Genomic DNA, 72,089 nt, shown 5'->3' with positions numbered 1-72,089 from the left:
TTCCAGTCCATTACTTCTGAAGAGTAATGGCAATTACAGGGAGCACTGACAATGCCCTTGCTGTACTCTGGGCTCTTACAACATTTGCTATTTTTTCGTAAAGTCCTTTCTCATGTAGCTATGTAATTGTGAAGCTACTTTGATTTTGTTCTCCTAAACAAGCTTCTAGTATCTCCACTGCAAAAGTATAAGCTCTAATGCAAACATCCAGGACCCAATATTTATTACTGTTATTTTTATGTCTGATAATATTTTGGAGTTGAACATTTTTTCTGTGACTGGGATCCACTAAGCACTTACAAAATGAGCCTAGGCACCACCAAGATGTCCTACTGCAGTGATCGGGTATGTGGTCTAGAGGGAAAGTGCCATTTTTGTGGTATAGATAAGAGGCAGATGAGGACAGGCAACCACTGGCCCTGGTGCTCTGGGAGCACTCCAACAACAGCTTCATTTGTGCAGCTACACTAGAATTACCCTAACAATAGTGTATTCATTATGGATAACCACAGAATGACAATATAAAGATGAAACTCTTGCCCTGTAGGAGCTGGTAAAGACAAATCAAGCTGGTGGATCTGGTGCTAGTAGGACCTACTGGCACATCTCCCTGTGTGGCAGAGCTGCACATCTGTAGCTCCTGCAGGGGAAAAGCTTCTACACCTACAGCTGGTCTCGACTTTTCTGATAAAGAGAGGTTTCCTCACAGAAAAAATGACAATTCAACAAAGACAAAGTGTTTCAAAGGAGAACATAAGTGTGAATGCATTTATAAAGCCTACCCTGTCTATACTCAGTTGTGTCTGTCCCCCTCAAATCCTGAAAAAGCCAGTGCTCTGCGATCAGGATGTGCTGTCAGACTTACACTTGGTTTTCTGTCAGCTCCCAGTAACTTTTGAAAACCTTACTGTGCAATTGCAGAGTAGGCAATAAACTGCCCAGGTGGACCTCTGAAAGTGAAAAGCCTTATAACCTCAGCTCCAGTCAGTGCTCAGCCTATCTCCTGGATCTTTGTCAGGGATATGGAAAATCCAGTGCTAAACCCGAGCTAGAAATTTCTGGTGCTTGAGGTTCAGGCAGTCCTAGCTTAATTACTTTTCAAAGCTTTTTATGTTAGATGTTTTGGTTATTTTAAAACAAGAACGTTACAAATAATCCCAAATTATTTTCTTCCAGAAACATTTAAGTAACTTCTAGAAGTTCTTTCTCCGGCAAATCTGAAAAATGAATTTTAAGACACTCAACTCACAACCCTCTTCACAACTGTGGGTGCAAGGAGAAACCTGGTTTTGCTTTTTGAAACACCATGAACACAGCACTGTTACTTGAACTGCAAAGCTATAAGATTTAGTTCTCTATCTCAAAACACCTGTTTAAAGTAAAATTTTCTGACATATTTAGGTTGTCTGTGACATTGTATTTTATAATTATTATTTTTAGTTTTTGTAGAGTCAGCAACAATTGTTGAAATTATACAGCTGCAAACATTTTATAATAGAAATGAACTAAAGGTATCATTTGTATAAAATAGCTACCTATTTAACACTTTTGCATCTGTACCTTGTCTTTCCTTAGGTATTGTATTCTTAAACACAAACATAACATACTGTACTCTTTATTATATCAGGCTTGGCCAAATATACTAGTTATGATTAAAATTACCTGACATCACCCACAGTTTTACTGTAATTGCATTGCCTATTATTTTACTAAATTTTAACCATTTTGTCTGAAATCTTCCAAGCTGGTTCTTTGCCTCAGGATACAATTTTATATGAAAGGCCAGCCAAAAGAATATGGCTAATGAGGTTGGGGAACATATGTATTTTTTGTATGGTTAATGTATTCTGGCAATTTTTTCTGAGAAACACTGATGCCTTGAAGCAGGAGGTGGGAATTGTGAGCCAGTGGGATGAAGATCAGTTGGTGGGAGAGAAAAAGATGCTGAGATCAAATGAGAGCTGGAGAGAGAAGGGGTGGCAGAGGTGGGATGGGTGCAAGGCCAACACAGAACAGGTGAAAGCACATGCAGGTGAATGAATGTGGACTGAAAGGAGGAGTAATTGGAGTGGACAACTGGTTGTGGCTGGTGGAAGAGAACTGGAGAAACATCATATGGGAGGGAATTGAGGGTGAGTGGGAACATGGTTTGGGATAAGAGTGAGTTGGACTCTGATGGAGAGTCCAAGGCAATGAAGATGCCAATTAGGCAGGAAAACGGAGACTAGAATGAAATCCAGGGATGAGAAAGAGATGGGATAGCTTGGCAGTGAAGAGAAGGAGAGCTTTGTGTTTCTCCCATCTGTAAAACTAACTCAGCAGTGTTGCACCCCTTTCCATGCTGTTCCAGTTAGAGGGTAATCATGCACTGTTGCTGTCTGTTATTCTATCAGCAAAAGTTATGGGTCTGTGAGCTTTAAAACTTCCTTTCCTGTTACTGAAATAAAAAGACGTGAAAATGCAAGCATACACAGAATTTCCAGGTTTTCAGTTTCCTTTATTAAAAGCCTAAAAAGTTGAATGAAAATCCATTTGAAAATGTTCTGATTGCAAAGTCATGCATGGAGAAGTTAGGGAATATCAAAATTAAAGTTGTTTATGGAATTGTAATCCATCTGCCCTGTGAATATATGTTGTTATGTAATCTTTACTTGTATAACTATATATCCTTTGAAAATTTTTTCTTTTTTTTTTTTTTTTTCCTTTTTGTTTTCTTCTCCAAAGGACTATCTCTTTGTTGGTTTGTTAGATGAAAGAATATACTCCTAGGAAGAATCAAGATGCTGTGTTGACAGAAGGTCCTGTCACTAACTAGTCCTTATTTATCCTGTTGTAAAAGTGTGAAGGCTTGCATGAATAAGGTAGAGGATGCTATCAGTTATACTACTCATGAATATAAAAAGAATTATGCAAACAGTTGGAGTGTTTCAACAATTTCACAACTGGATATTTCTAAGAAGTTTGTTTTTTCAAATATTTCTTTAAACAGGTATCCTGCACAAATTTGTTTAGCAGTATCAGTGAAAATTCCTTGTGACAGCAAGAATACAGAAAAGTTATTTTGTCTTCAACTTTCAGGCAGCAAAATTCAACCTGGTTATGACAGCTGAACAATTTCTAGCATGGGGAGAAGAGCTAGGAGGGATAAGGAATGTTTCACAGACTGCGGGTGGAAAAGAGGAGCCCCTGAGAAGGGTTTGTAGGATGAGAATTAACATGTCAAAATTTGCTTATGTCAAAACCGCAGTAGTTGCAAAGATGCTACAGCATAATTCACATCCTCTGGAAGTCAAAAAGATTGGACTTCTGCTGAGCCATGTGAGTTTTCTAGTAAGCCATGTGATCATTCACAATAAGTTAGTTTAGGGGCAGTATTTCAGCAGAAAGTGTCATTTTGAAGTACAATGGTCCCTCCATACTCTTTATGGACTATGAGAAAAAGCACTCTTAGAATCATTAACCTGTTAGTTTTCCTGAAGGTTAATGAACTGCACATAAGTTTTTATATATGTCACTTAAGTATAGGTTCTTATTGTACTAGCATTCCTTCTGAAATTAGTGAAAATTGCAGTATGTCAGTACTGATTCCAGGAGGGAAGGGAAAATTACCCCAAAGCTGCAGTTTAACCTAGAATGCAGAACTAGAAGTTCTGGGAGTTGAGTACATGTTATCACAGGCAAACATGTCAATTATTGTTAATTTTACTTTATCTTACAAAAAAGACCGGAACTTTCACCTTCATCTTTGCCCTGATATTTTACAAAACGTCTTTGTACCAACAGAGCAGATATCAAATAATCTGCATACATACCCACAAGGTTCTATTATCAAGAGCTAAAAGGTCTGTTCCTGTAGCTCATGCTGACGAAGTTGAAACAATACAACCCCTTTTCTATTTCACAGTAATTAAAATGTTAATTTGCTAAGAAGTTTTGCCACTTTTCTTAAAAGTTTTAAATTTCAACATGTAAATAATGGATTTTGAAAACCAGCAGCCTCACAGTGGGATATGAAATCTGTGAGCCTGGATAATGCCTTTAAAACATTCAGAAGCAACAACAAAATACATTTTTGGACATGCCAGAAGAAGTTAACTGTGATTAATTGCTTTTTACTCTAGCTCATTTCATGATTAAGATTTCTTTCTCAAGGAATTGTCAGTATAAAACAATATATCAGAGTTTAAATATCAGTAATAAAACGGTACAGGAAGATATTCTCTGACTCCTTAGAACTGAAAGCATTTTATTGAAAAAGGCCTTGTTTTATTTGGCAGCCATCCATGACCTCCTACTGTTGACAAAACTAGCAGCAATTCCTATTTGAAGTGTTCCAGAAGATGATCCTGCTCAGCAGAAGCTGCTGCTTTAGAGCATTTACAGGATTTATCTCTAAATTAATATTTTCATCGAACACTCTCGCTATACACCTTACATAATCTTTAAATTATAGGAAAATGCTAGAAGGGTGTTCTGAGAGTCAGCTGCTGAAGAAATGCTGGAGATTTATAGCTCTCTGAAGTCGACATTTGTGACTGACCTACAGCGCACCAAGGCTGCTATTTCCCTTTCCTGATTCATGATAAGTGCAGCTGCCTCCAAATAAGCCTCCAGAGCCCATTAATGCCCAGTTCATTCCCTCATGGTAAATATGCACATCTCTAGCTTCACTTTTTAATGCTCTGTTGCTGTTAAGTTGAATAGAAAATTAGATTTTCTATTTTTTCCTCCTTTAAAAATAAATTTTTCAAGCACCAAGATAGCAACGACTTTAAAGACTCCAGTTCATACATTTATGTTTCTGTCTAAATAAGTAGTAAAGAAAAAAGAAGCTATTTATACACTAAAGACTGCAAAATCATATTTCACTTGCTTAGTGTGGTCCCCTAGCTTCCTTGCATTTGTTGTGTGAAACATACACAAGATACAACTAATTAACAAAATCATTTGCAGAATGACATGAAGGTAAATATTAAAAGGAAAGAGGATACACATTTTTAAAATGTCAAAAAAAGCCAATGCATTTGTCATCCCTGCCTCAATTTGGTTTTCATTAATAAAATATACATTGTTTTCTGTTCAGAAAATCTACTAACAGCAACACATTCAGCATGCAGCTTTGTCTCCTTAGAGATGAAATCTTTGTTTAAGCACCAGCGATGAAGGTTTTTGTGCCATTGTCTAATCTGTCAGATTGGATGAGCATGTGTGTTTAGGGGTGCAAAGATGTGCGGCCACACCTGCTGTGCAAAGCTGCAAACTCACAACTCTCCTGACTATTACAATGTATTGCGCTCCAAGCTCCTTTGTTGTGATGGAGCTGCTGGTGGTTGCGTGACTGAAGTGTCACAAGTGTCAGGCCTCATTGTGGTCACCATAATCGCTCTAAACCAACCTCTTATTTTGGCCATTTAATATTGAAGGGTAGGAAATTAAAAGCTAGATACCTCATAGAATTTATGATGTTCAAGTGATAGTTCACTGGATTCAAAAGCACAAAACAAAAATTAAAAAGGTCTGTTAATAATGTCCCTTGTTCATCAGGAACATAGGTTTTAAATGAAATCAATAACATGGTGCAAACAGGTTACAAGCCATTTAGATGGTATTTTAGCAAGCAATCTATTTCTTTTGTGGAATTATTTCTGTAGATTTATAGAACATGAGACATTTAACAAGCCAAATGATTCCTTAAGCTTATGTTTTTACTCTTTTTCCACATTAATATCTTACAAACTCCTTTGTCTTCAGTGCTCCACTGGGCTTAGCTTTCAACATTTATATTCAAGAAAGAAGAAATCTTTATCAGTATTTGGATCACAGGTTTTATATTAGCTGATTTCAGAGACAACATGTATAAAACTTGGACCAGATTATATCTGAGTTCTTCAATGCTAAACAGGCTTCAAAACTGCAGCTTTGGTTTGAGGCATATTTGCATGATAGTTACAATATCTTTCAGTCACTATTTAATTTTTACCATTAATTTTATTTGCAAAAGTAAAAAAGTAATGATTTCAATAGGAAACCGGAAATACATGCAGAATGTGGAAATATCAATTCTGTCAATAATTCAAATATTTGAAGGGATTTGTATTTCACTTGACTCTACATGGTGCGTTGAATTCTTCTGAACATATTTTCTCACTATAAATCATATCTTTGACTTTTATTTTTCTTCACAAAGTTACTTCTCAACAAACATGGGTTAATGGTTTTGGAGAAATTTTCACTACAGTCAAGTTATGGGCGATCATCACTAATTAAAAAATACCGCTGATGATCTTTATGAAATTATGCTTAAGCAAAACCTACATCTGTTGTCACTCATAATACCATGCAGCCCACCACAGGATTAATTGATTCTAAACTAAATGGGTCTTTTTAGGGACCTTAGACCTGTACCGCCTCATTAATTCAGATGGTACGTGACAGTTCAGAGGTTTCTTAGACCAGCCATAACCTGCATAAACAGATTTCTGTGCCAGCCTGAGATGCACGCTGTTATCAGGTTAGATTTTCTGTCTTCCACCTGAAGTTGTTAGGCAGCAAATCTAAAATACGTGGACTCAGTTTTCACCCTGAATTTTAGGAAACAGCATGCAATGTCACCCTCCCACAACACAACAAAGGGCAGGAAAGCTTACAGGATCACTTACATAAATACTGCAGTACCATCCAAAATGTATCGGGTACTGTAAAAACAAGTAAGAGAAGATAAAAAGTATGAGAATTAAGGAGAAAAATACAGAACTTATAAACAAAACAGTTCAGATGTACACTGACTTAAGTTTCACCCATTTCATTTTTCCTACAAACTACCCACCCAGAATTGCTGTTCGACATAGGCAACGTTTGTTTGCATTTTTCACCTTCGCTGCCAACCATTAACACTTGCCATGTCTGAGGTTCTGTCCTCCTCTTTTACCGAACTCTCTTTCCCCTTTCAACCAAAAATAATCTCAGTTTCTCACAGCAGGTGTGATACCCTCCATAAAGGTGTTACATCACTGAAGAACAACTGTACCTTGTCACAGAGATAACAAAATGAATTACCAGGTGCTAAAACTGCTATCTCCTTTACAGCTAGCCCAGAAATATGAGTGTAAACCTTTAGAACACAAAACCCATTGGTACACAGTTAGCTAAATATACTCAGGATTCATAATTTTTTCCTGTGTCGAAAATCTGAAGCATTCGTAGAGAAAGATTATGGATGCATTGTCAGCAGTTTGCTCTCATGTACGGACCTGGGGAGAAGGTAGCACAGTGCTAAGTGAATGATCTCGCTCAGAAATTGTGTACGACCAGTTTAGCCACGGATTAACACACCTCCAGAGAACATCTTTTAAAAGCAGAGTTCCTTTAATGTCCTATTTTCATGATAAATGGGTCCAGTACCCTGCAGTAAAGTCCCTAAAGGACACAAAGTAGCAAACTTTCCTGGCCATAGCTCTAAAAAAAATTTTATTTTAACTCATTGTAACAGAAGAACTGTATTTAACTCAGTGACAGAATAAAGATTAATTAAAAACCATATCTTTTGTCTGCCTTAACATCTGAAGACCCATGCCCTTGAGCTCCTGAACTGCAGTGAACTCAGTTACAAGTTACTCTGAAGTGATCTTGCACTCTGCTTTGATGAGATAAATGTAATAAACTTTAACTAAAATAAATAGAATAACTAATGCCAAATGGGGTTAAAGGCCACAGAAAGTCCGTGAACACCTATGAAACTGCTAAATTCAGACATCATCTGACCTTTGTAGCTCAAGCTGATATCTTTGGAATTATGGATAGACAACAATTCATTAATTAGGTCAATTAAAATGAATGAAAAGTATAGAAGAAAAAGGAGACCTAAGGCTCTACAAAAGCACTCTAGAATTTCCAGATTAGGGCACAGTGAAGCCTATGGAGCAGAACATTTTATAACATAAATAGGTAGTTATTGATAGTGCTAGGCTTTTTCATTACTCTTTGAATTGCGTATTAAAGAGAAAAAGTTTTAAACTGCAGCACAGCTGTGAAAGTGGAATAATTTTCTACGTCTCTGACTTTGTGGTCACTACAGAGAGCAACAGAGGCACCATGGCTTCCAATAAACGAGGGTGTGCATAAATCAGTATGAGAGAAGTACCACTTCCCCAAAACCTGTGGTATCCTTGAAGGGTGAAGAAGGGACATACTGGTCACCCTGAGTCTGAACAGCCAGAGGCCAGGGGCTGATCCAGACCTGCTGAAAGACGCTTTTACCACTGACTTAGAAGAAACAAGATGGGACTTGTCCTAAAGAGCCTAAAACCCCGCACGCCTTTAGTAAATGCGTATTTAGCTGTCAAAATCAAACCTTTAAAAAGAAATATTTTATTACTTTTTTTTAAATTCAGAAAAGAGATAAAAAGTTTGGCTATGTAGACCAAAGTTCCTATTACATTTCTGGAAGACAAATCATGCCTTCTGAAGCTCAACCTCTGGGGAGAAAAAAGCTACTACTATGCTACTGAAAACTGTAGCAACATAATAAAAAACAAGAAAACCAACAATCTCTGTCCAACTTATATAGGAATTATAAGAAAGGTGAGCACCATTTACTTTTTTTAAAAAAAATATATTCTCTCCAGTGAAGTTGTCATTACCACTTTATTGATTTCCAAGTTGAATGAAATTTCAACATCTCTGAAGGATCACAGTTATATTCAAAAGAGAAAATGGAGGTAAAAATGCCATGTAATCAAATTGTCTACAATAACCTGTAACCTGGGAAATAAATTAAGGCTTCCCTTTTTAAAACACTTTGAGTGTGTTATTGCTGCTAACCACAGTTTAAATTTTATTACTTTTGAGGGAATGCTAAGAAACCATTCTAGTTTCCACAAGGTAGTCAGCTTAACTTCAAAGTCAAATAAATTAAATTGGGGATACACTGTTGATATTGCAAGGGAATATTTAAATCAGAATGAAAGAAAACTATGTTTTTCAGTCAATATTTATTTTTTTCTTCATTACATCTCAAAAAGCCTCCATTTAAAAATCTTAATTTGGGGGACTAAGCTGCCTAGGAATCTTCTTTAATTATTTAAAAGCACACTTTTCTCATAATTTTATTTCCTGGCTTTCACGACTTGTGCACAATTCATATCCCAAATGGCCTGACCCATTTTAAAACTTCTGAACACACTATATTTTACGTAAGAGATCCATAAGATGATTTGTTTCTTTTGCATGAAGTTAATGAAAACCCACACTAAAGAGCAAATTCTTAAAAATGAAAATGTGTCATTATTTTATGGAAAATATCAACAGTTTCTAATGACCATTGTATCAGTGATAAGTATATCTAGATAAGCTAGTAGCAATCAATATTTTGACTTACATTTTTATGTGCCAGATTAGTCTTTATATTTGTTTTGATAGAAAAGCAGGCAACAGCCTATTTCATGGACAATAAATTCGAGATCATAATGAGGAGATAGTACTGCTTCAGCTAACTGCACACAGATTGGAGGGTCACATATTTGACACAGATCTAGTATGGCCCTTAATGAATCTATATACTTGATTAGAGTTACAGTCTTTTATAGCACTAAATAGCTTTGCATGGAAAACTAGCTCATTTCAAAGAGGGTTAAGAGAGTCACTCTGTTCTAAAAGAAAATAACCTTTAGAAATTTTCAAAAAAGTTCTACATTTCTTGTGAATTGCTTCCAATATTTTCCTATGCAAAAAGTTCAGATAGGTTTTTCTCTCTGGGATTGGGAGACAAATGATGTCTCCAAATATGAAATACTCAATGGAACAATATGTGGCCATATTATATTAAAAGACCTATGTTATTTTAGCCTGAAATCTCCATATTACCTGTTTTCTTTTTGTCCTGCTCAGAAATTTTTCCTTTTTTACCGCCTTATCTTCACTACTATTTCCAGTGAGCACTTTTTCACCTACAATGCCCTTGGTCTATGAATTTCTCAGAATTCCCCTTTGTCTCATCTTGATTTCACACCAGTTGTCAGTTTCCCATTTCAAGATCTTGTTTTCTTTTCCAAGGTATTTGTCTCCATCTTCCAATTGCCCTTTTTTAATTTTCTCTCTCCTGTGGTAGGTTGCCTATACAGTAAATCTAATTTTCCATCAGGAAATGTAACTCTCTTCCTCTCTATTAGCTTTTATAAGAATTCACATTAAATAGAAGCCAATTTGAAGGGTGAAAATATGGCTCCACAAAGATCAATAGCAGATCTTGTCCTGGGTCAGGACTTCAGCCTAGGAATGTAGGTGGCATCATCAACAATTTCAACCTACAAAATAAGACTGGGCTAATAATTCAGAAGAATGTATTCCTATCTCTAATTTAAAAGATCACAAATGACTCATGCCCTATTCCAAGCCATTTCCCAATAAAGCTGCATGAATAGCAATCCATGCATGTCACATATGGAATCTGCATAAAATAAGAATAACAGGGTGCAATTTGTAATTCTTTACAGGTGAACTATCCAACATGTAAAGAGCAATTTCCAGCTGAGAGAAGCTTAGCTTGACTAGGAAGATAAACCTGTTCTGGCTCAACCTACGAAAGCTGCTTCCTGTGCATGAAACAGAGTCCTGTTTTAAGCTTTAGCTGTTGCAGCATACAGGGCAAACACAAGATGTACAGGATATAGCACAAGCACAGTTTGGGATAAAAAACCAGTTACAACATCTAACCTCAGATTACAACAGAGATGTTTTAGCCTCAAATTCCAGCAGTTTTGTAACAGAGTCACAGGACAGATTACAACAAAATTTGAAAAGAGCATATAGGGAACATACTTCCCTTGGTGCTATCTAACCTTATCCCCTGGGGAAATATCCATATGTTTACACATCTTGGGATAAATTGCTCTTTTGCCATATAGGTAATTTTTGTCACTGGTCTTGATGGGGAGATGTCTGAGAATAACCACTTTACTGTAAGACTAGGTATGGTGAGTCCTGTCATATGCTTTGGTTTTGCTCTGTATTCTGGGTAAAGAAAAAGATTTGCTGTGCCATTGCACACCCTTGAATCTGTATGAATATGAACAGTTGGAATATAATTTATTTCTCTGTGTATCACCTTGGCAATGTGTTAAGAACAAGTGTTTATCTTCTATTAAAATATATTGCCCCTCTCCATCTCACTCTTACAACTTTACAGTGCTATGCTACTATGCTACTGACAGACTTTTTTTTTTTTAATTCGAAGTTACTTTTAATCTTTTCATTTTTTGTTTCTCTTCGTACCCTTTTGCAAAGTATCACTACAGAAAGTATTGCCACAAAGCTGGCATGGCTTATGTCCTCTGCCACTCTGTCTTTCAGACACAGAGATGGTGTTTTTCTTGGTGGTTGATAATGCAGGCCTTTTATGTGCAGAGGGATCGCACTCGTTTCATTCACCACCAGGGCTTCTGTTTTTGTGGGGGATAACAGAAGTGTTAAAAGAATAAAAAAAAAAAGTGCTTCAGAGTACCCTCCCCCCAAAATATAACCAGAGTCCAGAACTGAAACAGGGCTGGGCAATCATTGGAAACCTTATTGGTCTCACATCTAAATGCTGTGCCAGAAAACAAAATTTTCAGCAAGTAGCCAGAGTTACTGAACAGCCCATTCTATATTGGATTGTAGTTTAACTTTGAAAACACCATTCCCATTTCAGAACCTTTTATGAAGAGATGGTATTCTCAAAACACAGGCTTTTAGGATGCATGGGTTATTTCTCCATCTAATATTCAGCCACAACCGGATGAGCTGTGCAAAATTGAAAACAAGATTTCTAAGAAATGATATTATCAGTTTAGAGCCAAGAGCAACACTGAATGCTGGGCCTAACCTGTTTCTTCAGATGTAATTTTTCTGACACATGCCAACTGTAATCTCCCTTTTCTTACTGTTTCTAACAAAGCCTTGTTGTGGAAAACTAACTCCAATGGAGATTAACTGATTTACAATCATAGAATCATTTCCACTATCTCTTTACATTTATCATGTAAGTTGTAGAGCATGACACAGGTAAAATCCTGTTGTCTGCTTTGAACAAATGAACATTTCTATTGCCCATGCTACAAAACAGTAGGAAAACATTTAATGTAACAGTAAAGTTCAGGTTTCTACCAGCTCTTCGCTACAATAAATTTTTGTGTTCAATATCCTGCATTTTTTTCTCTGAGAGAATAAAACCTTACTCTCTATGAGTGATAGTAATCTATTTTTCTGTCTTAGCAGGGATACATTAACCAGGAAGCACCCTGCACACGTTTATATTTCTTAGCATAGAAAAGAAAACCAGACATACACCATTAAAATATATCAATGAAAAATAATGTCTTCCTTTAAATTAACTAATATCTACGTTTAATGAAGCTCAGTTTATAGCGATTTTCTGGATGAAGTGCTCTCTTTCAGCCTAATTATGTGCACAGCTTTCAGACAACAAGGAGTGTCTTTAACATTAGATAAGAACCTAGGCTTTTATCTCAATCAATAGTCTTTAGCCTTTGAACTCGTGTCAGAGGAAGACCAGTCCATCACATTCAGTTCTACCTGACCTCTTTCTTCTTAATACATACTGCCATTTACAGAAGGAAAACACACAGATATTCAGTATATAAGCAAGTAAACTATTTAGGGCATTTTGTGTACAGGGGGGATGGGATCTTTTATGGCTGTAAAAATGTGTGACTGTAATGATGATGTTAAAATTTTCTTGTTTCCTTTCACTGGGCTTTGTGTATCTCAAAGGAGCCCCATATGGTGCTCTTTGTCCGTGTCATTACCTCGTTACAGCCGCTGTCTGCTAGCCAAAGGTAGAACTGCTGCAGCTGTAGACAGCGATACAACTGGAATTGTCTAAGGTCAACAGTGCCGTAATTACTTTAAAATGTCAGCGTACAATAAAATACAACAGTTCATCTGGCAGAAAGCAAATTAGCTTTGACCATAGCGTAATTACCCTTTTCTCAGCACCATTAGAAGAGATCAAATCTCCACATTCAGTGTTTGAGGAAAGGCCATCAGAGTACACTCTACCTGACAAGGATGCACATTTGCCATTTTGAGATGTAATTAATTGTCCCTATAATAGAAATTTTTATATTTGACTCTGGAATTGAAATGTGTAATAACCTGGCTTCTTCATATTTAACCATTTCCATTCTGAATAGATATGCATTGCAAAGTGAAAGTAGGTGATATCAACACAATGAAAATGTATTAACCACTCAATCAATCAGTAAAAAACTGAAACAAAGTTATTTTTATCAATTAGCTTAAGCTTAATTGGTCAATGTTTGATCTCATCAACAATGGGTTTAAATCTGGGATAACTCTACTGAAGCAAGTAACATGTGTCTGGATTTATACAGGTTGCTTTGACTTTGGGATCCAGTTCATTACGTTGTATGTGCTACAAAGACTTATCCAAAGGAGAAAAGAAATTAAGAATCCAAAAGCACTGTGCACCATAAATAAATAATTACTTTTCCAAACTACTTTCTCCAAATGTATCTTTTCACTCTCATCTTGTCAGTTTAAACTGACATCTTGACAGTTTAAACCACACCAGTACTTATTAGAGGTCAGCTACAAAGCCTCATCCCTGTCTGAACTTCAGCCATAAATTCTTACAATAAGGTGGGGCTGATGAAGACCTCCTCATCTGTGGTGTTGGGGTAAATGTCTCATATTGAACTACCTACATCTTCCAGGGGTCTTATTAATAGCATGCTTACATGTATGTTCACCAGTGATATGGTAATCTAGTTAAATGGGGAACAAATGGCAAGAAGCAGACCAGTGACTACGGTTGCTCTAGGGCAAATCAAGGAGCCTTGCATGCATGTTCAATTTTATTACTATTTAAGAGTTTTGAGGAAGGACTAAGTTGATTTAAAATGACTTACAGTGTCTGAGCAGTATTCCAGTGTACATCTGAATGTGCATTCACATGAAATAGCTGTTTCATATCAGAAGTCCCTTGTAGAGTACGGAGGGAATTCAACCAAATGCAATACATTAATACCCATTGTGCTCTGGGTTTTATTTATGTTTGTAGAATTTAAAATTGCAGTGTGTTCTTGTGACTCCAGAACTAAAACATGGAAGGTTTGATTAAAATCAAATCTCTGAATATGGCTGGTAAGAAACACAAAAATATCATGGTCCATGCTAGAAATAGTGGAAAGCACATAAAAATAATGTTTTTTTAAATACCTTTGCTTTTGAAAGCATATATTTTTATACTTACACACATTTTTGAAGTGCAATAAAGCAAATAACACCTTGGAGTATCTAGACATAATTGTTAATTCTCATTGCAATACTTTGGCGGGTTCTAACCAGCTCATCTCCCTACAGTGTTTGCCCTGTCTCAAGTGTCACTTCCAAGTCCTTGGATCATAATTATACAATGATATTTATACACACAATATGAATGCAAACAAAGCCAGTTTCCACTGAAATGAATTCTCAGCAGGAAAGGCCAGATAATCACAAACTGGTAAAAGCCTGACTTCTTGCTTTGCTTAAAAAAAAAAAAAAAAAAAAGAAAGAAAAGAAAAACCAAAAAAGTCAGAATTGCAGTTCTCTAGTTATCTGTGGCTTTGCCTACTTTGTGCCCACAGCCAAAGTAAATGTGTCTCACTGCATATACATGTGCATATTCAGGAGCCAGTCCTGAAAGGCAAAGGGGTCCAGGAAGGCTAAGCCTTCTTCAACAAGGAAGTCTTAAGGGCGCAGGAGTGGGCTGTCCACCTGTGCCACAAGATCAACCATCGGGAAAGATGACCGGCCTGGCTAACAGGGAACATTTGCTGGGACTCAGGGGGAAAAAGGAGAGTCTGAAGGGGCAGGCAACTCAGGAAGAGTACAGGGATCTTGTTAGTCATGCAGGGAGGAAATTAGAAAAGCAAAAGCCCAGCTAGAACTCAATCTGGCCACTGTTGTAAAAGATAATAAAAAATGTTTTGATAAGTACATCAGCAATAAAAGGAGAGCCAAAGAGAATCCCCATCCTTTGCTGGATATGGGGGGAACATTGTCACCCAGGGTGAGGAAAAGGCTGAGGTACTTTATCATAGAATAGAATCATAGAAACGTTTAGGTAGGAAAAGACCTTTAAGATCATCCAGTCCAATCATTAACCTACACTACCAAGTCCACTCTAAACCAATCAAGGGTAGACTAGACTAAACCATGTCCCAGAGTGCCACATCTACCTGTTTTTTAAACACCTCCAGGGATGGTGACTCCACCACCTCTCTGGGCAGCCTGGTCCAATGCTTGACTACACTTTCCGTGAAGTATTTTTTCCTAATTTCCAACCTAAACCTTCCCTGGCGCAGCTTAAGCCCATTTCCTCTCATCCTATTGCTAACTACTATGGGACAAGAGCCCAACACCCACCTCACTACAACCTCCTTTCAGGTAGTTGTAGAGAGCGATAAGGTCTCCCCTCAGCCTCCTCTTCTCCAGGCTAAACAACCCCAGGTCCCTCAGCCGCTCCTCAGAAGACCTGTTCTCTAGACCCTTCACCAGCTTCATTGCCCTTCTCTGAACATGCTCCAGCACCTCAGTGCCCTTCTTGTCTTGAGGGGCTCAAAACTGGACACAGTATTCCAGGTGCAGCCTCACCAGTGCCGAGTAGAGGGGCACAATCACCTCCCTGCTCCTGCTGGCCACACTATTGCTGATACAAGCCAGGATGCTGTTGGCTTTCTTGGCCACCACTTGGGCACACTGCTGCCTCATGTTCAGCCAACTGTCGACCAACACCCCCAGGTCCTTTTTGGCCAGGCAGCTTTCCAGCCACTCTTCCCCAAGCCTGTAGCATTGCATGGGGTTGTTATGACCGAAGTGCAGGACCCTGCATTTGGCCTTGTTAAACCTCATACAGTTGACCTTGACCCATCGGTCCAGCCTGTCCATGTCCCTCTGCAGGGCCATCCTACCCTCGAGCAGATCGACCCTCCCACCCAGTTTGGTGTCATCTGCAAACTTATTGAGGGTGCATGCCTTCTTTGCCTCAGTCTTTAATAGCCAGACCAGTTATCCCCAGGGTATTCAGCCCCCCGAGCTGGAAGACAGGGACAGAGAGCAGAATGAAGCCCCCATAATCCACGAGGAAGCAGTTAATGACCTGCTACATCACCTGTATGCTCACAAGTTTATGGGGCCAGATGGGATCCACCTGAGAGTATTGAGGGAGCTGGCCGAGGAGCTTGCCAAGCCACTTTCCATCATGTAACAGCAGTCCTGGTTAACAGGGGAGGTACCTGATAACTGGAGGCTTGTCAATGTGACGCCTATCTAAAAGAAAGGCCGGAAAGAGGATGTGGGGAACTACAGGCCTGTCAGCCTGACCTCGGTGCCAGGAAAGATTATGGAGAGGTTCATATTGAGTGAACACAACAGGCAAGTGCAAGTCAACCAGGGGATCAGGCCCAGCCAGCATGGGTTCATGAAAGGCAGGTCCTGCTTGACCAAACTGATCTCCTTTTATGACCTTGTGACCCGCCTGGTAGATGATGGAAAGGCTGTGGATGTCATTTACCTGGACTTCAGCAAAGCCTTTGGACACAGTCTCCCATAATATTCTCCTTAGGAAACTGGCAGCTCATGGCTTGGATGGGTGTAGTCTTCGCTGGGTAAAAAACTGGTTGGGTGGCCGAGCCCAGAGGGTAGTGGTAAATGGAGTTAAGTCCAGTTGGTGGTCGGTCACAAGCAGTGTTCCCCAGGGCTCTGTTTTGGGGCCAGCTTTGTTTAATATCTTTATCAGTGGTCTGGATGAGGGGATTGAGTGCACCCTCAGTAAGTTTGCAGATGACACCAAACTGGGTGGGAGTGTCGGTCTGCTCGAGGGTAGGATGGTCCTGCAGAGGGACATGGACAGGTTGGACTGATCGGCCGAGGCCAAGTGTATGAGGTTTAACAAGGCCAAATGCAGGGTCCTGCACTTTGGTCACAACAACCCCATGCAACACTACAGGCTTGGGGAAGAGTGGCTGGAAAGCTGCCTGGCTGAAAAGGACCTGGGGGTGCTGGTTGACAGCCGTCTGAACGTGAGCCAGCAGTGTGCCCAGGTGGCCAAGAAAGCCAACAGCATCCTGGCTTGTATCAGGAATAGTGTGGCCAGCAGGAGCAGGGAGGTGATTGTCCCCCTGTACTTGTCACTGGTGAGGCTGCACCTGGAATACTGTGTCCAGTTTTGCACCCCTCACTACAAGAAAGACATTGAGGTGCTGGAGCGTGTCCAGAGAAGGGCAATGAAGCTGGTGAAGGGTCTGGAGCACAGGCCTCATGAGGAGCGGCTGAGGGACCTGGGGTTGTTTAGCCTGGAGAAGAGGAGGCTGAGGGGAGACCTTATCGCTCTCTACAACTGCCTGAAAGGAGGTTGTAGTGAGGTGGGTGTTGGGCTCTTCTCCCATGTAGTTAGCGATAGGACGACAGGAAATGGGCTTAAGCTGCGCCAGGGAAGGTTTAGGTTGGAAATTAGGAAAAATTTCTTCACAGAAGGTGTAGTCAAGCATTGGACCAGGCTGCCCAGAGAGGTGGTGGAGTCACCATCCCTGGAAGTGTTCAAAAAACGGGTAGATGTGGCACTCTGGGACATGGTTTAGTCTAGTCTACCCTTGATTGGTGTAGTGTGGACTAGGTAGTGTAGGTTAATGGTTGGACTGGATGATCTTAAAGGTCTTTTCCAACTTAAATGATTCTATGATTCTATATTTGAGGGTGTTACTGAAGATCTAATTCAGCTTTCCACATCACTGGATCTGTACCTCAATCTTACTCATGTACTCACCAGCACTTGCACTTAGAATGGAAAGTTAATGGAAACTCAGTGCAGTCAAGTGGGAATGAGGAGGAAAACACAAAAATAAGTAAAGCCAAATCACCAAAACTAGGTCAGAATGGATCTCAGCTCTTTATTTCATTTTGAAAGTCTATGTAGAAATGGATGTATAAACAATAGAATTTTAAAAAATCTGTTTCCGTGGAATAAGCAGGAAAATTACTCAAAGATTCAAAATATAGTCCTAAAATGGGGGACAACAAAAGCATAGTGATAGAAATATTAAATGAAACAATAATAGAACAAGTTATAGAGGGAAAACAATGACGAGAGATGAACATACCCCATATTTTTTACCAGTTTTCCTTTGTGAAAGAGCACATATTAGTATCACTCATTAGTATCATGACATCAGTATCATTTAGTCAGAATTTTTCTACTGACTGGAGGACGACCTGGATTTTCCTTCAGGAGCACAAGGGGAAAAGGAAAGAACAGAAACCAGCAAATGTTGCAGCAGCCACAACAGCTGAAAGATTAAAAAATGCCAGCAGTACCATCCCTAGCCTCAAAAATCGTGCTTAAAAAAATCCAGCTTGGAGTACATATCAACCAAACAAAGATGTATTGTACCTGGTTTTGATCTCACATATGTATATCACTACCATGAAATCTGTTTAAATCCAATGTCTTCAATTGTAAGCACATTGCAAATGAAATTCAAGCATCTGAAAGTAGCTGTTTGGACCACACTGACATAAGGGAGAACACAGGACCAAAATATAGAATCATAGAATCACAGAATCGTTTAGGTAGGGAAAGACCTTTAAGATCATCCAGTCCAACCATTAACCTACACTACCAAGTCCACTCTAAACCAATCAAGGGTAGACTAGACTAAACCATGGCCCCAGGTGCCACATCTACCTGTTTTTTAAACACCTCCAGGGATGGTGACTCCACCACCTCTCTGGGCAGCCTGGTCCAATGCTTGACTACACTTTCTGTGAAGAAATTTTTCCTAATTTCCAACCTAAACCTTCCCTGGCGCAGCTTAAGCCCATTTCCCCTCGTCCTATTGCTAACTCACCGGGCCTGACTGAGAAGCAACATGGTTTGAAATAGCAAAGTTTTTTCTTTTAACAGTGACTTTTATGCACAATCCTGAATCAACTCTCAGAACTTGTCCTTGTCTAGGTTCCATATGACAGCAAAGCCTTGGTGACTTTTTGCTTCATTTTAACTCTTGAAGCTTGTCCATGGGATGACAGCACATTTGTTTAATTCTCTGCCATCAGGTACGGTTATGTGAGGACTTATCCTTGTAAGGGAAATACTGACAACTTTACAGCAGTGGAATAATATATTCAAAACCAGTTTCTGTTTATCAGGATTAAAAAAAGCCCATAGATATGTAGGACGAAAACTTAGGACAATTGTATTCGTATACCATAAAAGCAGGAGATACACACTACACATCTTACCCTTTTCTTTTCTGGATGACTGCACCTGTTCTCCCATGTAGTATATGCCAATGGTTTAGTTGCATGGTTTCCTTTCAAGGTTCCTCTGGAGTGGAAAGGGAAGGGGGGAAAAGTTCACTGATAAAAGATAACGTCCATTGGATGTTGTTTCCTATTACTTTATCCAAGGTGTTTTCCTCAGGTAATGGCCTTATTCAATTATTGATAGCTCATTCAGGTTGCTGAATGAAGACTAGCCTTCTCCAGAGCTCTGATCCCAGACAAAAATCTTAACTCATTTCTGCCTTTATGAAGTACTTATAAAAATAAGAAAATTGAGGTATGCATATTTCTAGACAGTCTGGCAGGACTGTCATTTAGTTACCTGAATTACAGAGACATGGAGAAGTGCAGAATGGAATAAAAATAGCTGCCATAGTCTTTCCCCGAAGGTTACTAGGTCCATCCTTCTGGGATTCTCACTCACATCACAAACAAGTTCATATACACAGGTACAATGTTACAAAACCTTCTCCATTTCAGATGAAACAGCATATTTTCAGTAAGGTTTTAAATCCTTATATAGAAGTATTTGAACTTATTTTAAAGGGATGGTCAGAATAACAGCACACACCAAAATCAGCCTAATAAATTGATATATACATATGCAAGTATATATACATTCACACACATGTATATGCACACACATGTTGAAAATACAGTAGTTTTTAAAGTGGATTAATCAGCTCCAGTAAATCAGCCTACCACTACCGGTGGCAAAAGATTATGCTGCATTTTACCCTGGATTTCACTTACAAAATGTCCTTTTGCAATGAAACTGAGACCCAGCATCTGATGATCCAGCCCTACCTGGTTTATGTCTAATGAACAAATACACTTCAGATTGCTGATACGTAACACTGCAGAAAGGAAGAAAAAAGACAAGCATTGAAGAAAGGGTTTTGGGTGGTACCAAAGTGATTCAGATTGATTGAAAAATTTTGTTCAGGCTCATAGTTTGCCAGCCTTGAGAGGAAGAGAAGAAGCAGTTCAGAGGTTAGCATGTGGTTATGCATACTGCAAGCATCTCCTGGTACCCAGTATCATAGGCTGCACTAGATATTAAATATTCTCTGTTTTCTACTTGAAGAGATAGACAGATAACTACTGAAAACAAAATGTGACATGCAGTTTCGCGATGTTCAGTATGGCTCTCACTCTGCATTCATAATAGCACTTTGGTTACATAAAAAACTCTGTAAGTTTCCAGAGAACTCCTGTCACATACAACATTAAGCATTATTTACATTTAATTAAGCAAAATCAAATCCTGCAAGTTAGATCATTAGATTTCTCCAAGGCCAGTTGTTTATGTAAGCACTGAATCATTAATATGCAGCTACTTCCATAATTATAAGGCTGTCAGATAAGAAACCTGCTGCCTTGGACAGATAAAGAAACTTGGAGATAGCCACAGATATAAACCCTGATTCAGCTCTATTGTGTTTGGAAAAAACTATCCTGAAAATGCAGAATCACTTTCAGATGGAAACCAGCAACACAGAAATGAAACAATGAATCCCACATTAATGAAACTTACATAAGAAAGCAGAAAATAAAATAAGGACTGCAAATTCTTAGTGCATTTTTGGAAAGAACAAAAACTCCAAGAAGTTGAGCTATAGTGTTACATATAATTCTAAACTTATAAAGGTGGTAAAACCATATTTTCTCCTTTGCCAGGAAAGAATTTTCTTTTTTGGTGGATCTTATTTAGACAGCAGCATCTCTGAACAATATGGGAAATTCAAGGTGGGGCCAGTATGTTCCTACAGAGTACAATCCAGGATACTTGACAAAGTTACTTTAGAGGACAAAGATAGATATCACATTCTCTCATGTTTATTTTTATGTTTCATCATACCTTAACACTTCCCACAACCACCACATATGCATGATATGGTCTACAGTGGACTCCAAGGATTGCTCTAACTTGGTGGAACGATCTATCCTCAAAATGTACAACTTTTTTTCATACTCTGCTATAGGTTTCATGATAGTATACTGTTATTGAAGACAAAGACAGGGCATAGACTAAACATTGAATTTAACTTGTCTCCTAGGGCAGGTTTTCCACCTGGACCTTCTTTTATGGGGTACTTTTTCTTCAACTTTTAAGCATAAACAGAACAAACCCACTCATTTCTTGAGGTTGAGCACTGGACTGACACAAGAATGGGAAATTCTGGTTCATTTGAAAATTTTTCTAGCTAAGGACAGTTGCTGACCTGGCCATTAAAACACCTGTCTTCTTAGAGGAGGACTGTGCTGCCACTGAGTAACTTTTATATTTAAAAAAGGTCTGAACATTTATGTAGAAACACATTGCAGACTCCCTGTGACAAACACATGGAGCTGTTCTGTATGACACAGGAGGTACGGGAGGTCTCTGAAGTGGCCTCTGGGGATACCCTAGGATACCTAGGGTAACTGAAGTGCACAGCAGACCTCATTTCAAGCACATGAATTAACATGTACAGAGGGTGTTCAGTTCCTAACAGATAAATGCCCAGTGCCATTTGGGAGGTCTCCATAGTGCCTGAGAGCCCCAGGTAGAACAGACCAGCATGGAGCTGCATTTATAGAATCATGGAATCATAGAATCTTTTAGGTTGGAAAAGACCTTTAAGATCATCCAGTCCAACCAGTAACCTAACATTACCAAGTCCACCACTACAACAATTAAGTAGCTACTGCACACCTCCTGGCTTGGTGACTGGATCATTTATAATGAAAGTAAAAACTAGGAATCATTAAGATTGGAAAAGACCTCTAAGATCATCATTCCAATCATCAACACAACACTACCATGCCCAATAAACCATGTCCCAAACTGCCACGTCTACCCATTTCTTGAACACCTCCAGGGATGGTGACTCCACCACCTCTCTGGGCAGCCTGGTCCAATGCTTGACTACACCTTCTGTGAAGAAATTTTTCCTAATTTCCAACCTAAACCTTCCCTGGCGCAGCTTAAGCCCATTTCCTGTCGTCCTATCGCTAACTACATGGGAGAAGAGCCCAACACCCACCTCACTACAACCTCCTTTCAGGTAGTTGTAGAGAGCGATAAGGTCTCCCCTCAGCCTCCTCTTCTCCAGGCTAAACAACCCCAGGTCCCTCAGCCGCTCCTCATGAGGCCTGTGCTCCAGACCCTTCACCAGCTTCATTGCCCTTCTCTGGACACGCTCCAGCACCTCAATGTCTTTCTTGTAGTGAGGGGTGCAAAACTGGACACAGTATTCCAGGTGCAGCCTCACCAGTGACAAGTACAGGGGGACAATCACCTCCCTGCTCCTGCTGGCCACACTATTCCTGATACAAGCCAGGATGCTGTTGGCTTTCTTGGCCACCTGGGCACACTGCTGGCTCACGTTCAGACGGCTGTCAACCAGCACCCCCAGGTCCTTTTCAGCCAGGCAGCTTTCCAGCCACTCTTCCCCAAGCCTGTAGTGTTGCATGGGGTTGTTGTGACCAAAGTGCAGGACCCTGCATTTGGCCTTGTTAAACCTCATACACTTGGCCTCGGCCGATCAGTCCAACCTGTCCATGTCCCTCTGCAGGACCATCCTACCCTCGAGCAGACCGACACTCCCACCCAGTTTGGTGTCATCTGCAAACTTACTGAGGGTGCACTCAATCCCCTCATCCAGATCACTGATAAAGATATTAAACAAAGCTGGCCCCAAAACAGAGCCCTGGGGAACACTGCTTGTGACCGACCACCAACTGGACTTAACTCCATTTACCACTACTCTCTGGGCTCGGCCACCCAACCAGTTTTTTACCCAGCAAAGAGTACGCCCATCCAAGCCATAAACTGCCAGCTTCCCAAGGAGAATTCTATGGGAGACTGTGTCCAAAGGCTTTGCTGAAGTCCAGGTAGATGATGTCCACAGCCTTTCCGTCATCCACTAGGTGGGTCACAAGGTCATAAAAGGAGATCAGTTTGGTCAAGCAGGACCTGCCTTTCATGAACCCATGCTGGCTGGGCCTGATCCCCTGGTTGACTTGCACTTGCCTGTTGAGTTCACTCAATATGAACCTCTCCATAATCTTTCCTGGCACCGAGGTCAGGCTGACAGGCCTGTACACCAGCCCTGCCCTGCCCTGGTGTAGTGGCTACAGGCCAGGTAAGGCTCCTTGCAGCACCTGAATTGACACTGCAGAGCCTGTTGCCAGACACCTGAACTCTGCTGTGTGCAACCAGGTGTGAGCTAACTGTCCATGCACAGACACAGTGGACTTCTAAGCATTACAACTGAGATTTAAATAAGCATTTAGTGCAATGTGAGATGCACATGTGTATCCCTCCTGGCTGATCTAAAGAGGCTCATATTTTTCTCATGTCCTGTGTCCTGCCTGCCAGTTTCATGTATGTCCATAGGATATTAGGCTTTAAGACAGGCAAAGTGGCACTAGGTCAGTATGTTAAATGCCTGAATTCCTCCCCAGTGTTTAGACACCACATTTGCATCAGAAATAGTGTGGCCAACAGGACTAGGGAAGTGGTTGTCCCCCTGTACTTGGCACTGGTGAGGCTGCACCTGGAATACTGTGTCCAGTTTTGAGCCCCTCAATACAAGAAAGACATTGAGGTGTTGGAGCATGTTCAGAGAAGGGCAACAAAGCTGGTGAAGGGTCTGGAGCACAAGTCCTATGAGGAGCAGCTGAGGGAACTGGGGTTGTTTAACCTAGAGAAGAGGAGGCTGAGGGGAGACCTTATGACTCTCTACAGCTACCTGAAAGGAGGTTGTAATGAGGTGGGTGTTGGTCTCTTCTCCAAAGTAACAAGTGATAGGACGACAGGAAATGGGCTTAAGCTGCGCCAGGGAAGGTTTAGATTGGATATTAGGAAAAAATTCGTTACAGAAAGGGTTGTCAAGCATTGGAATAGGCTGCCCAGGGAAGTGGTGGAGTCCCCATTCCTGGGGATATTTAAAAGACATGTAGATGTTGTGCTTAGGGACATGGTTTGGTGGTGGACTTGGCAGTGTTAATGGTTGGACCTGATGATCTTAAAGGTCTTTTCCAACCTAAATCATTCTATGATTCTAAGATTCATTTGTCTGCACCCTCATGCTCAGCTTCATCTAGCTCTGCAGTGGCCCTGGCAGCAAGGAGGAGGTCCAGGGGAGGTGGGGTAGGACAGCACATTGAGGGGCTGTGAGGTGACCACAGCACCCGGTCAAGAGGCTATCCCCAGACAGGAGTGACAGTGAGCTCTCCATATCAGCTGATTTCCCCCTAGGCCTGAGTTATGGGGTTTTTCCATCCCACAGCATTTAACAGGCAGAAGAGTGACAGCTCTTTTTCCCTAGGCAGCCAAGAGTCAGCCTTCCATTAGCCCTGGCTCTGCCCAGTGATGTCATGGCTGTGTCACAGCAGACAGAACTTTGAAATTGGCTGTGTCACAGGGGGTTCATGCCCAGCATGGGTATAAGAAGGGCTGCCAGGTGAGACGGCCCAGACTGGAGGCAAAGAGGTGGGTGAGTGAGGGCTGATGCGGGAGGAGGGCTGCTAAGTGGGGGCATAGAGGAAGGGGTTGCCTGTGGAGCAAGAGATGGCTGCTGCTCCTCTTTTGTCTCCAGAGCAGGAGGCCACACAAAGACAGGACCAGACCATGGTGAACTCCCGTCCTCAGCTACACAGACAGAAATCCACTGCCTTCCACAGAGACAACTACACAAAGTTAAGTAATCAAAAATGACACCAGCTCTGGGCACAAACCCCAGTGATGTTCCCTGTCACAGTGGGCACCAGGCTGGTGGTGGCTCATGCACCACGGGACGGGTGTTTCCTGGCTAGCAGGGAGATATGGGACTGACAGCCTTGACCTGAGGCTGGGAGAGCCCTTGGAAGGAATTGCACATGGCAACCAATAGTGGCTGCTCCCATTGTTTGTTGATATTATCCTGCCTTTTACAGCTGCAGGCCTAGACAGGGACAGGACAAGACCAAGGCGCGCTCCTGTCCTCAGCCACACAGAGTTTTGCTACCTTCTACAAGGATGCTGACAGAAAGTTAAGGAATCAGAAATGACACCAGCTCTGGGACGCAACCCCAGTGATGACCCTGTCACAGTGGATACCAGGCTGGTGGTGGCTCATGCCACCTTGGGGCAGGACAGATGTTTCCTGACTGGCAGGGAGATGTGGGACTGACAGCCTTTGTCTGAGACTTGGAGAGCCCTGGGCAGGCGTTGCCCATACTGACTGAGGGTGGTTGTTGCCTTTATTTGTTGATATTATCCTGCCTTTTACAGCCACAGGCCCAGACTGGGACAGGACAAGACCAAGGTGCAGTCCTGTCCTCAGCCACACAGCCAGAGATATTATACTTTCTACAAGGACACTGACAAAAAGTAAGGAATCAGAAGCTCTGAGCAGGGGTTTCCCACGGTGCTGGAGGGTGGCTGCCCTGTTGTTTGTTATCCTGCCTTTTACAGCCACAGGCCCAGACTGGGATGGGACCAGACCATGGAGCACGTCTGTCCTCAGCCACTCAATGAGAGATTTGCTACCTTCTACAAGGACACTGACACAAAGTTAAGGACTCAAGAGTGTGGCAGAGCCCTGGGCAGGGGTTTCCCATGGTAATTGAGGGTGGCTGCCCTGTTGTTTGTTATCCTGCTTTTTACAGCTGCAGGCCTGGAGAGGGACAGGACAAGACCATGATGCACTCCGTGCCGTCCTTCCACAGCTGCTCAGACAGTAATTTCTGCCACTTTCTACAAAGCCTTTCACCTAAGGACAAGCAAGCAGACACATGCCTAGGCTGCACTGCACTGTTGTCCCATATTCTGCTGGAGGCTCCCCAGAACGGTGGGAATGGGAGCTCCGTGCCACCCGCCCTCTGTGTCTGAAACAGACCTTGAAATAAAACTTTCTGATTCATGAACCATTAGCTGGTTGTTCTGGTTTGTGTGGTGTTTTGTGGGAAACCTTCTGGGTTTTTCTTTACATTCCGTATTACATTTACTTTATAGATCTTTATATATGTGTAAAGATTTATGTCTGTTTATATATATATACATATATAAAGTATATATTCCTCTATGTCTTCCTCTTCCATATGTGAAGGAAGTGGAGAGACAGTCAGAGGCTGCTCTGAGGTCATGTGGGTATGATGGTTTCAAAACTTTGAAGCAGGTCCATCACAGAGCAATATGAAAACACACGGGGTGTGAGCCAAGAGCCATGTCCTGGGTCAGTGGGCTGAGGCAGGAGGCAGAGGTCAGCCTGTGGCACAGGGGCTCCATGTAGATCTCACCATGAGGTCATTTTTTGTCAAGTGCACAACTGGGATGTTCTGCACTTTGGGAATTTTCACCTGAGGCCATCAAAGGAAAACTCTTACTATATATATCCCAAATCACCTTCTTGTATACTCCTAACCTCTGCTGTTGCGATATCTTTTCAGGTTAAGTAGAAAAAAGTATCAGGTACCATTTAAGCCTTTCAGAAAATATAACTGGAAAGCTAAGCAGTCACCAAAAATATTTTCCTGAAATTCCTTTCCTGAGTCTTATGTGACCATGCTGATATATTCATTAATTTGACAAAATCAGAGCTTTACATATGCATTCATTACCCAAAGCAACTCTCAGTTTCAGCAGTTTCAGCAGTTTCACTACTTCCTTGTATTCACACCAATGTACTATATGAAGTTATGTTTATATCTCATGCATGATCTATTGGCCTTTTTAACATTTTAAGCATAGTAAGCACTCTTCTAAGAAAAACACTTGCTAAATCAATGGGAACTTTTGTTCAATAGGTAATAGTTTTCAGAAATGTAAATCAGGTGATGCCTCAGAAGAAACATTGAAATTTATGTTTGGTGAAAAATGATGTACCCTCATATAGTATATTTGGCTTTGTGATGATGTGTCTCTAAGGCATTATTTAGAGGTAGACAAAGCTCGGGCAGAACCAGGCTATATTGTGCAGACAGTCTGTAAGGATTGAGTCTGTTTTGTTTAGTAGGGGCCAGGAAAGACCTGACAAAACAGAGTTATGAAAAGGGTAGATTAAGACCTTCTTCTATGAGAACAAAATAATGCTCACTGAAACTAGGTAGAAATACAAAAGGAGTTATCTCGTTAGGTGGTGCACAGCCTATAGAACAAATTGACATTGAATGTTACTAAGATTTAGGTGAGTAATGCTGGGAATATATTTTTGGCTATGTGTGTGTATAGGGGAATTCCCACAGGTTAACAGAAGAATAGCGATTACTAGAGAAAAGATTATACATATATTTTACATCTGCATAGCTTTGAAGTGTCCATATAAATATAAATAAAAATATCCCTTGCTGTATTGGTGGCAGGTGTTGATCAATTGCTCAAGCAGCATGTGCTACTTAAATCTTTGATGCTGTTCTCCCGCAGTAAAACGCCCTAGGTGGTTGACTGTCCCCATCGCTGCTCCTCCCTCACAATTGTTTACCCTGCCTCTATCGGCAAGTCAGGAGGATAACACTAATCAAATGCTCATTCCCCTAAGCTTGTCATAAAAATTTTCCTCTGTGTTTTTTCTTGCACCACCTCAGGCACATTATATGAAAGACTGCAGGAGAGAGGATGAGGGCCTGACCGAAAAACTCATCTGGATTATGCAGCAATTCTTGTATGAGTTTTTATTCATTAGCATGTTTTTCCTCCTTTCCTCAACCCCAGCCTCCAAAACTGTAGAATTGTAATTCATCTAGTGAAGCTCAGTCATATCTAAGAAGCTAGTAACCCCTGGAAAGGTGTTAAGTGACTAATAAACTCTTAGAAAGCAGAACAACTAGACAAATCAAGTGCAGTGGCAGAGCAAATCCAAAGCCAGCTGCATGCTCATTAAAGCAACGGGGCATATTCAATTTTTTTGTAATGTTTACAGCAAGCAGTTTAGTGCAAGTGGAGGAAAGCTCTGTGTCTGGGTTTCTGTAAGAGTGAACAGTTTAGTACTGAGATCTGGGCTCTATTAAATAACTCCTCCTGAGCTGACCACTGCTTGCCCATCAGTTTTCAGTGACAGATGAATCAAAGAGCAGACCTCTAAGCCATAGAGGCTTTCCACAGAGGCTAGGAAGTTTTAAAACACAGCGCGAGAAGCTGTGGGAATGCTTAAACCAGAAAGTATCAGTCAGCACAAGTTCACTGCTTTGTGATTTAATTTGGAGTGTGGATACTCATGGAAGAACCAAACACTTGAGACATAAAGGTGGAGAGTGAAAAGCTCAAAAGTCATTTCTACAGAGCTCCACCAAAGCACTGAAGAAGCTGATATATTTTTGATGAAAGTCGTCTAAAATTCCCACTCTTCCAAATTCCATACAACCTGGGTTTAGGTTTTTTTCTTTTTTTTTTTTTTTTCTCTTAACCAAATTAACTTGCTTGCCATGGGGACTCCCCCTGCTTCCTCACTGCCCCCAAGGTCTCACAGTTCCTGTGCAGCACAGAGTTAACCTGTGTCTTTAAAAACAGCAATCAGAATAAGATCAGTGTATCTTTAACACAGTAATAATACATGTCAAGCACTACAAATTCTCTATGCTTGTCCATTGACTTCTCTTATTACAACCCACAAGTACTCTTTCCCTAAAAGCACCTTTCAAGTAATCTGCCTTTTACTGAAATGTGACTGTTACTGTGTACGATTTTAAAAATGGCTTGACAGAATTGCTAATGTTCTCATTCCTTCAGGATATTTCCTAATACTTGTAGCCTTTTCATGTTTCTAATTAGGCCAGTAATGGTCCCTGAAGTTAAACCAATTAAAATTATTTACTGTGACACATAGTGTGGAGATAATTATCTGATATCTGAATCCAACTTCTGCTTACTTCGCAACATTACTTAATAGAAAACAGGGAAACCGATGCCCGTGCTTTCATTTTACTTGTCTACCAAATGTGTTTGCCCTATAGCAAACTGTTTAAATAAAGCATTAAAATCTTTGTGGTGCTAATCAAAATGTTTAAAATCCCCTCACGCTTCCTTTATAGTTCTGAGAAGCATATAAAACTCTTACATGTTACCTTTTACATTATAGTTGCTGACCAATGTAGTATTATACCCACATTGTGCGTAGATAATGCGGCTTATGCAGTTTCTAAAAACATTTCAAATGTTTTTTTTTTCTCTTTAAAACATGCATGCAACAGAACAAAGACTTGACATTTTTAGGCTTATGAACACAGTAAGGTTATATTTTTTCAGTAAAAGTGTTTAGTCTCCTGATATGATTTAGGTTGTGTGTCACATTTCCCTTAGCTGAGTTTTCCTGGGAAAGGGAGGAATTGAGATGAGAGGATTTGCAGACATACCATGTTCCATAATTAAGCATTTTAAATTCAAACAAAGTTCGCTTGGAACTTACTAATTTCAAAACCTCATGGGAGGAGGGGAAAGACACATGACAAAAAGAAGTAAAATAATTCACAGAATAGACAGTGTTTTTTGCTCAAGGATAGACAGTGTTTTTTTGCTCAAGTAACCACTACCAGTGCATCCCTCTCAGGAAAAAAAAAAAAAACCCAAAGCACTACAACACAAATTCTGCATTTGGAAACAATTTGGCCTGTTTGCAAAGTGAAACTGGTTGAAGTCTTCACACAGAAACTTGAACCAGTAAAGGAATTTCTATTTTTGCTGAAATCTGTCAAATGCTGCAAATTGCAATAATCTAGAAAGGTGTTCAGCAAACTACAGGGACAAGCCAAGACTACTTCCACACGACAGGATATCACTCCCATAGCAGACAGTGGGAAGATGCTGTGTTGACTTTGCCAAGTTCTCTGAGCTTTGTGGCCAACCTGAAACCTAAATGGAGTGTTTATGGGTTTCTCTAATTCAAATTTAACGTTGCATTTTTGCACTTCTCTGGTAACTGAAAATGTATACATGAACTTAGTGCGCAAGGAATTTGCTCTACTTACAGGCTGGGAGAATCGAGCCTGCTGAAACATATGCAAAACAGGCAGCAGCACAGCCTCTTCCCCTCCCTGCTCCCGGGACATGACTTTTGGGGGATGAAGGTAGATCAGCATTTTGTGCTCAGCTGATCACCGGACTGTGTGAAAAGTCAGCTGGGCTGGCTCTACCTCCTGGCTCTATGATTTTTCACATCTGGCCTGTAAATCTATAGCTTAACGTTTAAGGCATTATCAGCTAGGTTGTGGTTTGTGTATGATTCACAGGAGGAAGTGTTACCGAGTCACAAAACTTTTTCTTTTGTGCAAGATTGTGGTTCATTGAAGATACAGAAAAATAGGAGGAAACTATGCTTAGGGGCACTCCTACAACCCCCCTCCCCAGTCTATGTTCTCAAAGATTTCAAAGCAATTATTTAAATTGAAATATATAATGAATAAATATATTCATAGATCATCATTATCTAATCCCTTCTACTTCCTTCAATTTTGCATACATCGCAGTCTTTAATGTGCCATCAAGTTGCACTTACATGAACAAAGCAATTACAGACATTGTCAGACATGATTCTTATGGGGAGAAATTTCATATTTTGGCAAAGTTCTCAGTCCTGATAAGGGGGATGTATTTAGCTCATGGACAGTAGCTACTCTGTACATCTTAATTTACTTAATATTTCTTTCACCCTCTTGTCATTGCTAACTAATTCAGATACTTACATTCTTTTATCTTACTGATCACCAAAGCTAATTAATTCTTGTCAGCTCATGGTGCTATTGAGAGCAAAGGAATGTGCGACAATTCCTGTCACCAAGGAGTTAAAAACTCCACAGCCTTCACTCTGGAAGGTTTGCTCCTATGCCCTTTTAGACAATGACAAGCTGTTAAGTGTAAAACTAATTAACATTTCAAAAACTAGTGTTAATCAGTAGTACTCAGATTCATTGGGAGACCTGTTCTGTTGAGTTTTTCCACTTCTTTTTATACCATAACCTCCAAATTATTGTGTTAATTTTAGCTCTTGTTTACTGGACTGAGGGCACAGTGAAACATTACAAGACTAAAGTCACTAGAAATACATCACTGGTATGTTTTTTAATATCTGCCCTAGAATCTGGTCTGTATGCTGCTGTTCCTCCTCCTTCCCTCCCCCATCATTCTGTTGAGTGGCAGAGCTGTTTCTCAGTCGTTTTTATTGTTGTACTAAAGGACACATCATATTTAAGATAACAACTGATGACAACCATCATCTATCAGGAGAATGTTGGTGAAAGCTAAGATCCCTCCTAAAGACCTGTCCATATGATTTTTTTTTTAATGTTGAAAAGAATAAAAAAATTATTTACTATGTTTGAAATTTTGATTTTGAAAGCAGAATGATCATCATAATTTCACCATATAGAAATCGGGGGACATTTTCTGTTTTAAAGAAACTAGATTGCTTGGGCCTACTGTTGAATGCAAGTTCTAATATGCATTTGGACACGATCTAGATGCTAAAACACTTTAGCTCCTGCTGAAACAGATTGTAAGGGAGAACTAGCAACAATTTATAAATGCAAAACTGTCCTCTCATGATCAAGATAATGGCAGACAGCTAGATATTAGTGGAAAATGAAGAAAGGGTGAAGGAAGGTGCTAGAAAAGTCTTCAAAACTGTGCATGTGGATAATCTATCCTTGCATTGCGAGCACCAGAAGAGGAGGTGACAACACAGCTGACTTAAGTGGTCTGCTTTCACTAACTTCTGGTTGGAAAGAATGGAATGTCTACTTACTCTACTGCTGTGGACAAAAAATTGTTGTAAAGAATATTTTCTCATATTTCAGTAATTCACAGCTGAAACTTGAAAAAGGATGATTGATTTCCTCTGAAGTGTTGTTGCTATCAGCTGGGTAATAAATAGAATCCTGAAGTTTACCATGAATGTAAACAAGGTTTAAAGCAATAGGACTGAGATAACCTTGAGGACAGAATAAAGCTGTCAAATTAACTAAAATTCAGATTTACCAAGATTCAGAGGTAGCCCAGCTACATTGGTAAGAGGAGCATGCCTCTCCAGCCTCAGCTATCGAATGCATTCACTGAAGTGCTGGAAATTCCACAGCCCCATGGAGGAAACAAAGATTTAGTTTATCTCCAGAGCAATGGAGAAAGCCTCCTACTTCAGATGTTATACAGCAAGGCAGACATAATGGACTGCTGTGATTAGCAAAACCTTAGGATTCAATAGGGATGGGTAGTTATCTGCTGCAAAGCCAAGGACCATATTGGACCATGCCATCCTAGGTGAATCCCAGAGCTTTATGAACTGTGTTTCTGAGGTGCTCATGGGCTGAGAGCTAAAGCTCAGCATAGGTGTGGAACAACTCCGTAAGTATTACATGGCACCACAGATGACCTTACATGCTTACAACACAACTGGCATTGTGGCCTGGGGCCAGAAAGGAGATTGTGGAGAGAAGAGTAACCTTGGTAACCATGATCATCATGATGGCTTAAAGGTAGCTTAACAATATTCTTCATTCTTCTAAATGCTGGGGTTCACCTCAGACATAATCATGTCATTCACATTGTTCCCATTAGTCTTACAGTCTTAACCTTAAGCCTTTTAAACTTAGATCTTTAATTTCTATTGCATCCTGTCTGCATAATGGTCCATGAAAGAAATGTTATTGCATAGTCAGTAGGCCTAAAGGGAGACTGGTATTTATGTGGACATCTGATGAAAAATAAGTCATGCTCATTGAATTTGGTTTGACTATTCAGTTTTAATTTGGAAGCTGTATAATATCGTATTAGGCTCTGTTGTATCTCTGGTTCAAGCATATCACAAGGCAGCCTCTCAGTATTCTTGTGGGATCACTGATGTAACATTCTGCAAAAGTGTAAGTCAGTATATTGTATTTCAACATCGGCTTTTTTGTCTACTACTTGGTATTAAAACACATTTCTCAAAGGAAGTATAGCATTATAAATCTATCCCAGTCCTAAATTATTTTTCTAAAACTAAAGATATCCCATCACTAGTCAGTAGCAGACATTGCACTTTAAGACAAGTTCATAGTCCGTGCTGAGTAAAATAAACACATCCTATTTCCAGGACCTGGACCCTCTGATACCTTTGTATTCTCTATAGATATTATAGAATCATAGAATCATAGAATCATTTAGGTTGGAAAAGACCTTTAAGATCATCCAGTCCAACCATTAACCTACACTACCTAGTCCACACTAAACCAATCAAGGGTAGACTAGACTAAACCATGTCCCAGAGTGCCACATCTACCCGTTTTTTTAACACCTCCAGGGATGGTGACTCCACCACCTCTCTGGGCAGCCTGGTCCAATGCTTGACTACACCTTCTGTGAAGAAATTTTTCCTAATTTCCAACCTAAACCTCCCCTGGCGCAGCTTAAGCCCATTTCCTGTCGTCCTATCGCTAACTACATGGGAGAAGAGCCCAACACCCACCTCAGTACAACCTCCTTTCAGGTAGTTGTAGAGAGTGATAAGGTCTCCCCTCAGCCTCCTCTTCTCTAAGCTAAAAAATCCCAGTAGTTAGTAGTTAGTTTCAATAGAACTCATTTTAGTCTTACAAAATTTATTAAGTCAAAGGGTCTACAAGCACTAGTGAAAACTTCTGTGTTGCCATCACAATATGATGTCATAATTTGATCAGACTGAATTTACCCTTTTAAATTCAGGTAACCTGAAGAGGACTAGCTTGAGGAATTTTGCATAAAATTCAGGTGGCAAGGAATCTTACTAAGGCTCTTTTCTCACAAAGCTTATTGCAATGAAGTTTTCAAACTTCAGATTCTTTTGCAATTCCAGTGGAACTGTGCTTTAATTTTATTCTGAATGCACACCCCGGTGATTGTGGTTATTGTGCATATGTTTGCCAAAACAGCAAGCTAAAGAGATACATCTGTATAATATAAAGTAACCTTGTAATATTGGCTAAGCAATAATCAAGGTTTTCCTAAAATTCATATTCAGGAAAGTGTATATAAAACAGTTCCTTGAATACATTGAAGTTTATTACTGGACATTAATTCTGGGACATTTACCTTTCAATTTGTTCTACATAAGAATGAAGTATCAGAGACATTTTTCTCCAATCAAGATGTTTTGAATGGGTTAATTGCAGTGATTTTTTCCTGCATCTGAAAACAATTGTCCTTTGCATGTCTGTTTTCACCCTTTTCTGCCTTGAAGTACAAGCATGACCCATGAAGCCTCAAGCAAATGTAAAGAAAAGGGGCATTGTTGTGCAGGCACCCTAAATGATGGTACAGAAATTTCTTTTCAGTGGATCACTGAGTCCACTTTTGCCTGACAGAGAGGCAAAAAAAATTCAGACTGAGGAGTCATATTAGTTTTGTTTTTTTTCATCTGTTTGTCTTTCATATGACAAAAGTTAAGATCAGATGTTACAATTTTCAAGAACACTCTGTTATACCCAGAGTCACAAAGATCAGAAAAAAAATATATTTACTTAAATTTTCCACATATTGGCAACCACTTGGATGAAAATTGACCTTCATTCTTGGTTCCCTGGAAAGCTGTAGGACTCCGGAAGTAAGAAAGCAATCTAAAAAGTATTTCTGGTCTGAAATCTTGAGTTTGATGTTAAGGGTACCTTTAAAGGATGGAAAATACCTGCAAAGTGTGTGTTAGGGAAGCAGAAATGAAGGAAAAAAACCCCATCTGTAGGCAAAACTGTAGTAATGATAAGCCAAATATGTATCAATGAGGTTTTCATGTTCAACAGTTTGCTTATCAAAATGTCACTTTTTATGAATTTCACCAAACTCTGCAGACCACAGGCCTTTAAAAGAAAACATGTAAGAGAGAAAGAAAGAAAAAATCCTTTCCTGTTTCTGGAAACTTTCAGGTCTCTACTAAGCCCACATTCACAGGATCACAGCAGTATGTGTATACAGCAAGGGGGGGCTTTCTCCATAACAAAGCCCCTGTACTATAAGCACAACTGCTGTTCCTTACACACTCATCACTACAGCATGGTTCTCTGCAGACATCTCCAAATCTAGCAAGTGTCCTTCTAACAGAGAGGTGCTGAAGTATTTTGCACAAATAAAAAAAGGTTTTGAATACAATAGTTCATTATACGCAAGCTCCTTCGGACTTCTCACTCTAAATATAGCCATGAGGTGTCAGCTTTTAATTCCCCATACACAGCACTGCACAGAGCTTCGTGAATAAGTGGCATGGATTTGCTGAAAACACTTCAAGACACCCACGCTTGTGCATCCACAGGAACAAGAGAAGCCAGAGAGGCTGTTCAAGCTGCTTGACAGAAAAGCAATTCTTTTTCTCTGCAGCTGTAGGTGCACTTCAGTACCATTAAAACCATGGTTATTTACACTATGGGAGCGTTCCTGACCTCTGCAGGCAGTTTCAACTTTAGGTTTATCCTCTCTTTTTTCCCAAACAAAGTTCTTACAGCCATAATTTTTCCTCAGTGAGTTTCTTGGAGAAAAACATAATACTTTTATGTGTGTTATGGGGATGAGGTGAAGTGTATGTCTGCAGTTTTGTGTAAATAATTGATCTTATTATGCTTTGCAAGTGAAAATCCATACATATGTCCTTTTCACTGAGATATGTTTCATCAATGGTGATACTGTAAACCACTGTATCATGAAGTTTTTGCTAGGCACTATTTTTTAAAGAAGAATTCTGTCAAGTGTGTCAACAGCTTCATTTATCCATTTGTATCCTCTACACGCCAGATAGAAAGGGCATAATCCTTCCTGGTGCCCAAGCCAACTTGTTCACTCTAAGAAGTTGAACACAATCCCCTTCTGAGTGGGTGAGATCCGGGCTTCCCAAATTCCTGAACCTCTTCTGAGCTCTTGGAAGATGACACTGTTGGATCTTATTCCAGATGTTAGACCACGGTCATTAAACAGATATCTATCTCTTGATTAGTGAATCTGTAAAATTCGTGTTCATAAACTTCAGCATGTATTTTTGCAAGCTCTAAACCTCGCTGGCAGGTCCTGAGGTTTTGCTACCCGCTTGGCATTGCACGTCCTTCTCCTGGAGCGTGTGTTGCAGCCCCATCCATGTTGCCCACTCCCCTTCTGCCTGGTCCAGCATCTGAGCCAACCACTCTGGGCACCCAAGGGGTGAACGTGGCAGTTCTGCAGCCCAGATGCTGAGCCACAGCATGCAATTTTCCAGCAGCAGCATCTGGGTGTTTGGTTGGCCTTTTATTTGGCTTACGCTGGCTGTCGTGGTGGCTGTAGAAAGTCTGTGAGGCTGGCAAAGGAGTAGTCTGGTGGTCTGTCTAGTGCTTGCAAATGTACTTTTCTTATTCACTAATTATTATAAATTTATCCCCCACTACATGTCTGAATAAAGGCCCTGAGAAAATTCTCCTTTGAGATTTTTGTACTGTATGGGACCCTTACCATCATGTTTCTTCACATGCTCCTATGCAGAAGCACGTTCTCTGTGTTTACCCTTGCTAGCTTTCCTCTTGCACTTATGTCTCTGTTCTCTTGCAAAATCATGATGAAATTATTTTGTGGTTAGCATACATGTTCATAAGACATTCCTCTGCGATAAGAGGCTTCCTCCTTCTTTCAGTTTCAGGGTCTAATTTTAGACCTAGAACATCACAATCCAATTCACATCTCATATTCCATATTCATTGTTTGATTCAAAATCCAGGATTATTATAGTTAAACCAGTAAGGTTTTTGTCTTTTAATCAGAATATTAAGATGGCACAGATTTCTGTTTTTAATATAGCTCTCAGGAAATCAGAAATGCCTATTTACTTTATGGCCTCTCCAAAGCAAGACCATATGAAGCAGGTTGGAAAAGTTTTCTTTTAATACTTATTCTTCTCTGTCCTAAATTAATTTCCCCTCCATGCTGTCCTCCAATAGCCCCCAGAAATAAAACTTTATGTTTATATCTCTAATGTCCTCATGTTGACAAAAGTTTAATACTCCTTCTGTCTTTTGCACAATTCTCTTTGTGTTATTACTGAGTATAATAAATAGGTGTAAATGATGCTCCTGGCAAAGCCTTACAATGGAAAATGATTAACATCTTTAAGCAGTACTTAAATTTGGATGGAGTAAAGGAGCAGATTATTCTGCAAGTAAATAGGGGATTTTTTTTGTCCCTCTCCTTTGTTGATAGTTTTCTGATGTGAGCATAAAAAAAAGAATGTAAATAGGCTGGATGTCCTTGCTATGCAAAATACAACTCCCTATATGGTAAGATATGTGACACCTATCTCACAGACAGGAGCTTACAATCCTGTTCATTAATTTTATCACTAACATAAACTTTTAATATGCATATGATCAGTATATGGGACTTCCAGGGCAGCTTAAAATGACTGTAACCTGTAATTACTGCTCCTGTACTTGATTATAATAATCTGATTGCAATTATTCAGTGATTTTAATACAAGCCCCAAGCTACATAACAATAATTCAAGTGCAGTGATTGGGAACATGTTTCTGTTTGGCTGTGAAATGATGTTTTAATCCGCACTGATTCAGGGATCTGGCTATAGTTCTATTCATGTAATTAAGGCACATTTATACAGTCAAGTAGAATAACTTTAGTTTGAAGTGAATTTAATTAATGCAAAGACTCTGTATAAGTCAAAATGGATCATAAGCATGAATTCCTTAGATAGGAATAATAAAGCAAAGATAGCAGTTCTTGGCTGGTTTGGCCATTACAATGAGCTGGCTAATATTTACATAAAAATGAACAAGTGCATGGGAAGATGGGAGGAACCTGCTTACAGCAGTGCAACAAGATGCATTTTAGCTGAGGTCCAGAATTATTACTGAAAATTTTATCATTTCCATGCTCTTGACTTGGCCCTGAGCTTAAGCCCATGATCAGAAACAGGGCTTTAAAATACTCCTGCAAATGCTTTATTCTGATGAAAATTTTGAGTGAGTTTAAGTTTTAAATGAGAGTAAGCTCTGAAGGCCCTCTCATCCATTGTCTCCTAGACATTCATTTAAAAAACAGACTTGGTAAAAAGAGTTTCACACAAGAAAATCAAGGCCTCTAAAAAGTGTATTTTGAGGACTTACCTCAAGACTATTCTCAAGCAACAGAAATGTTCTTGCAAGTAGAAGACTGCATTACTTTTTAAAAGCCCCTTTCTGAAGACAACAAATAAGATGCTACAAAAATGCAAATGCCCTGTGAGCAGATGCATTAAATGAATTTTACTTAAACATATAATATAAAAATTACATTATTTTTTCTTTATTAAAAGCATATTTATTTAATAAACCAGTGCTTCTTAAACATAATTGGATTTTTGTTCAGACCAAAGAGGAAAGCAAATGACTTAATTACAATACTTTTCTTATTAGTTCTTTCATTTCTTACCTGAACTGAAAAAGTTTGCTGTCCCACAAGAGAAAAATCAAACCCAAGCTCATCTGTGAACATTTATGGTTGTATGGGGATCACACTCACTTTTTACACAGTGACTTCCTAGGTTTTCTGTATTTGCAATGGTACTTGGGAATGAAAATATTAAAAAAAACCCCAAACCCACAAACAAAACAAAGCCTGAAAACAATTTAAAAAACTGCACTAACAGAAGAAGGCAGGAAAAGTGTCTGGTTACATACCAAATCAATCAATTTTAGCCTTCTGATTGTTGGTACTGTACGACAAAAATTCTGGAGAGGCTTCATTAATAGTGGACAGATGCTGAAAAGCACTGGACTGTACACATAGGTGTAATGGCCAGTCTCACCACTGCACAATAACTTAAAAAATTTTGTGTCACCAGTACATGCTATATCTACCAGTACCTCTTGCTCAGAGGCAGACAAATCATCCCTAACAAACAAGTTGTACCTACTTAGACTAACAACAAACATTGTGTCAATGTGATAAAAAAAAAATTCTTTACATCTTGACAGAGAGGATATGCCAAAAGTTAAAGAATGAATAAGACTGTGGCTACATCTGCTTCACCAATTCCTTGTGTTAAAAATGTTGATCAAATCTAGCTAAGTGCTTTATGTTTTCAAATAGTCCACAAATAAAATGGGCTCCAATACTGAACTTTGAATAGCTTATGAGAGGCAAATCTGGTATCAGTTAATTTATGTGCTTTTTTTCTTGGCAGACATTAGAGAAGTTTGAGAATTTTTAATGACTTATTTTATTTTATTGTAATTTTAATTTCATTTTTTATTTTTAATAAATGCTGCTGAGTTCTCTCTCCTCTGTAGTTCCCCACCCCCCCCCCCCCCCCGCTTCTGATAGTATTGATTTTATGGGAGTAGACATGAAAAATCAGCACAGGAAAATAACGTGGCTGCAGCACTGAGGGTTGGCTATGTCACTGCTTGAGGCTCTTCTACAAGCCATCTGTGTCAGAGCAGGCTTGCATCCTGATAACTGATGTGGTAATAAATCTTTGCCACCCTTTGTCACACGGTTACAACAATGTCGTTAAAGTTTCTTTACAGAGTGAGCACCTGATGTTTTGACATCTGCTTGTATGAACTTCAATATCCTTTTCATTCATGCTGAACACCAACAGATTTAAAAAATACTGTCCCTGCCTCTAAGCATTTCAAATCAACACTTAATTGGTGTCAAGGCAAGTATTTTCATCAATATATGTTCATTCATTTGTAAAAATTATGGTCCTTAAACATTTTGGCAACAAAAATTCAAACATTTAATAATTTGCATGACAGTAACCAAGCAAATGTGAACCAAACCCCATGAATGAACCACAAATTGAACATGGTCACATTTGTGGAAATTACAGAGATCTCTGAAAGAATCCCGTATTCCTCCAGTGTGTCACCAGCTTCAGTGGTGGCAATGGTAGATCCAGGTCTAAAAATGGAGTTAAGAATCTGTCTGCTGTTTGTGTGGATGTTCTCAGGGGCATTATTAATACTGCCCATGTTCTAAGTACATTTCATGACATGGTGTGATTTATTTGGACACTGAATCTTCACTTGGCACTTTTCCTGATGTATCAGTACCAGATTACCAGTAAGAAACATATTTTAGCAATACTTTAAAGGCGTAAGTTACTGCATTTCTAATATGAATTGCCATTTTGATTGTGTAAAACATGCAGACACATGCAACTATAAAAATAAGAAATGAACAAAACATATAACAGAAGCACTTTTCTAACAGGAAAGTAAAGGAATTTTCAAAAAATTAAATTATTCCTCTCTCCTGTCCTAGTTCATGATGATATCTTTTCTTGCAAGCTCAGTACGTATCTAGTTCAGTTAAGATTACTGACAGGGCAAAGGTTTGAACTCAACTTCAAAATATTTGTCAACCCTGACTATCTACTCTGTAATGATCACAGAAGTGTGAACAGATAACGGGGTGTTATCCAGGAAGACGTCTTGTACTAAGAATCACTAATTAAGGACTTGAAAAGTATGCTTTTTTTCATTTATTAACTAAGGTTGTGTGATGTGGGAAACAACTTTTTCAAATCTTTTTTGAACTAATGAGCACATTTCAAGAGATTACTACCTTGTCCTCAACTTAACCAAATTCTCAACCACTGCTCCAAGGGAATCACATGAGTACTTGACCTCTGTAAGATTTTAAGAAGAAAAACAAACTTCATAAAACTTAATCACATTAGTTAAAGCTGTAAGGATGTTTTAATGCCCCTTCTAAGCCACCCAGTTCCATTACCTGAAACCCATCAACATAATCCTTCCTTAGGAAGAAAGGAATGAATCAAACTGAAAAGATTTGTAATTGAATTATCCTCAGTCTCGGGGCAATTAGAACCATTTTTTATTGGAACACCTAGATATAACCTTGACTGCTTCTAATTAGTCCATCAACTCAGATAATAAGAAAATGCAGGAACAATTTTACAGTGTTGTAAAAATTGAAATGAGTCCAATATTGTTGCGTGTGTCTTGTAGGAAGGCATAGTGAGAGAACACGAATCAAATGGAGTGTAAAACTGATACAAAATAAGTTCTTTAAGGAGTACTGGGGAGCTTTTGTTCCTATAAGTAAAGTTACTCATTCACTGTTTTAATTATGCACTTCTTTTTGCAAATTACCATGTTTTATTTTCAGATCATGTTTCTTATGTCAATAAATTGTTACAAAAATTATTATTGGAAGAGCTTAAAAACATTAAGTTTACAAAAGTTTTGAATCATGATCCTACTAAAAATAATATTTTCCTGTGGTTTTGTTTACTATCAGTTTTTATGGAACTTTTAATTTCATGTATGGAAGTCAAAGGCAAATGCAGCAATAGTACATAGTTCACTACAGCAGCGAGTAAATTCAATAAGATATAATCCTGCATTTTCTGTTCCACCTTCTTCTTATGTTTAGAACCCCAAATTTTCTCTTGCAGTTTTATTCTATTGCTTTCATATCAGAAAAGCATGCTGACTTCAGAAGATGAGGTGCTATGGAATTAGATTGTCATGGAGCTGTTTCTGTATCTCTTGTCATTTGAGTGTGAGTGGTTATTCTCATGCTTTTTTGTGATTATGGTTCTAAAGCATGGCAGACTCTTCAAAAAGTAGATCTTCCATATATTGCATTGCTCTGTTGTTATTTTAATGAAAGAAAAAGCTCTTGGACAGGGAAAAAGATCATTAGCTGTCACAGAGGAGTTGAATATTATAATGCGTTGTCCCTAATAACAATGTGTATTTAAATGTGTTGAAACATACCTACTCCTCCAAAAGAAAATTCTTACCTTGAGCATAAATGAAATTTTTATTGTGAAGTTAAAACTTAAGCTTAAGATTTTCACACAATCTTTTTAAAATTTATTTTAAGCTACTTAAGGTGCATACTTTCACAGTGGGAAATGACTCTGGAAGTTGTACTCCTACCTACCTTTTCCATGGAGACCCATATTGTCTTCTTTGTAACCATAATGTGCTATGGCCACAGTTGAACCCAGAACAGAAAAATGAGCCATGAATTCTCAGCTCCACTGGGAATAAACACTGGAGCTTTACTTCCCAATGCAGCAAATTTCATCCGTTTCACCATAAATCTTGCTGTGTGCAGTGTTTGGCCAGCTATTTGAGTCATGTGATTGTTCAGACTATCAGCCTTTTTGTTTTAACAATGACATTTTTTAGGTCAAACCTTTGAAATGTATCAAAATGACTTATAGACCTAAATCGTACTATTGATCAGAATGAGCCTTCAAAGTTAGCAGTAGCTTACAAAATTTGTTCTCCTAGGTTGCAGAAAAAAGTTGAATGTGTGATGTTTGGGAGATGGGGAGTATGGTCTATGGACATGTGATGAGCTTTTTCAGCAGTGGAAAAATAACTTCATTAAAGGAAATTGTCAGAACTAATTAGGAATGCCACCTCTGCGCTAGTTCTGCTACTAGATGAGGTATTAATATTTTGTGTCATGTGAATAACCTTGGAAACCCTTAAAGGACCAAATAGCTAAAAGAATTCAAATTATGATATCTTTTGAAAGTCCCATCATTATTGATTGAACCATAACGATTCAAGAAGCTTGATTTTTTTTTGGTAATACTGCACTACTATATAAACTTCCTTATTGGATATCCATATTTCACAGGGACAAAATGGTAGTAATATATTGAGACTATACGATCTATTGCTCTTTTCTTTGACCTCGGTGCAGTGGAACAATACATTAAAACTACTTTGTCCATATACTGTTTTTTAGGCTTGGCCAGAAGATAGGCTAATTTCTGTCAAAGTGCATTTCAAACTTATTTCTTTTATTTTGAAAATATTTGGTTGTTACAATGTAGCAACAGGTACCTAATGGAGAAAAATGATAGCTTGGAAAACAAATTTGATGGTCAAATTTATTTAGAAGTGATTTTTTTCTACTTGGATCTAAATATATTTGCATAGGTCTACTGTGGGTATGAGAGTTGCATTTCTTATATTAAAAATATCCCCAGTTTAATGAATAAATCACCAAGGAATTATTGAGATCTAAGTTGCACATTTTAGAGTTAATGAGGAATTTGCACTCAAGTCACATAGAAATTGATATTGGTTTTTCTCTTGGTTCCTCAAAAAAATAGTCATTTAGACAGCCAACAGTGGTATTTATAAACCTACTTCAAAACCACTTCAGTGTAAGTTAGAGACCTAAAATCTTTTTCAGTCATCAGCAAAAACCCATTACATTAGTGTTTTATACATTAGAAATCTGCAAAATTTTGTGACATTTCAGTTTTTTACATGAAATTTGGAAGCAAATTATAAATTAAATTTTAAATGATTCTTCCTGAAAAAGGAAAAGCAGGCAAAGGTGTAATTTAAAAATAGTGGGAAAGACAATTTGATGATCTCCTTTATGACCAGCTTTACTTTTGAACACAAAACACACTATTGTCTGTACAAGTAGTAATATGCACCTGTATTAACCACCATATCAGAAACACAGTGGCAATCATTAAAGTCAATATCTGTGGCAGCTGTATGCACAACAATGAGGTATAGCTTGGAAAAAGAAGTAACATCAGTCTAATGAAAAGTACTGTGGGAATTTTGGCAGATGGAATGAAATGATCCAAACCTATGTCTTTTTATTTTACACCTGTGTCTCATCATCTGCTTCTTGGACATCAGCTGCTTTCAGCTCAAATGCTACCCTTTGATGAGTAGCTCACTGAATCCGAAGAGCAGTAGGTCCTTTTAAGACCATTAATAATAAAACTTGTCTGTTATTAAAATCTTAATGTGGTAGGAGTCATTCTATACAGTTGCAAGACAACAAGAGGAAAGCCATCAGTGTGGAGAAATTACTCTCTCTAACTGAAGAAGCATTAATATGCTGCTTTTATGTTCCTCTGCTGACAGACTGCAGCGAGGTGAAAATGTTTCACTGCTCTAACACCTTACAGTTGGATTAGCTGTGGCAGGGCATTAAGGAACAAACAAGACATGAGTTTCTGGGAAACTAGATTGAACATTTGGGTCAGTCACCCCCATGTACCTTGCAAACCCTTCAACTTTGTTTTTTCCATGAAGGGTTAGAAGTTAATGACACTGGCTTCATAACAGTGCAATTAAGTAATAATAATGGAGTAATATAGCAAGATAGATGAGTACAAAAATATATTAACATCTATCGAAAGAAAAAAGAGAGAGGAGTAGATTTATGTGGATTGTTGAACCACTGAAAGATCAGACTTATGAGTTTAAAATGTACCATGGCAGAGGCAAAGAAAATGCAAACTGTGAACTTTAACATTTTCTTTCTTTTAGTTTTTTTACTAAAGCTGATATAAAGCATTGCACCTGTCTGAATGACGGAGATGTTTTACATACATACATTCTACAAAATATAGGAAATTATGTAAAACCATGTGAAAGTTTATAAAACTTAAATACCTAAAAGTTAAGAACGTACCATAAATTATTAAACCAGGAGAACTGTGATTCTGGTTTAATGCAAATATCCAAGTCTGAATACAGATTTTACTTCCCCATGGAAATTTCACCCACTGTTACAATATCTGAATACTTTACTTTACCAGTGATTCTTTTCTGACAGTACTTCTGTGTACCTACAGAGACAGCCAGGCTTGTACCACCAAAGCTGCCCCCTAACTCCAAGTGCCATGCTTAAAATACCTACAGATGTATTTTCAGAATCTACCCCTTTTATAGTATTGTATGTACGTATTCAAAACACAACTTCTACCTGTGTTCATTCAGAGAGGGGAAAGCTCAGTGACATTGGAAGATTTGCAATTAACAGCCACCTTGGAAGCAGTGGTTTAAATGACTTGCTCAGCATCACACAGAAAGTATTTTGTAGCAGCAGATTCAACCCTGGAGCATGGCAAACCACTTTCTCCTTCTTTGTCCATTTTCCAAACTATACACATAATATCACAGTGATGCTAGGATGTGTGCAGATATTTGCAGAGGGAGACTCTTTTGTGACCAGATAACATCATCTCTTCTTTCTCCTTCTGTGCCTGGGACACTGAGACAACCTCATTCTCAGGAGGAATAAATGCAAAGAAATCATGTCTTTCCTTTGTAGGTTCCACTGTTGCAGATAGTTTTCAAAGGATTTGGCTGCCCTTTCTACCGATCATTTCCTGAGTGTGTGCTTCCTCATCTTTTTGGATGCAAAATGTCTTGAGCTGCTGCTGGACGATTTTCTTAATGGAAATAGGAGACATCTCTCTGATTTCAGGATTGTTCTCAAACATGCTTCAGGTTGTTTCCTTGAATAATGAAGGACATATCTTCCTAATTAAATGTTTAAACTACTGACAAACCACTACATTTTTTCATGTTTGATCTTGGAAAATGCTAAACAATTTAACTGAATCTTTTAAAGTATTTGGCATGAGGCCTGAACCACGCGGTTTTCCTCTTTGCTGGTTCAGGTTGGACAAGCTAATATGAAGCTGAAAATCAGGTCTTAGAATGATAAATATTACTTTGGTTTGTGAACGATTCTGAAAGCAACAAAGAAGTGGCTCTTTTTCCTAACCATTCATTTTTTGTCACTTGACCTAAAGCCTATTAAGGATTCCATAAGAAACACAAACTTATTTTCTTCCCCGATTCTCTGTGGATCCCATGTCAGTAACTCGGCACTTTCTTCTCTCTGGGGGCAATGGCAAGGGAGGGCATCTGCTCTACCACTACTTTGCAGAAACATAGGAGTATCTGAGAGCAGAACAGCTTTCCTTTGCACTACTTTGCTTGGATAGGTTGCAGAGACAAATAAGCATACCCTTTATGCCATCCTATTTGCCTACGCTGCCACCAAACATCTGCTACAATGTCAACAACTGCTTGGCTTCTAAAAGCTAGACTGAAAGTACACTGATGGTGACAAAAAAATATACCAAGATGTTTTGCCAGTACCTCAAAATCCCTAACTGGAGATTAAAATGTAGTAAGTGAATTCATTAGAAGTCAACTGCACTGGTCATTACTCTGGAAGAAAAGGAATCATCTTATCTTGCAGTTGTAGGTCACACAGATAAATTTTTACTTTTTAATATAGTACTTAAAATATTCTGCCTTTGCTGAGATGTTATAAATGTCAATTTTCTCCATTTTCCACTCTGTATTATGGTACTTTTGCATTTGTTAAAAAAAAAAAAAAAAAGAGAGAGAGAGAGAGAAAGAAAAAAAATAAAAGCACCTCAGAAAGCAAACTCTTATTTCAGGAGTTAGACAAGGGAAAGATGCACATAAAGCTGTATAACCAGAAGAGATAAGAAGATCATAAAAAAGTCAATACACATCATAACCCTGAACACCTAACATGGAGAGATGGGACAGTTACAGATTATTACAACATAAATGACATTAAAATCTATGACAAATCTCTGCTAAATCTCAGATTATACTTCACACAGTAACCTCTCTCCTAAGAATAATAAAAACAAACTGAGAACAAACTAGGAAGGCTTAACTTTAGTCCTGATTTTCTTCCATTAAAATACAGAATAGTTCAAAGTCAAACACTATGTGATGTGATTTACTTTGCTTTTATAAAAGGCATTATAGAAATGTCCTATAGAAATGTCATTCTATTGTATCTTACTGTATTTAAGAATTAACTACTGTAGTACAGCCAAAAGAGATGAATATATGTACTGATCAGACCCATCAATTACTACTCACCAGCAGTTAATGCAAAGCACTCTTGAGAAAAAAGGCTTGAAGACAAAGGAATAAACACATTATTTAAAAAGGGGTTGCATTTAATACTAGACTTTTTTTTTTTCTATTCTAAGAGAACCTTATACTACAGTATTTTCTTTTTAATAATAATAGCCTTTCATTTAAATGATGCAATCAGTATGCCACAAGCAGTTTCTTTCTTTGGTAGGAGGAGTTAGCAGCTCCAACATTCAATTGACCTGTTTCCAAATAATCTACAGGAAAAAATGAAGATTAAGTCCTCTAACAAGAGCAGTTTTCACAGTCTAGCATACAAAGAGAAGGATTCCGTAAAAAGATGAGAGGGCAAGCCGCATTGTGCTGGCTCACTTAAATCTTATTTCCAATTCACTAAATGTGTTATTTGACTTGGCAAGTGAGCTGGTATGTGTATTAGATCAGCAGGGAGCCTAATCAAGGAGATGCCAAGTTTGCTGCAGTCCCTCAGTGCAGCATTAGCCTCAACTAGTGACCTTAAGCAAAGTGGGTGGTTGAACCCAGAAGAGAATAGCATTAACTTTTACTTGAAGTTCAGCCTGATTTGAAGTTTCCCTTTGTGCGTTATTCCCCCCCCCGCCCCCCCCCCCCCCCAAAAAAATGCAAAAAGCATTCAACAGAACTGAATCTAGTCTGCTCAGCACCATCTTCACATGCAAGGCTTTATAGAAACCTGCCTCCATTAATGCTGACACATGCAAAAGAAATGAAAAGCATTAACTCAGCTAAGGCACTTGATTTTGCAGCTGCAGAACAATTCACTTTGTAACACAGGAACGTGAAGATTTTTTTTTTTTCATCCAGATAAACTGCTAATTTGTTAATTGCCACAAGAAGTATTTTCAAATCTTAAAAATTTCTCAAATAACAACAAAAAGCATACAAAATGTTTATGTTACGTTATCTGTTTATACCCTCATCTTGCAAGCCACTTAGTGTACACGCTTATTTTTTCACAGTTTCTGCATTTACAGATCCAGAGAGAATAGTGTAAGCCTTCCCTTTCCAGTTTTTCTGAACTATATTATATTTAGTGCTCACAGCTTTTTAAAAAAACTTATTACAAAAAGGTACATATTTTTGCCTTAAAAATATTTAACAGAAAATACTATTTTTAAAACATCGTAAGAGATAAATTTCTTGTAGATTTAGGATTTGGATGTTTTGGTCTTCCTGTAATTTCGCACTCTAATTTTAGTTTGTTGCTGTACTTGTAAGCTGTTTTTCATTACCTCTGTTTCCAGTAACATCAAAGTTTATGTAAACACCCTTTAAAATAATGTTTCTACCATTCTTTTCCCAGGTGTAGCCTTTCGCTGCAATGCTCTTTTAGGTTGAAAATGTGGCTCAGAGAAATCATTATCAAAGTATGTGCTATAAATAATGTTATTAGACTCCTCTTATAAATTTTCAATGTTTTCATTATTTTCCCATTCTTATTTTTACTGTTTCCAGGCTTTTAAGGTAAGTAGTAGAATCAGTTTAATATCTGATTCTCCATCAAGGGAATTTCTCTATCTCTACCAAAAATCAGCTATTCAATTATCCTCTATTCTCCAATATTTTTATATAGAGACCTACATATACTGCATGTATAAATTCTTTCTCACTTTCTTCTAGAAAAAAGATTTCTTTGGTTTCCTAATCCAAATGAATCAAGAGAACTGCAGGAAAAAAAGGATTTTTCTTCAAAGGTTAAAGTAGCTTCCAACTGCTTGTGTACAGCTCTGTCCCTGTTGTGTAAGGGAGCTGCATTTCACATTTCACTTTATCTGTGCCCTGTGCATGTCCTGCTCCTTGCTCTCTCCAAATCAAGGATATGACATGAAGGACTGTAACATCGTCTTCAGCTCTTTATTCCTCTATTGAATCACACCAGTTTTTAGTGCCCAAGATCCCTCCATAGCTACAACTGAGAAAACTAGATTTGTCGTGCAGAAAGCACCCTTGGGGAAGTATATACATAAGGTCTCCCACTCAACAACAAATAGCAGGTTAAGTAGTCTTTTAATCTAGACAGATACAAAATGTCATCTGTTTTCCTAATAGAGTATAATAGCTTCTCTCACGGTGTAATGAACAGCCAGAAAAAAAAAAAAAAAAAAAAAATCCATTATTTCCCGTACATGCAGTAATAGCTTATCAGAAAAAATTACTAATAAATAGAAACAAACTATACGTCAAACAAATGACTTATCTTCAAGGATCTCAGAGAACTTCCCAAACTTCCACTTGCCTCTGATGGTCTATAAAAGAGAAGTTTAATTTCTTGATAAAATGAGTGGCTAAAGTCTCTACATGGGTAGACCATGTAAGCCTCCCTGTGTTTGGCTTATTCACCACAATGGATATGAAAATTGACAGTCCCATGATGATTTAGCAGGAATGTAGCAGTTGTGCCATACTTGGAAGGTAATTACATAAAAGATGTTATATAGGCAAAAAATAACCATGACAGGACCAGGATCCAGGAGTATACCAAAGGCTCTTGTGGGTCGTGTTTTCTTCAACCTCATGTCACTTGTCTTCGCCCAAACCCCACAATGCTTTTACTAACTTCTTTTAGGGTTGTGTACCATATCACAGGAAGGTAAATGGGAAAAAGATAGAAAATGATCTGTGTGTAACATATACGTGTAAAGCTTTAATTTGTGATTAATTTCTACAGCTGACTTGCAAATGCCCTGGAAGTAAAGTCTGTAACAAAAGTGCTAACCCAATCTGACCCAGAGCAGCACTACTGGGTGCCACCAACATATCAGAGAGTGTGGTATAAAGGAGAGCCATATAAAGAGGGTAAAATGAGGGGTTAAAAGTCACACCAAACATACTGGAAAGGCCTGCAGGCTCCTCAACCTTTATTCTTTAATTGGGAGGAGAAGAGTTTTTTCTAAAGACAGTCTACAATGTAGGCCGGCAGCCCAACTGGGCAATACCCTTGATTTGTGCAGTTAGTAGCAGTTCTCTCCTAAAGTCTTCATACAGACCTTTTTTTCAAACACAGGAAACATTTTTAGAAGTAAAAAGGTATTTTACTAATTTTTTTTAATGAAACCTTGACTGCCAGAAATACTTGAATTTGGTAATCATTTGCAGACTCCTTTCCCCTTCCTCACTGCAGGACTGAGGGCAGTAGCACAGCTGGCTGTCAGCTCAGCCCTTATTACCAACACCAATTATTGGCTAAAAAAGCCTACTATTAGTATCTGGCTACATTTCTTCACACAAGATGTTAGGAAAAAGAAAGTCAAACCCTAGCCTTGTGATAGTAAATGTGCCTGTTTTTATATTTTATTGCAAACCTTCAAATAAGAGGAAGTCATGAACCATTTTATCTTTGGTTCTCATTTAGGGGCAGAGTTTAAAAAAAAAAAAAAAAGTAAAAAAATCCCTCCTCTCATGTGATCTTCCTGACATGTATCACACTTTGGAGAAAAATCCATGACAAAGACAGCAAGCAAGAAAATTGAGTACAGTAACTGAAAAACATCTGTAAATCTGGATTCTTTCACAAGGAATAAGTTTAATAAAATCAAAGCAATTTAAATGAAATAAAAATTTATTTTCCACCCAACAAACACTCAGGTTAGAACTGGATATAAACATTAAAATACATAATCAGCATTGGCCAAAGATGTGTCCTGAAATGTAGCAGGAACTGCCATGTAAGAGAATCAATAAGCAGACTTATTCAATCAATCCAATATAGCATTTAGATGGGAAAAGAGCTTGGATAATTTCTATATTAGTAATGACATTTGTTGTATGGTAGACATTGTTAAGAAGTCAGTACTTACTATACTTACTAAAAATTACCAGTGGAGATATCTCATTAAGTCTAGGTAGAACAGGTAGTATAGACAGTGTGTTAAACGCTACCTTATGGTACTTTATCATGTGCTTACAAATATTATTGGTGCCAAGGTAGATAATAAGCTATCAGGCTTTGGGTTATACATCAATCATGGGAAGGGTCAGGAGACACTATTTTGTTTCTTATATGCAGTTAGTCAATCAAGTGAATCTAGCAGCAAAAGAGGAAAGCTGTATGTATGTCTCTAGGTCTTGAGGCTTCACTCCTGATTTGCCGTAACAAAAAGAAACAGATTTCACCAAGAAGAAGCAATGCCAACTCTACCTGAAATAATGACCTTTTTTTCAGGAAGGTCCCTCTTCCAAAACTATAAGAAGATACTGTTGTGAGGTCAGTGGGATTTTTGTCAAATGTTGTTTAATATAAAGAGGTTATAAAGAGGATTTGGGTGGAGATCTGAATATGTCAATGTGTCCATACACGTCAAAATAAATTTTTTTATCACAGTCTGCCAAACTTTGGTGCTAAGACTCACTTAATCTATCCACAGAAGCAAAATATGTCTTAGAAAAGTGTGCCACATCCTCTAAATACAGAAGTAAGTACAGAATATTACCAAAGTGAAAATGGAAATGTCAGCTGTAATCCAAGCAAATGACTAGGACCTGCAATAGGATTCATTTTGCCTGTATTTAATCTAAATTGCTTATTTCAGTTTCATAGCTGCTGAAGAGAGATAGGCACCTCTAGGCATGTAGGAGAGGGACTGTCTTTAAGGGCTGGTTTCTCTCTGTTTTTGACTAAGGAACAGAGGTTCATCAGCTGAGGTGAAATGACTAACTCTTAGCCCAAGTTCAGTAAGATGAAGTCCAGCTGTACAGTCTCACAGTTCTTTAAAAAGTCAAATGCCAACACAGACCTTCCAAGTCTTGCTCATCTCCAAAGACATATCTTTGTTTTGGATTATTTTGTGGTTTTTTGGTTAGGTGGGTTTTTTTGTTTGTGTTTTATTTTTCTGTTTAAGATGGAGATTACTTCTGTGTTTACAAAGAGCAGCTAGAGTTTTCTTTTTCAAAAATAAAAATAAATCCTTTTCATGTGTATTGTCAGCTTTACAGCCCTGGATGGACATTTTTCAACAACATTGTACTCCTTGGCTTTCCATAGTCTCTTCTACAGGTTTCTATCCAGGATAAAAAGACAATCTGCTGCAAGGATTAACCACTTTGCATCAAAAAAGAAAATAGCATGGTGATAAAAATGTAGAACTACATTCTGAAGTATTTGTACACATGGAAATAAATGTTCAGAGCAAGTTGCAAAATTCTTTTACTGGAATTGTCCTTATTTTATCCTAGCCTTTGGTCCAGAACTGCTGTGCACTTTGCAGCTGTTGGGTGATACTTACACAAAAGCTTCAAGGCTTGCATGAACAAGGTTATTTCTTGAACACATTCAGGATTATTGCCACAAAAATGTTTATTTTTAAATAATGAACATGTTGACCATTTAACTTGACAGTACCTGTCATACTTCATCAAAGACAAGTTAGCATAGTTAAGGTCACCAAAAGGAAACTATTAAAACATAAAAGTTTTCATTTCTTGTGATCTGGTACTTTTCCTACAGCACTACATATCACTTTTGAATTGCCTAATTAAGAGTGAAGCTTTCCTTCTACTCTGGTTCTAAAATGCAAGTGTTTGCCTGCTGTGTATTTCTGTTCATTATGTACACACAGGCAATCAATTGATTTGTAATAAAAATATCCATTAATTCATAATTAAACCAATAGCAATCTCCTTTTTAAAGTGACTTGCTCAATTTATTTGAAAGAAAACTTGAAACTCTGTAAACATAAACAATTTCTATGTGAATCCCTTCCATGTTTGGCCCTGATTAATCCCAGCCCAGTTCCTGCAATCTGCCATATGCAGATGAACCGCTTTGCCTTAAGCAGTCTTCCATCTGCACTCCTTCCAGGATTAGTTCATAAGATATGCAAGGCTCCACCTTTTCCCTTCCAGTTGCTATTTTTAAATAACCAAATTCTTACTTCATTTTAAAGTATAACACTCTGAGGATGCATATAGGTTCAACTGACAGACACTAATTTAAATTTATTTGGCCATAAAACTATGGTTCTGTTTGTATCAGTGTAAATCTACCTTAGCTTGCTTTCTCCTCTAGCAAGTGATTTGTATTCTGTGTTGAGAAATGAAGTTTGGTTTGTGAACTAGTTAGCAACCTTCCCCATCCCCCCCACTTTTTTTTAGAAGAAAGAAGTTAGTAAACAGAAAATATTATCTCTTCATAAATTCAGATCATAAAGTAATTTCTAATAAGAAGTTCAAAAGAGGTTAGAAAATATGAATCCATTTTTGGAGTTTGGGGCATCAGCTCATTAATGGTAATATTGCAAGCTTCCAGTTTGAAAAAGGCACTGACTCAAATTTGTAATGATTTCACTTTCAAATTTCTTTTATCTCAGCTGCTGCTACTTCAACAAATACAAGTGCTTCAGATATAATAGGCAGACTAATGAGCATTGCAGCTGATTACTAAAATATTGTAATACTTCCCAAGGCATAATGATATCTTTTTCAAAATTAAGAAAACAGAATACTTTTCTTCCTTACTGCTCTAATGTGTGACCTCAGCCTAAACTACAAATCGAACTTCTCCCAGTACTGTTGAAGCAAGGATTGTCTCACTAGGATTAATTTTGTTCTAGGAAAGTTTCTAATTTGCTTTGGTCAGCATGTTCACTATGGCTGTAGTGAATGTAAAGCCCATCATGTGCTTTCACAAATCTCACATTTCTTGTGTTGTATTTTGATAGTTCTTATACACGATTATTCTTCATTCACCACATTTGTGGTTTGGGAATCAGAAGGCAAAAGTCATTTAAAGGTTATCTTTCAATAGGAGTAAGAAAATTGTAAAGAAGCTCTAAAATCCCTTCCCAGGAGACATAGCACCACTTCTCAGCACAGCCCTTGTAGAAGACATCTGTAAAAATACTCCAAAACCACATCTTTCAAAGTTTATTTCTGCAGGATGGGCTGATAACCAGGATGAGACAAGGGAAGGATATTATGAAAGGATCCTCATATTCCAGGGCACAAACATTTTGAGCTGTGGGTTTTATTTTAAGCAACCTTGAGAGAGAAGAAGCCTAAGGCCAAAGAAGAAACGAAGATATTGAAAGCCACATTTGCCTCCCTTCTCCCTGTTCTGCAATTTCTGTGCTATGCATCCAAACAGCCCTATAGAATCTTTCCCCAAAATTAAAATGGGAATTGTAATTAACTTGCCATCTCCAGTGAAATGTAACTGCTGGATTTTTTCCTACGATTAAAATTCAACATTTCAAATTTCCCAGCAATTCTGATTCCAAGGATTTCAGTGAAGCCAGATTTATCCTAGAAGTACAAGTTTGGTAAAATACATGCTAATATCTACCAGTGTTTATTCAGTAAGGAACCTGGGCACATGCTTAAAATGGATGAAGAGTTTAAGAAATATCTTTTACTGAAATGGAGCTGCATTGAGTGGACAGTATTGAGTATTCAAAAAACAGTAACCACCCGCCATGTATAAATCTAAATTGTTTCATAATATGTTTAAAAAAAAAAACAACCCAAACCAGAAAATGCTCATTATGACCCACAATATGATACATCTGTGGTCCTCAACAGCAGTGAGCAACTAGCAGCATCTCAAGGGCCTCGTCATGTAATTCAGAGATTTTTTTTTTTTTTTTTGGCTCTCTTTCATTCTGAGTTTGAAGACAGATTGCTTTACAAGGTACATCAGCCTGCAGGGAATAGCAATTTCCTTTTTCCTCTGCAACAAAACAAATGTAACTTTTAAAATTGTTTATCTTTGATCAAAAGTATATTACTTGGCACACTAAGTAAACAGCTCTATAATTTGTCATTGAAATTATTGCTTCCTGTGGCTATTTTTAGTGCTTTTACATTTGCTGGGCAATTGGTAACAAGAGCTGATATCCTTGCCATTTGTTTTTTATTTTTGTAATGACCTTAGAAAAAACATTTTGAAATACGAGCTGTTCTTTAAAGTAATGGATAAACTACCATGCTGCCAGGAATTATACACAACTTCCTCACTAAATAATCATGGGAACTCAAGCAACAACCACAACCCACACACACAATGCATGAAACCATACGGAACACATATATTACATTTCTGTGGTAACACATTGACCCAAGAAGTCTAAGGCAACGATCAGAGTATTAAGAAAACCCCAACAAACCCCCCCACACCTCTATCTCACTCCACCAACCATAAAACCAAGAGCTTTTAGAAAAAAGTTTTAGAAGAGGGTTTGTAAAATCAAAGTATATCTTTTTATTAGACACTTAAGACCATTCGTCTTTTTTTTTTTTTTCTGATTCACTAAATAGACTGCAGACATATTTTGCAATGAACTATGTTACTATAACTCATCTTCACATTTTATTCTCCACATCGTGTAAGGCCATGGTGTAACACTTCTCTCTCCAGAGCTATCACTTTGTGTCATGGTTCCTTATCTTTTCTTGCCATTTTGTCTCGTTGGCTTTCATTTTATGAAGGTGTCATCATCTGAAGTCTGCTGTGGCATTATGAATCAGCATGCTGCTCTTTATTGATCACAAGCTCTAAGCCAGCTATCCTGTTCCCCTTCAATTCTATGCAAAACAATGTCTTTGATCTGCTGCTTGTCCTTTTGGGTCACAAAGAGAACATCTTTTGTCTTCTTCATTTGGCTTTGAGGAAATTTAAAACTTGTGTCTTTGATTTCTTTACTATTTAACAAATTCACCTTTTGCTGAAGTGAAGTATAAATTAGGACACCCAAACACACTGCAATTTATCAACTTCTTAATATCTTTTAAAGAGGTGTTTGGTGTTAGAAACAGAAGAAAGTAGAGTGTGATTACAATTTCCCTCTATAGCCCAGAAAACTTTTGCCTGACACTTGGGTATTGACCCAACCTAGAAATTCTTTGCTTTTTTCCTTCATTTTAACTCTCCCTTGAAACATTCCTGGCAAGTCCTAATCTTACCCTACAGACACCTTTTTTTCCTGTTACTCTACTTCATACCCACAGAGGTTCCTTGTGACTCATCTTCTTTCTTACTGTAGAGGAAAGATTCCCAGTATTTGGAAAGTAGCAACACTATTTCATAACACTATCTACTCTCTTTCCTCTGACATTATGAATGTGTTATCTACACAGTACTCTAAGGTCTTCATAAAGTACTGCAGTGCTAGGTAACCACAGAAGTTAAAGCACAGTCATTTATAGCTGCAGAATAATTTCATTTCATCTAAAACTGGACTTCGGTCTTGAGTTGTCGTCCATCCACTTCTGTTAAAGACTGTAGAAATTCTGCAGATAAGCTACGGTCTAGACCCATGTTTTTGCTGTTTATCACATTCCTAGCTGAATCTATACAGGTTTAAAGCATGCTCTTGATCCAAGCTAAAAATTTGTCGCAATTATAAAAACCAGTTTAAAATCTAGAATTCAATATCATTCAGTTTCTTTAGAAAAATCAGGCAATACCAGGAATCTCTGGAGGTCTTTCATCATCTACATTTTCTCAAAAACCCAACACCCAAATCATCCTTAAAATGAAGAATATATTTTTATTGTTACAGTAATTATTGGTGGGGGCTGCCATTATCTATAAATTCAGCTGTAATGTTGCCTTGAGAAATGCATATGCCAGGCTCTTCTGGGGAAATCCCAAGCTCAGCTGACTTCAGGCATCTGTTCATCTATTCTGGATTAGCTAGTTTTGCAGATCTGCATCAGAGATGTAAGGTTCTGAAAATATGAAAGACTCTTGTTTTTCCCATTTTTCTTCTGAAAAGCAATCCTTAAATGTCTTCCCAGGGCAAGAAAACTTCTACTGGCAGATCTCAGCCATGAAAACTTGAGATGAGTATGGGTTTTAGATTTTTTTGTCCTTTCACAGATACATATAGACCAGGAAATTTCTGGAACACAGGGATTATGAAAGAAGTTATCGCTAAATATCTCTTCTAGTAATTATCCACTAATACAGGCCACGGTTTTGAATAGCAAAGGTTATGGATCAGAAGTGCATCTGCAAAGCAGGGTCTTTATTTCCAAAGGGTAAGTACAGCACTGCAAAATTTCTTTTGTTCTTTGTCCATACAAATTTTTGTGCAGGCAAATATTGTTAGAATTTGAGCATGCAAAAGTGATGGCAAAATTTAATGTGCTAGCCATCTAATCAAGTCTGTTCTCTGGAATTTAAAACATAGATAAAAAATACATTAACAATACTAATATCAGTTTCCCATGGACAATGATGATGATAATAACAGTATGACCTCATGGAATATTAAATACGAGACTCAGAGAATAGCTCATGCCCTATGCTATCTGTCTATGTATTGTTTGATCCTATCTCTTCTCTCAGGCATGCACAACAAGGTTTAGAAAATTTCACAAGCCAAACCTGGAGAAGAGAAATCAATGTAGTTTAGGCTTAAAATCAAATGTAGTTTAGACTTAAAATACAACCGTGGTTACCTTATGCTGGGTGTCCATACAGACACACATCAACCTATACATACACACATGCATAGGAATAAAACTACATGGAAAATCTTTTGAACTTTGTAGAAGAAACAGCTGTGCACTTGCAGTTGTCAAAGTCCCCAGCTGTGCCTTCTGTGTAAGATCATGCAATGCTGTCTCCAGATTGTCAGGAGAACGTATTAATTTTGCACCATTTTCTGTTCCCTTTACACTCTTTGTCATGAAAATGAGTGTGTATAATGAAGAGAACATGAGAGGCATTAACATTCGGTGACAACTCACTTCACTGTCAAAAATAGTGGTCACACAATGGGAAGTGGCATGTTTATCCAGTCTCAAGGCCAACATAGCCATGAAGACTTAAAAATGGCATGGCACTGCTATATTGCATTTCCTTTGAAAAGATTGTATCATATGCAGATGCAAAACCAACATTATGATTGACAACAAATCAAAAAATATTGTTTAGCAAATTGCCAATATTACAAAATGAATTCCAGATTTCCTTCTTTTTTTCCAAAATTCCAGGAATTAGGAAATATTTTTGTCTTGAAATAACCTTGTCCATGTATCACTGCCAGAATCATTGAAGGGACCATTGTGGGTAGACTACAATCCTCCTTGAAAACTAATTTCAAATCCCTTTGTGGCAGACGACTTCTAGCCCAGTATTTGAAAGACATCCCTTTTTGTTGTTGTTTCTGAAGCCCAGTCTTCTGTGTGCCATCCTCTAACCCACAGGATATGTTGCAGCTAGACAGTAGAACAGAATGAAAAGAAAATGCTGAGCAACACAAACACTAACATTATTTGGCCATCTGAATTCAACTAAATAATTTTCAGCTGATTTTGTATGGTTGAACATGTAAATCACCCACCCTCACTGCTGCCAACTGCTGCAGTAGCAGCTGCTCTGCCTGGCCTCCAGACCAGTGCCTTCTCCTGTTCCCAAGCACAACAAGTCAGAGGGGTAGAAGTTTCCTCCAAGAGCTGGCAACCCACCCTCTGACCTCCTGAGGAGCCAAAACATGACTCCAGAGTGCCAGCAATGTAACTGCATGATGCAGATAGGAAACAGAACATCATTTCCTCCTAATGCTGTACAGAAAACAAAGAGAAAAAAACCCAACACACCTTTTTCTGCAAGATCTATTGCTGGACTTGTTGTAATAGGCTCCAGACTCTCCTCATTCATCTGGACCTAACTCAGGATTTTGTCTAAGAGATGATCTGATAGTTCTCACAGCTTAATCTGTCCTCAAGTCCTCAAGGATAGATTACTGCCTTGCTCTCCATTCACAAGATAGCCTTGAGGGCAGCTTAAACCACCCTGCTTCTGCAGGATAAAATTATAGGAAAATAAGACACTTAATCTATCATGCAGCAATAGGAATCAAAAAATCCTGTAGTAGTAAGACAAGGATGCCTTCAATTCTTGCGCTTGGAGAGAATTCAATACAAAATAAGCTTGAAGAAGTCAAGGTCTTTCTTCACAGTCTCTGTGCTCCTGGGCAGAGAATCAGTGATTTCCCAGTTATATTAATTCGGAGGCAAATGCCCACATTCTCTGTGTATCTCCCTACTTTCAAGATACCTTGTTCTTCTGCTGATTCTTCCCAACTCTTTGGCTGGAAATGTAAGGCAAGAGGGGGAAAACAGTATCAAGAAGGATTTCCTGAACCGTCAGATCCAACACCTACCTCAGGAGTGCACAACATGTAGCATTTTCATGTGGTGACCAAATGCCAGACTCCTGTATTAGAAAGGGCAAGAATACCAGTAAAACAACATCTGTCTTCTGGTAGACAACAATTGGTAACATCATTGCTCACACAGCAAATGGGTTTTCTCAACAACTTCTAGAAAATCTCTCCCATGATCCTCGACTTGATTACCTTTCTCTAGCTGGCCATCATGCTTCCCCCATACTCTTTTGAAATGCTATTCTAGGAAGTTCAAAGTTATTCTGAAAAAGAAGAAAATTAGCTATTCCTTGGTTTGCATTTAGCTAAGTCCCATCTAAAGCCCTGATCCTTCACAGCAACCCTGTGTCCATACTGGAGTGCATACAGCACTATTTTTTTTTTATTTTTTTTTTTTTTTTTGCAAACAGACAGTATTTAAGTTCAGACTAAACACAAGAGCATCAGGAAAGGGGATCTTTTCATTCCCACCTCATGGGTGGAAGGGACACAAACCATTTCTGCCATAGAAAATAAGGTACTTGCAACAACTGTACTGTACCTGGAGGTCTAAAGGAACAAATATTACTGGATGTCAGCTTAGTCCTCTGTCAGCATTTGCAATATTATTTATGCAGCTGAACAGAGTGAATCACCAGATGACTCAACCTCCAAAACACCATGATAACAGTAAATAAATAAATAAAACCCTTCTCTCACACCAAGAAATCGCATGCATACACATATCCTTACTGAAAAAAAATGATTGAGAGCAATTTGAAAAGAAATAAACGCAGTTTGAATTTTTAAAAAAACTCATCAGCCATGCTATAGTTCCCATGAATAGACTGATCTGATTTGTTAAATCTCTTTAACCTTCAAGGATGATTAGGGAGTCATTTTTGTTGTTGTTGTTGTTGTTGCTGTTGCACAAATGGATGGATACATTTCCCAGCAAGTTTTGGAGACAAGCTGGTAGTGGGTACAATTAATTCAGCACATATCATTTACTGTATCCTTGCTTCTTTCACAGAAATCCTTGCCAACTGATCCCAGGCAGAAGATTGGCTTTGGTTCTGCAAGCAGCTGCTCATCTTCCCACTTTGCTGGAGGTAAGTTGTCACAGTAAAGCAGCTGCTAAAAGAGTGGGAGGGAGACACCAATGAGCAGAAACAATTGTGTTGATAAAAAAAAAAAAAAAAACAAGAAAAAAAAAAGGAGCAGCAATCTCACTTTCTTCAAACAGATTGGGTTATACTACATCTTATTTGCCTAAAAAGAAACAGTGTGACCACAAGTTAACCTTGAAATGTGTGAACTCTTGGAAACTTACACAACTCAGAAAGCCAACAAAAAAACAAATCTACCAATGAGATACTATTCTACTGATAATGAGTTCTGTGATCAAATTTGATATACTCAAGAGATCAGAAGGTTCGTGAAGATTCAGTGTAGATTTAATCTTAACTGATTTTGCTTTAAAAGCATTAAGCCTGGTTTGCAAGAGATAATAATTATTTCTGTCAACAGTGGCATAAGTAAGAGTTCTTAGGCTTGAAGTCAAAGAAAACAGAAGTGGGGAGAACTCACAAAAAATCTCTTAAGAAAAGTCCCAGGTTTTACAAATGCTGACAATACCAAGCAGCTAACAAACCAATAGTGCATTCGCATGGAGTTTTGGTATTCAGGCAGTAGGGCAGAGTACATTCCTGCAGTGGAAGAACTCAATCTCTACATAAAATAAGCATCTTCTCCATTAAATATTGACAAAAAGGAAAGCAGTCCCAGAAGGCGTAGAGGAATACCTGTCCTAATGCTAGAGCTTAAATGTATAATGTGATCCAAGACATGAAATCAGGTACACAAAATATAAAAACGTGGGAAATTTTAAGGCATAAGAGTTGTATATATGTATAGGTTAGTATATACAATGTTGTGCACAGTCTCAGTATCCTGATTCTCCACCTGTTAATAAGATAATGAACAACTCATTATAATGCAGATGATGAAACATCAGAATTGTGTGATAGGTAAGGAGAAGCTGTCCTTCACAAGTGACACTCCGTGCAAAATAGTCCATCAGATATGTGAAGCAGCGCCTATGCGGTAGCAGGACATTGTGAGCCATTGCATCACTGGATTGAGGAAAACTTTTCTTTTTGTCTGCCCCTGTAGTGTCTGGGCTTTAACAGAGAAACCAATGATCTAATTCTGTTTACACCTGCATTCACTAAAGAGATCTTGGATTCCTTCTGATAGTCAATTGACACAGCAAATGTGTGAGCCAATAATTCAGAAATTTGTTTCATATAATAAACTAGTACTCAGATTCAAATTTTATTCCTCTTCTTCCAAGTTATAGGTACTGTGGTTTTTAGAAACTCTCCACTATTTTTTGGCCTTGCCTATTTGTGGTCTTTTCTTCTCCTAATTAATACTACTGTTTTGGTTATTTGTTAATTTAGATACAGTTTAATTAAAACCATGTTTTTTCTAGTTTAAAGGAAGTCCATAATACCTCTAAAAACTAGAAGAAACAACACACTCACCAAATTTAAACTGGCACAACTAGGTGGCATGCATATGTATGGCATCTACATTTTCATTAGAATATTTATCTCTCCTTTCTGTCTGATCCTTTTTGCCACCTGCTTAACCTATTTTTCTTTGTTTACCCACTCTCTGCATTTTTATAGCATATGTGGGGTTTTTTTTCATTGTATTTCTTGTTTTCAGTCTTAAGAGACATACAAACCCAGAATCAATACTTCATTATCAACGTTACGTTGATTAAAAACTACATCAAAGACAGAGTGCGTAGGTCTGGATATTAAACCAACAATGTACAAATGAGTTCAAAAATAGCCTACATTTGTACATCGTTAATCTGAGCTACTGTCTTCTCCAACCCTCTCCTACTCAAGCTTTATCACAATCCAGGAAAAAAATAAAAGGAAGAACTTCTCTATCTCCACATTTAGATATGCAAAAGCCACTTGAAACTAAATTTCTGAGACAAGAACTCCTGATATGCAAAAGTTAAGTAGTGGATACATGTTGATCTGCTGTTAGTGTGGCAAGTACTTGAAGTTTTGTTATAAAAAATAATCAATGAAAACATTGGCCCATTTCTAAACTTCCCTCACTATTTCTTTCTTTTTTTATGAGTACTACCCACTCACAGTCAGCATGAAGCAGGAATAGCTCTAATCCCCTTTAACTAGCCATAGTGAAAAAAGAAACCATCCACCTCATTTTTTTTCCCCTGCTATATTATTTTACAGAGGGGAAGCTTAATTACGACTGATTTTATAAATTTCATGTGCAAAACCCACAGCAGAACTGTGAGCTAAACACATATTACCCAACCCTCATTTTCATCCTTCCACAAGCTTCTGATTTTCTTGTACTCCTCATCCTCCTCTTATCCCTCGTGTGTGCAGTTGGATTAACTCAGCCTGCCATGACCATGCTGGAGTTGCTTTCCTTTTGAAAGGAAACAGTTGGTCTGGAAAACATGGGATCTTTAGCAGCAAACACAAATCTGGAGAATTCCAGACCAAGCTTTCATTCCTTTTGACGCCACGGCCCCTGGACCATGCTGATGCAGCTTTCACATCAATGAAATGGCCCTAGATAAACCTTCCGAAAATATCCACTTTGTTTTACCTGGCTTATTTCAATGATATTTTATAACATGAGGTTTTCCGTGTCACCCCATGTGGCAGAGGGATGAGAATGAATGGCGAGGGAGTGACAAGGTCCTTCCCAGATTTGCCACAGAAGGCCACGAGAATTGCAGATACACTATTTATCTCCCTGACAAGTTTTCCATCTCATAACTTCACTGCTACATCTGATCCCAAATACTAATTTTCTGCTTTTGTTGTTCATTGGTGACATCAGATTTCCATCAGACAGAAGGAGTCTTCTTCCATTTGCATTTACAGGAAAAGTAACTAATACTTTAGGAATAGCCAACTGTTTGAAGCTTATTGCACACAAATCATGATGAGGGAGACATGAGAATAAAAAAAAAAGATGGAAACCAGAAGATTCTAGTTCTTGTTCTGGTTTTAGCACCTTCTGGTCTTAGCTGAATCAACCCTGTGGGAACCAACAGAAGGAAAAGGAAAACAAGGCAGTCTTGTCTGATCAAGAGCTTCATATTTCAGACAAAAAGGAAAGAAAATTTTAAAAAGTCAACAGACTTTTTGAAATCCCAAGAGGATTCAAAGCTAGTTCAACATTTTAGATAGCATGCAGCTTAATAATTTACCAGTTTCCCAGTGACTAACTGATATCTATTCATAAGGGCTTTGTTTGAGTTCTTGGTCTTGACAGGTATTTGGCAAGGAGCAGGTGATTTGAATTACACTGTATGTGGAAACTGAATTCATGGTCATTTATTACCTATGCCACCATACGATAAACAATATTTTAGCAGTATTTGTTCCTCCTGCCACTAATCTTATTTTTCCCAAACCTTGTTTTGTGTAAATTGATGACAAAATTGGAATATTTTCTCCTACCAAACTACATACTATGGAAAAAACCCCCAAATACAAATACAACTTAAAAAAAAAATTAAATTCTAACTATTTGGCATAACATTTGCAGTGGAAACATTATCAAACATTGTGGGGATAATATTTAAGCATGGGCTGCCACATGCCACTGTAAAGTTTGGACTCAATGATCCTAAAAGTCTTTCCCAACCTAAATGATTCTGTGATTCTGTGTGAAAGTACAGTTCAATAACATTAGTTCCTTCTTCCCATTTTTAGTTTTACCACCAGCATCCTGGAAAAAATATCCAAAAACCCCTTCAACAGCCAGGTACCTAACAAGTGTAACTGATGAAAACAAAGCCTTGGAGGTCTACAGGGGATGTTGAATCTGAAACTACAGAAATGTTTAAACCCCAAGCTAATGCTTAGATCACTGCAAAAATAGTTCCCAGGTCAACAAAGCTCAAGCTGTTCAAACACCCACTGGGATATTTCCCTTCACATTAATGTGGAAACAGGAAGTACAAAACAAGGGAACTTGGATCAATGGGCTACTGCAGCACATTGCAACTCTTGCATGTAGAGACCCCCAGCTGGCAAATACCAGGCCGCTTTTTTTCACCCTGTTTGGGCACTAAATGATCAACACTGACACCATTTTACTGTAAAACAGAGGAAAAGAAAAGAAAAAAATCACTATAAAACCAGACATTGTGTGTTAATCTGCAGAGAAAAAGGAACAGCTGAATGATTCAGCTTTAATAATCCATTATATCTGATGATTTTATCATCATCTTAGGAGATGCATTTGGATGTAGCACGGCTGGGCAAAGCATCTTTTCTCCTGTGTGCTCCAGAACTGCCAGGCTATTTTTGAGTGAATTCAGAGTGCATGAGAAATTCCTGATTGACAGCTCTGGAGAATATATTTATCCACAGACGAGGTAGAGGCTAGAAAGCAACAATGAACGCCGACCCGCACCTCAACCCTGACCTTCAGGGGCAGGTGAGGAGCAGATTGGTTTGTGTTAGGTTCAAGCTCCATCAGCCAAGGATATATTTTTGATTGATCGCTCCTTTTACTCTGTTTATTCTTATTTTTAAACAACTCCATTACTTTGGAGAAACAAGAAATCTGCTACTCAGGGAAATGAGGATTTGTCTGAGTTAGGGCAAAGCAGTGGTTCTCCCCCTTCTCTTTTTAAAGTAGATTTTCTGGGGTGCCTCCTCTTCCTTTCAGTTGAATTTAGCTCCTAAGGGTAACCTCCCCCCCCCACCCCCCCCCCTTGTATAAACTTTTGATTGTGAAGGAATTGCCAATAACAATTATTGCTGCTACTGCAGCTCCTATGTGAAGACCATCTCTTAAAACAGTAATTAGTCCCTAAGATATTAAGGCCTATTCCAGCACCAGCATGAGAAAGTTATCTTTTGCTCTTTTTTTTCCTTCCTTTTTAATTCTATTCAAGCATTTTGTCTTGCTCTTCCTTTGCTTTTTTGCTGCATGCTAGGCTTGATTCCTCCAGTTAAAATAAAACAGCTAGCTCTCCAATGCAAAAGAAAAGAAGAAATATTGGAAGCTTTTAAAAGGAAGATTACACCTTGCTTGCTTATTTGATGTTTTAATTGCATGTGCACATGCACACGCCTATATAAACTTCATGATGTTTTAAATGACTAAATAAAGCTGAGTTTTTCTTTATAAGAATGTAAGACTATATTTAAAGTGATTACTAAACTGGGATGCAGATCCCTAATCACAGTCCACAAAGTCTGTGTAAGGTGTGAACAAATTTAAAAGAAAAAAATAGGACACCTGCCTCAGACAATGACCCAAACAAGTTGAACTTATTCAATTTCAGGTACTCAAACCAGAAGCCTTGTCTCATCAACTTACTCCAGAGCACAACCTGGAGAAAATAGTCTATGAAACAGGGGTAATTTTGTTTCATAAACTATTTCTCCACTCCCTCCTCTCCCTCCCTGCAAAGGGTTTACTAATGAAGTACTGGTAAATAGCAAGGGAAAGTAGAGGTAGGGGATGTGAAAGTAGATGTCCAGGGAAAGTGAAAGGATGGGAAATGGAACAGATACACTAGAAGTGAAATTTATTTGCCAAATTAAAAACTTGAGTTTTTTCCTCACATAAAAGTAGGTAAGAAGCTTGAACAAGCAGCAAAACAGAATGCATGTTTTATACTGATAAATGTCTTTAAGTCACATGAAAAAAGCAGAATCTCTAAAGTATCTATGAGAGATGACATGTATATATTAAAAAATACTGCATGATAATTACCCTTGACTATAAAAGGAAAGCATTTATAAGTGCAAAGACTACTCTAGTGTAACTTTCCAACTACTGCCATCAGACATACTTGTGATAATTTGATTCTTAAAATGCAAAGATGTCTTTTTTTTCAATTTGCAAATTTATCGTCTGCAACTGATCAGAGAATGCCATCGCACTGGAAATACACCATGTAGCAAATTAGCAAATTAAATTCTAGACAATGGGAAAAGTGGTCTCCTGGAATTATGATGTTTCACATTAGGTTACATACATTTACATTCAATTAATTGCCATCTTTTTTCTCAACACTGTAGAAAATATTACTTTATTCAGTTTCTTAGACAACTTTAAAAATAATTTTAACCCTTGGTATCATTCTAACATCATTCTAACTCACTCTAAACCGGAAGTTCTTATTGCAACATAAATTAGAGCACAAGTGAGAAAATTGTAAGGCACTGGATAAAATTAAGAAAGTTACACTGTAAATATTAAAAAGAGTAAAAATGTAAATTATCTTCTTGTTTGTTTACAAGATCAATGACAGATAGGTGGAGAGAATTAGTGGGCTATTGATTCCACTCCTAATGAAACATGAACTTGTATTTAGCACTTAATCTAAGTTTATAAAACTGTATATAATATAACATTGACTACTGCTTAACGTTTACTGTATAGGCAAGTATGGAGCCCTGCCCTCCAACACAGGCAACAGATTTTGCCTGCTTTGCAGCAGTGACTGCTAATCCATACTTTGGGAAGTATTAAAGAAAAAAACTAAATCTCATGGGAACTAGAGATGAGAGAATTGGATAAGTCTGGTCAGTGATGCAACAGAAATAAAAGACCAAAGAGATTTATTAGTTTTGAACCAAACCAGAAGCTGAGAGACCTGTTCTCTTCCCTCTAACTTAACACCAATGCAAAGGAAAAAAACAAGAAAATCAACTTCTGTAAAGGATTTCTTCACTGTATTTTTATGCATTACTATTTACAATTTAAGAGTATTTCTATTTCTTTTTTCTTGGACAATAATACTAGCAAACAGCAGTTTGAAGACCCAAGTGGAGCTCCTTCAGTCTACTTGGAGAATATGCTGTAATCACTGAAAATCTATCACTGAACACATTAACAGGTGAAAGAAGGATATTTTATGTCATGATTTAGATTCCTAAATCAGAAAGTCTCAGAAACTGAGTCAGCTGTAACTGACACCAGGGCTTCCTCAGGGATAACCTTTTTTCAGTGTAAAATTTTCTGATGGGAGAAGCTGAAACCTGCCTGAATTTATTGTGGATTTCCAGATATTCAATATCTTACTTGCAGTAGCTGACTGCCAGACACATGGAAGCACCAGATGTTTTGATAATATGTGCTCAGGTTAAATGCTTAGCACTGGCACAGCTAATGTCTTGTCAGGGAACACCAAATTTTGCTGCACAAGTGCTGCACAGGTGACTTTTATAAGCATGGCACATTGCAGTGAAAACCTTGTCTTTACAAATTTATCCAATGTTTCCTGAAAGTATTGAACTACCAGCAGTTTATAAGATACATATGTGCATGCACATATTTCCATAATTTCAGACAGAAGCATGGTGGTCCTGAACAAGTACATATTCTGTAGCTCCTAGTCTCAGTTTGCAAGTCTCATTTCAAGTCAAAGCATAGTGACTGTTCTTCCCCTTATCTCAATACTTGTACAGTATTTGCAATGGGTTCATAAATTGATTCAAGCAAAAATGTTCAAATCCATCTGATCCAATTTCAAGAAATTACTAACAGATCTCATCTAACACTTTCAGTTATGGTCTGTACAACATAGATCATGTGATTTAAAAGGATTACAACATGAATCAACAGTTTCATTAATGTTACTGATTCAGTGATGAGTTGCTCAGATTCTGTGCAAATGCCTTTTATTATTTTGCAAAGGCAAAAGGCAAAATAGAATGACCCAACTTCATACCTTGTTTTTTTTATGGAAAGAAATTGAAATCTCTAAAATTTCTTGGTCTTCAGATCTCTATGAAAATTCTTACCAGTGAGATTCACCCTGAATAGGAGGTGTGAGACAGCAGTGACATCATTTGCCCCCCAATAGCTATCCAAATATCTTTGTTCGCATTCATAACTCATTCGTATGATCTACTACTTTTATTAGCAGTTATAAATGTACATACTGCAAAATAAACCTCAGCTGAAATAGAGACGGACATCCAATATTGCCACTTTTTAAGGTCTGTGAAAATTTTATTGTAATGTTTTTTAGATACGATACTTTCAAACTAAACTAAAGATAATTTCAAAAACAAGAGGAACACTGGGAAAATGCAACAGCACATTACAGTGTGTGGCTGCTGCAGATATTTAGAAGCGTAGTATGCAAAAGTACTCGAAAATGAGTAGTCCTAGATTTTCAAAGTAGACCAAACCAAGTGACCTACGTTTGTTTTATGCTCCTCTATATGTCAACCTATGAAGCCCTGTGCAGCTAGAATGAAAAAGTCTGATTACTATTTGGATCCTTGTAGGTCTTCAGTGTCTGAAAACTGAACCAACCAAAATTGCATCATGTTTCTTAAAATTATGTGTACATACACATAATGATACTAACCAAGGTTGTCATAAAAGAATGGCACAGACCCAAACTGTCAAGGAGGATGAGCTGAAAAAATTATCGTCATGATCCAAGGTAAAGGAGAAGGCTGAAAAAGATCTTCTGTTACAACTTTCAGTGTATGCCATTGGCACAGTCAATGCACTAAAAAAAGTTGTTGAAGGTCAATAGTTTTTGGTCTTTCCAAGTTATAGATTGGACAATGAATGATCTAGTGACACAAACAGTAAATTAAATTGAAAGCTCGGAAACTGTTGTTTCTGTACAGAACTGATGAAATAACTATAAAATTTTGGGGTCATTTCAAAACCAGTATGATATGTAAGTGTAAAATTCAGGGCTTTTTTAAGGTCAAGTATAGACAAGACTGCAGCAAGCATCCAAATTTAGTATTATGTATTTTGTTACAAGATGGAAGAATGCAGATTTTAATACAGTAATTGGACTTCTGGCACTGTTGCAAACTGGTAGGTATATAGGAATTTGTTTTCAGAAATATGTATCTGAAGTGTTTGAAAAAGATGCACTTTGTGTTTGATACTGAAATTAAAAATTCAAGTGTTGATTATAGGTTGAAATTCTATGCTTACATTCAAGTTCATTATGAAGTAAAAAAAAAATAAAAGTAGCTCTTTCATGATAAAAATTAGTTTAACTAGATTTCTAGATCATTTTCCAATAGTCTATGACTAATTGTGAAATTAACCATTTTACCATGACTAATGTGTGAAATCCATCATCTTTCCTCATGATTTACACAAGGTCCTAATAAGAAGTACAGAAAGTTGATAATGCGACATGAATAGTAGCTTGTATTGTATTTGCTCACTTATTTTAGGAAAGATATTTGTCACTACATTTTGTTAGAGCCATTGGTGTACCTATGTTATCATCACTGGAGTGTACCAGAAATCTGCCTTTACTAATATGACCAAGCATATCCTTGTCTATTATTAAAAATTTATATCAGTTGATGCAATGCTATCACAAAAGAAACAGTCAAATACACTCTGGAAGGGGAAGACTACTGAGTTCTTTAGTGTCCCATAATTAGACAATAAATAGACAAGGCCTTCCACAAAAGCAGACAATTTTACACAATCCACTTGGTTATTACTTAGAAGGAACTTTATTTCCAAACTCCTATGTTATGTTGGAAATCCTTAAAAAGTTGGAATTTAGTTCAGTTCTACATATATTTCTTACAAGTGCAGGCTAGAAAAAACAGAGAAGGTAGTAAATTAATCATAGAATGGTTTGGGTTGGAAGGGACCTTTAGAGGTCACCCAGCCCAACCCCCCTGCAGTGACAGGGACAGCTTTAACCACATCAGGTTGCTCAGAGTCCCGTCCAACCTGACCTGCAATGTTGCCAGGGATGGGGCCTCCACTACCTCTCTGGGCAACCTGTGCCAGTGCTTCACCACCCTCATTGTAAAAAATTTCTTCCTTAAGTCTAGTCTAAATCTATTCTTCTTTAGTTTAAATCCATTATTCCTTGTCCTGTCACAACAGGCCTTGCTAAAAAGATTCTCCCCATCTTTCCTGTAGGCCGCCTTTAAGTACTGAAAGGCCGCACTAAGGTCTCCTCGCAGCCTTCTCTTCTCCAGGCTGAACAACCACAACTCTCTCAGCCTGGTCTCATAGGAGAGGTGTTCCAGCCCTCTCATCATTTTTGTGGCCCTCCTCTGGACCCACTCCAACAGGTCCATGTCCTTCTTGTGCTGAGGGCCCCAGAGCTGGACGCAGTGCCCCAGGTGAGGTCTCAGCAGAGCAGAGCAGAGGGGCAGAATCCCCTCCCTCGACCTGCTGGCCACGCTTCTTTTGATGCAGCTCAGGATATGGTTGCCTTTCTGGGCTGCAAGCGCACATTGTTGGCTCATGTCCAGCTTTTCATCCACCAGTACCCCCAAGTCCTTCTCGGCAGGGCTGCTCTCAATCCCTTCATCTCCCAGCCTGTATTGATATCGGGGGTTGCCCCGTCCCAGGTGCAGGACCTTGCACTTGGCCTTGTTGAACCTCATGAGGTTCACACAGGCCCACCTCTCCAGCTTGTCCAGGTCCCTCTGGATGACATCTCATCCTCCTGGTATGTCAACCGCACCACTCAGCTTGGTGTCATCTGCAAACTTGCTGAGGGTGCACTCGATCCCACTGTCTATGTCACTGATGAAGATATTAAATAGCACTGGTCCCCGTATGGACCTCTGAGGGACCCCACTTGTCACCGGTCTCCATGTGGACATCGAGCTATTGACCACAACCGTCTGGATGTGACCATCCAGCCAATTCCTTATCCATTGAACAGTCCTCCCGTCATTTCATACAACAGTATATCAGAGGCATCTTCCAGGGACACAACCTAAGATATATTTTCTTTAAGGGGAAGTAAAGTTTTAGCCCTCAGCAGTGGTGACAGTGATCTTACAGAGATATTAAGATAACATAATTGTTCTTGGAGACACCTTACATCAGTAACTGGGAAAATGAAGAAAAATCCAGCTAGCTTTAACAGAGTGAGGAAAATGAAGGTAATAATGCCTCTGAATCATAATGAAAATGAATGTTAAAGGACATAAAGATTTGCTGGACAGGAAGAAACTGCTTGGTTCAAAAAGACTGTTTGCTGCTTTGTCACTGCACCCTTCCATGTCCTCCCATTTCATAAAAATGTCTATCTGTCTCTTGTATTTATTTATAATGTTTGCTGTGATGATCCAACTTGGCAACTTGCTTCATGTACTTACAGCTCTGCCATTATTAAATAATCCTGCCTGAATTCCCAGCTTTTGCTACTAAATTCCCAGCGTGTGATCCTGGGTCCTGTTTGCCCTCCTTGACTGTAAAAAACTGTATGCCATTATTTTTCTTCACCTAATGAAACCCTTTCCCCCCACCCCATATTATCATCTCAGCATTTTATCTTCACTGAAAAGAACATGCTTCTCATGATAAACCTTTCAGACACTTGTCACCATATTCTTAAAACAGGAAATCATTTCAGTTGTCCCCCAAAGCATCATCTTTAAGGTAAGGTGGAAAGATGGTAAAAAAATGATGTTTTATACATAGCTGTTACTGATCTGTCCTCCATTCTCTGTTCATGACACCTCTTAGAACTTCTCTTACCAACCAACTGCTCAGCTATGGACTCTATATCAAAGAGATTTTATTACTATTATTTTTCACAATCTGTATTAAATCCCTTGCTAGTCGTTGTATCACAATTCCTCTTTAATATGTATGTTTGATTTTGGCTCATTAACCACAGATTATTTCACATTTATAGGTTAAGCCCCTCACCTTGCTACTTTCTTCCCTTCAGAAAAATAGCTAAAATTTTGAAATTTCATGTGCTGTTTTCCTGTACATTTTATACTCATATTTATTTGTTGATAATAGTACTTCTCCACAGCAGGAACTATGAAGATATTGTTTAAGGTATAGCTACTGGAAGATGAGGCTATATAGAAAAGGAGGTAGATGAATGCCAGTGAAAAATGAACAAATGAGTCAGCTAGATTCACCATAGAGACCATGTGAGAAATGTTACATAAGGTAATTTTATGAGTGAATGGGTAAACTTGTAGAATCATTATT

Source organism: Pelecanus crispus, chromosome Z, assembly GCF_030463565.1.
Source record: "Pelecanus crispus isolate bPelCri1 chromosome Z, bPelCri1.pri, whole genome shotgun sequence".
NCBI lineage: Eukaryota > Metazoa > Chordata > Aves > Pelecaniformes > Pelecanidae > Pelecanus > Pelecanus crispus.
This window is presented reverse-complemented; position numbering follows the sequence as displayed.